This window comes from Beta vulgaris, chromosome 2 (genome assembly GCF_026745355.1).
Source record: "Beta vulgaris subsp. vulgaris cultivar EL10 chromosome 2, EL10.2, whole genome shotgun sequence".
NCBI lineage: Eukaryota > Viridiplantae > Streptophyta > Magnoliopsida > Caryophyllales > Amaranthaceae > Beta > Beta vulgaris.
In genome coordinates, this window is record NC_079203.1 from 4,352,034 (window position 1) to 4,424,122 (window position 72,089).

The 72,089-nt window shown below is 35.0% G+C and overlaps 5 protein-coding genes across 5 annotated transcripts; 2 read left to right on the forward strand and 3 right to left on the reverse strand.

Moving 5' to 3' along the window:
* The first annotated feature begins 6,089 nt into the window (after positions 1–6,089).
* Positions 6,090–15,361, forward strand: LOC104887152 (uncharacterized aarF domain-containing protein kinase At5g05200, chloroplastic). The gene is made up of 11 exons (XM_010671753.4): positions 6,090–6,244; positions 7,233–7,347; positions 9,160–9,302; positions 9,418–9,531; positions 9,728–9,916; positions 10,011–10,166; positions 12,315–12,580; positions 12,666–12,763; positions 13,154–13,332; positions 14,059–14,175; positions 14,942–15,361. The coding sequence occupies exons 1-11, from the start codon at positions 6,170–6,172 to the stop codon at positions 15,116–15,118; spliced, it is 1,629 nt and encodes a 542-aa protein (XP_010670055.2). The 5' UTR covers positions 6,090–6,169; the 3' UTR covers positions 15,119–15,361.
* A 366-nt stretch (positions 15,362–15,727) lies between these two features.
* LOC104887151 (protein NETWORKED 4B) lies at positions 15,728–19,252 on the reverse strand. The gene is made up of 3 exons (XM_048638202.2): positions 19,136–19,252; positions 17,504–17,619; positions 15,728–17,328 (listed from the first exon to the last, which is right to left on the reverse strand). The coding sequence occupies exons 2-3, from the start codon at positions 17,577–17,579 to the stop codon at positions 15,947–15,949; spliced, it is 1,458 nt and encodes a 485-aa protein (XP_048494159.1). The 5' UTR covers positions 17,580–17,619; positions 19,136–19,252; the 3' UTR covers positions 15,728–15,946.
* Positions 19,253–33,327: 14,075 nt separating this feature from the next.
* On the reverse strand, positions 33,328–34,266 carry LOC125495273 (uncharacterized). Its single transcript, XM_048639939.1, has one exon. The coding sequence runs from the start codon at positions 34,264–34,266 to the stop codon at positions 33,328–33,330; it is 939 nt and encodes a 312-aa protein (XP_048495896.1).
* Positions 34,267–36,460: 2,194 nt separating this feature from the next.
* On the reverse strand, positions 36,461–37,240 carry LOC104887202 (uncharacterized). Its single transcript, XM_010671799.2, has one exon. The coding sequence runs from the start codon at positions 37,238–37,240 to the stop codon at positions 36,461–36,463; it is 780 nt and encodes a 259-aa protein (XP_010670101.2).
* Positions 37,241–51,438: 14,198 nt separating this feature from the next.
* Positions 51,439–59,458, forward strand: LOC104887150 (methylesterase 17). The gene is made up of 4 exons (XM_010671751.4): positions 51,439–51,864; positions 52,833–52,973; positions 57,986–58,120; positions 58,851–59,458. The coding sequence occupies exons 1-4, from the start codon at positions 51,601–51,603 to the stop codon at positions 59,133–59,135; spliced, it is 825 nt and encodes a 274-aa protein (XP_010670053.1). The 5' UTR covers positions 51,439–51,600; the 3' UTR covers positions 59,136–59,458.
* The last annotated feature ends 12,631 nt before the right edge of the window (positions 59,459–72,089 follow it).

Consider the following 72,089-nt stretch of genomic DNA (forward strand, 5'->3'; position numbering starts at 1 on the left):
ATTTTAGATTCTTTCATTTTCTTTTCTTATAATATCTTCTTCTTCTACCTTTTTTTTACTGTTTCTTGGTTTTATTATATTTGCATGGTATTCATCTGGGCCATAGTTCTTACGCTTTAACAAACATGAAGGTACTTCTTAATCTTGAATTCTTTTTTGTACTAATTTTATTGAATTCTTTGGGATTTCATGGATTTTCTTTTTTGGGAATTTTCTACTTTGTTATACGAAATACGAGTATAATATAACTGGGTGTTTTTGTTAAATGTGTAATGTGTATTTCTTTAGACGATTCTTTCATTTAGAAAAGAAAGGTTTATCAATTTGGATTATTGGGTACATTGATTTTGTAAAATTTCCACTCGAAAGAACAAATTAATCCCGAATTTACCATAATTTGTTATTGCAAATTTAAAGTGCTAATGAAGTTCTTTGTGTTTGTATGTAGATGTTTATAGGTAATTTTGGTGTCTGTTATTTCCTACTTCTGTTAAGTTAGTTATGCATATGACTCATCGTTTTTGAAGTGTGTTTTAATTGCTAAAATATTCTTGTCTTAAAGTTACATTTTATGTTACATTATAGGATAAGTTTTGTTCTTGATATTTTGCATTTTTCTGTCAACTTATGTGTTTATATAATAATACAACAGTAGCTAGTTGCCTACTAGTGAAACTACATTATTGCGTTGATAAAGATTTGGAAATTTTTTGTATGAATGTTATATTAATGTTCAAGATATTGTTGAAATTTGTTTGGTGCTCAATAAAACTTAGTTTGGTGCTGCCTTAGAGAAGGAGCCTGTGATGGCATTAATTTCGAATTTCGCCTACATTTTCTGATGTTACTATGATAAAATTATTTGTATGTTGTATCCGAGGCTTTTGTGTCTTTCATGATTGTGCAATGTTTGCTTTTAACCCATAGCTTTGATTGCTTTTACCTTGTTATTCTTCTTTACACCCCTAAACCTTCCCCAGCTAAACAACACCTCAGAAAGAGGGTCTTACTTGCTGATGAATGTAGTCTTGTCGATCTATAAGTTCGGATGCTACTGCAATTGTACTAAATGATTGTATGGTGTTATGGCAGAAGGCTGGTTAGAGACTGCTGAAAGAACACGAAGCTGGCTACGATCTTTTCATACGTCAGACTTGATTTTTGGACAATACCAACCTTTTGCTGTTATTTTTTTGTGTGTCTGAAGGCTGCTATTGCTGCTAATTCAAATTAGAAGCTAACTGGCAACACCACTGCACAAGACAAACTTTCGAAAATGAAGCTGACTACGACCTTATTATCATACATCAGATTTGATAGATAACCAATTTTTGCTGCTGATGATTCTTTGTGAGTTTGAAGGCTGCTAATTCAGACTAGAGCTCACTGACAACACCACCTCAACATTGCACATGTAGAGAAGGCAGTTTTTTGAACATGAATCTGACTACGATTTCATACATCAGATTTGATATTTGGAGAATAATTTTTGCTGCCAATTCTTTGTGAGGTTGAAGACTTATGTAGAGAAGGCAGTTTCTTTTCTTCTAATATTGCGTCAAAGAAGTACATACAGTAACACCACCATAGCTTGAAGGTGACAGTAGACAGCTCACAAATGACATTTGATTTTGCAACTTCTCCACAAGATAGTATCTTTGTAGGCAATTTTTTTTTTCTTCTAATAGGCATCAAAGAAGTAGATACAATAACACCAGGCACCACCTAATTGTACATTCATAGCTTGGAGGTGAACGTATACCGCCGACAGATGATCCTATACTGCTATACATATGACATTTGACATTTGATTTTGTAACTCCTCCATAATGTAGCACCTTTGCTGCAATATTAAGTGCCAATAAATGTGAAGTGATCCTGGAACAATTAATCTCTTTTGAGTTTTTGACAATCTGTGGCCAATTATGGTGTCTTATTTTGAGTAGAAGGATCATAATGTATAGACATAGTGATTCTTGAACTAGTGTTTTCTGCCAGGCTTGATGGTGTTGGTTATGTTGTGTGCGTGCGTGTGCGCTTGCGTGTGTGTTCAAGTGTGGATGAGTGCCGATATTGGTGGGTGCTTTTGAGGAATTTTTTGCGTTTTCTTCGCTTATCTCGCACGTTTTAATTTGATTACTTGCATCCATAGCTGCTGTTTTTTTGGGGTACTCCATTGATCATTGCGTATCTCTTGAGTTGTTTGTGCTAGCTTTTAGTAAATGTCCCAGATTTCCAAGTGCTAAAAGAAATTGAAGTTTGACGTTACCTTGTCTTACCATATTTTCCTCATCTAGTTGAATAGTGACTGCAGATCAACTCATTCTCCGACTTTTTTTTCTTATTACATCTTATGAACATGCATGAGTTCATGCTGACTCTAACTTAAAGTGTCTTTAGTATTAGAGTGGTGTGTGAATCTTTGTGATGAAATGATGAATATAATTGAGCAATCTAGTTGCATTGAGTAATCGCTTTTAAATTAGAAATTAGGTAAGGTGACTTAAATAATGGTCCAAAAATACCCGAAATGTGTTAAAATGACAAAAGCTTGCTTGAACTGGTCCGAAAACAATCGATTCAACTAGAATTGGTCCTAATCGTCATAAAACTATCTATTACAACAAAAGAACTACACAATTGAACTAAAACAAGATTAAGACATCCAGAATAGTTGCTTATGGTCCAAAATGGGTCAATTTAATATAAACTTCTGTGTAATGGTCTTAAATATAAGTATATAACAAGACATTTAGAATTGATAACATATATCATAATGCAATCTCCTATGACGTAAAATCATGTTAACTAGCTAGAAGTGAGGTGAATTGACAGAAAAATAATGGAAATGAACAGTAAGATATTATGAATTTTTCAAACTTTATTGCTTAATATGAAATGTGAAAGTTAAAAATAAAATCAGTGATTCTTTTTTTTTAAAAAAAAAGGTGCCTAAAAAAAGAAATAGTGTAGTAATCACTCGATGGCTAAATAATGACATTTTGAAGTATAAAGATATACGGATCAAACCTAAAAATTAAAAAAAGTGTAACCTAAAAATTGAATTATAAAGAACCTAAATTGATTAGCAATATTGATGTTTCTTCCTCGGTTCACTTTTACTTAGAACTGACAGATTGACCCAACCCAAACAGCAACTCGATACCCGTAAATGGCAACCCAAAATCAACTCGAGGCCTGACTCGAGCAAATTATGGGAAGCCAATGTTTGTAGTATAATGACAATATCAATTTGTCAAAGTCAATCAGAACTACACTTAAAATCACAAGGCTTTGTTCAAACAAGGGACAAGGTAAAAAAATCCTACCCGCTCTCTCTCTTTCTCCCTTCACTCTTAAAATTCTAGTATTACTAGCCTTTATATGCACGCGATGCGTGCAAAACATGTAGAAAATTAAATTAATTGTGTTATTACATTTAAAATAAGAGATTTTATCCCACTAAATCAGGGATTTTTAAAATTTTCCAAAAATCTAGCTAAGATGAAAGTAAATGATTGTGTCATAAATTTTCTCTGTTTTATCTTTGTTTTATCTTTCTTATATTTGTTTAGTTTTTTTCTAATATTAAGTAGTTACATTATTTTTTTTCTTTTTAAATTTTTTTCGTGTCTCATCCCTGTTACCTTATATAATAGAGATTTCATCAATCAATTTAGGATTGTCACATTAATTCTTGATGATAGTAAGTCCCAATTTCAACTTTTATGTATGCACTCTTTTTTTATACCTTTTGTTAATAATAATTCTTTTTTACCCACTCCAAATACACTTAGAGCATGTTCTCTTCGGCATAAAATAGCTGAACTGAAATGAACTGAATTGAACTGAACTGAACTGAACTGAATTGAACTGAACTGATCTGAACTGAACTGAAATGAATAGTGATATGTGAGAGTAAAAGTATTGTCAAGAGCTGAACTGAATTGAACTGAACTTGTCTTAACTGAACTGAACTGATCTGAACTGAACTGAATTGAACTGAACTGAACTGAATTGAACTGAACTGAAAATAAGCTGGGGAGAACAGGCTGAGAGTTTATAGTTTAATTTCTCCTAAGAGTTTAAAGATTGATTTTTATGATTTGTTGTAAAGATACAGTCTATTGATGATATTAATTATTAGGTTTTGTACATTTCTATTTCAAATGAGAGGTTATGGGTTCGAATCTTAATATAAGTATTTTTATTATTGGGAAATTTCCTCAGGTACCCCTGAGGTTTGACGTAATTCCCAAATTACCCCTCACATTTGGGGAATTCCTCAGATACCCCCGAGGTTTGTGTTTGGCTCTAAAATACCCTTACTCTTGACGGAACCCTAACGCCGTTAACTTTTTTTTTCTCTCTTTCTTCAGTTTCTCTCCTTCCTCCCACCCTCCTCCATGGATTAACCTCCAAGCTTTCTCTCTCCATCCCCAATCCACTGCAACCACCACCCTTCTTCACCCACCACAGCCACCTTCATTCATCTTCACCACCACCCCTTTAATCCACTGCAACCACCCAAACCATTCAACCCACCCAACCCAGACTCTTTGACCCACCCAAACCCTTCGGACCACCGAACCCAACCCTTCAAACCCCTGCAACCACCCAGACCTTTCAACCCACCCAATCCCTTCGAACCCAACCACCCAACCCTTCAAACCCAACCACCCAACCCTTCGAATCCCTCCCTTCGAGTCGTAACCCCTTGGAACCCCTTCCCTTCGAACCGAACCACCCAAACCCTTTTGAACCGCCGTCAAACCTCCGTCGAAGCTCTACACTACGAACCCTAACCCCCATCGAAGCCCAACCCTTCAAACCCTAACCCGCTGCAAACCCCAAACCCGTCGATTGATGTTGCTAGGGTGGCGAGAGTGGTTGTTCGAACCCAGCAACCCCCTTCAATTTGGGTTTCGATTAGGATTGTTTGAGGGTGGGGGTCGAATGATGGTGGTTTGAGGGGTGGTTTGAGGGGTGGTTGTTCGACCCTTCGAAACACCCAAGCACCACCTTCTTCCTCGAATTGGGTCAATTTGGGTTATGGGGTTTATTAAGTTGTTCGATTGGGGTCGATTTGGATGGTGGGGGATGGAGAGAGAAAGCTTTGATGTTCATCCATGGAGGAGGGTGGGAGGAAGGAGAGAAACTGAAGAAAGAGAGAAAAAAAAGTTAACGGTGTTAGGGTTCCGTCAAGAGTAAGGGTATTTTAGACCCAAACACAAACCTCGGGGGTATCTGAGGAATTCCCCAAATGTGAGGGGTAATTTGGGAATTACGTCAAACCTCAGGGGTACCTGAGGAAATTTCCCTTTACTATTTAATAAGTCTTATTTGATTGTGTGGGGATAGAGAGCATATGTGGCAACATGATATGTTTTTGCCTTGAGTTTTAGATTTATATATAAATGAAATAGGCCCAACCCCAATCCCTCAATCAATCCCTTGCACTGCACCCCAATCGACATAAATAACAATGACGACTGTCATCTGCACGCCCAAAATAAAAATATAGTTAGGCTTGTCCGTCACTACTATTAAAAGGAATAATCACGAGCTTTGTGTTTTAATTTTTCAACCAGAAAGCATATTTTACATACAAAGTATTACAAACTAAATAAATATGAATTTTGCCTAATCTAAAACTGATATGCATCAGTGCATAACTCAAAAGTATATAAGAGGTAATTTGGTATGTTACAAATACTTAAATACAACATTTATATACTACAATACATCAATTATAAATTAATAAACATAATTCTTTTGTAATCTAACTCATTAAACTCAATAAACAATTAAACATACAACATTTTCACTATAAAGTATAACATCAAAGTTTAAATATGCAACATTCTAAATTCACTACAATATTACTAAATTTGCTTAGGGTAAATTGACGATTCACCTTGTTACCTTAGTTAAGGTTTAGACAGGTTCAATTCCTACCATAAGGCATAAAACAACAAAATTACACGCATATCAATTCGAGATTTCGCGGTCCTCAAACAAAATTGGTGTAATCACGCCCATTGTGCAACCATCGTGCAACTTCAATCCACCACCAATTTCACTCTCACAGTCTCACTCTCCATCTCAAATTCTCAATCATATAATTAGTCCTAATTCTAAAATTCACATTTAGAGAGTACCAAAACTAATGGCAAATATGGCTTTCAAGACCTCAACTTACTCCTCCTATGGCCGCTTACCTTTCTTTCTCTCTCCTCCTCAGGTCTCTTTCTCTCTCTTTTCACTTCTTCTCATGCTACACTACTTGTATTTCTATGTATCTTCTTTAATTTTGCCTTTTTGTTGCGCTTAATATTTATAGGATTTCAATGTCATTTATATTAATTACCCACAATCTTTAATTTCCAAATTGTGGAGTTAATGGTTAAGATTAACTAATTGAAAATTTAATATTGGGTGAAAGATTGAATTAGAAATTAGGGGTCAATTGATTTTATGGTACAACTGCACTATTGGTTTTAGTGGGTTCTCTAAAAATCTAAACTTGTAGGATGGCGCGAGAAATTTCAATCATATACTGTATAACCTATGATTCAAACAATTATTGTTAAAGCATAAGTAATTCTAGGGCCAAGGGAAAGAGAAATTTTGCTGTAAAGTGTACTATTTGTACAAATGACATACTCCTGTACTATTCATTAAAGTATGTAATTTGAATATTTGATTATTATGTCTTAGCTCTGAATACTGACTCATTAATGGATATAGGTTATGGAAGGTATGAGTATGAGCGCGATTGCATGAGAGATATTGAATTGTGTAAAAAAAATGAGTTGTAGAAGTTGTGAAATGTGAACACACTCATATTGCTAGGATCCAGCAACAAATGAATATCCGCATAAAATTTTTGAGATAGTAATTCGTACTACAACCTTGCTAACAGTAGATTCTGTGTAGGATTGTGGAGTGATAAGTTATTGGATCATAAAGTTGTAGACTTGTAGGGTCGTAAGATTTGGGTGGAAATTACCCTAAACTTTGATTATACTGTTACAAATTTATAAACTTCTTGTGTTTTAATATTATTTTTGTCCTCTAAGGTTAAGGAAATTTAGAATAAGGTTTATCTAGAGAAATTCTATACTGGTCTGCTGTTGAAATAGCAGACGTATGAATATTTCCTTTATTTTGTTCTACAACATTTGTTTCACATTCAAAATATATATTCTGATTCTCCATCTTGGCTGCAGCTGACTACTACACATGCGTCTACTTGGTCGAGGAAACTCTTTTACCACCCCCGTCGTGTTATTGTTTTTTCCCAGTACTCACAGGCGCAAGATCTCTTTACATCGCGTCTCCAGGGTACCTTGCTGTTAATTATATATTTTTTGCCTTGCTTGTTCTCATTAGATTCACCTCTCTCTTGTGATGAATGTTGTGTGTTATAGACTCATAGCTGTCTTGTGGTGCTAATATTATGCTACTGTTGAACATTGATGCCACATTCTAGTACTACTTTAATCAGTTAATGTGTACTTTGGATCTGCCTTCTGTTTAGTTCCTTTCTCCTGTGGATGTATTAGAATTTCAGGTGAAGTGTATGCCACTGGTAGCAAATTTTGTGTTTAGAGTTGGGAAGATAGACATTTTAATACCAAATATTTCCTTTGTTTATGCTAGCATATTTTGATTCCTTTAGGTGCATTGCCTTAATATATGTGTTACCATATTGAGCATGTAGCACTTGACAAAAGATAATGGAAGCAGAGGATCTATGTGGATGACAACCAGTGATAAGATCTTGACTTAATTAGCTGATCCCATCTTATTGAGATATTAAGGCACCGGTGTTATTGTTGTTGTACATTGCTTGCCTTACAGTGTTCTACTTTTCTCCCTCCTTTCTCTATTAAGCTTAATCGGAATTCTATGAACAAGACGAAGACCACTGTGGCATATGTTGTTTTTTTTACTTAAGTGAAAATTTTCCTGTAGCTGCTGCTTGAGTATCTGACTATCTGTAACTGGTATAGAGAATCTCCAGCTGGAGTGTTTGCATAAATTTACGTTCTACTTATATCTATCTTCTGTATATAATTATAGCAGGACATACTTATGCTCTCTAATCCATGCAATACCCATCTTAGTTCCCCACTTCCAAGCTCGTGTTTCACTCTCTCTCCACACCCTCTTTCACAGCTTTCCTAGAAAACCTTGACCCCTCTTCATGTGATTTTTTACTTTTAATATGCTCCTTTCTTCTCATCTTATAAGAATATTGGGAACTTAATTGTACAAACTGAGGATGTAATTGACGGCGCTGTATATATGCTCTTCAATTCGAGCTACTAAACTAATTGAGTAACATTTTACTTTCTTTAAGTTTGAAACATTGATTTCTATTTTTTCTTTTCTGAAAGGGTACTGTACTGATGATGCACCAAACTCTTAAAAACCATAATAAATAAACCTAAATGGATGACTTAGTGAACAGAGAAATTGTTTTGATTAATATGGATATGTGATTAGTTACAAGCTACTCTATTTTGTAATTTTCTTTTTCTTTTTTTTTTTTTTTTGGGGGGGGGGGGGGAGGAAGAAGTGCGAAAACCGACCTATTGGATTATAAGTGTGTGTGTTACTGCAAAGTAGCTACTTTGAAGCTAACACTCCTCTCATTAGAGTGATTATTTAGCTTGCTCTTCAAGACCTCAAGCTATATCGAATAGGTCATTAAGTAAGGAGGTCATGGCATCCTGTTTTTATTTTATCTGGTGTCATTGGTTATCTTTGGCCTATACATTTGTTAGCTAAGTGATGACATTTTCACCAATGCACAAGTTGCATCTGATACATGCACTTCTGTCCACCTCTAGGTCTCTGTTGTATAGAGAATTGATGAGTAACTTCTATTCTTTTGCTCCTTTTGCTTGCTTTGGAGTTTATTTTATTTTCAACTATTTCTAGCTAATAGAATGGTCTACTAGTTAAAGACAAGATGTTAACTTTGTTTTACAATCTGGTATGAGTTTGACATGATGTTTGGGAAATAAAAAAAAAAAAATAGAACACATGTGGTGTTTGTTTTTCGCCATTCAGAGCCTTTGAGTGTATTTGGAAGTGAAGTTTCTTATTCTTTCATAGTATTTAATATGGTTTTGTATTTTCCTATAGATCGTATTCAAAACCTTCCAAGTTTGGTTGAGGATATAGTCCAGACATCCATAAATACGGGTCCTCGTGGAGCCTTAAGACTAGCTCAAGGAGTCCAAGCAGTTGTTGGGGTTGGTAGTGAGTGGCTAGCAGATGCCTCAAAGGTAATTTTGTTGTGATGCTCATGATTATTACATAGATATAATGTATAATAAACCTGTTTATAGGAGTGGTTCTTTCCGTTCATCCAGGAAACTAATGCATCTTCACTTGCTGTAGTGGACAAACACATCAGCTGGTTTACCAGCTGAATTGCAGTTGGGCTTGATTTCTCCCTACTATTTGAGGAAATTGTTTGAACGCCTAGGGGCAACCTATATCAAATTGGGACAGGTAACTACAGGATGATCATTTACAATTTTAGGCCCTCTATATCACTTGATTTTCTTTCATACTGTTTTATTAAATTCATCTTTGACTCTTAGGATATTATAGTAATTTACCATGTCCCTTTCATCCTTGTGTGATGACGAGTCTTGTTTCCAGAGTTGCTATATTTTTCTTTCTTAATTTGTTTTTTGATGTTTAGTTCATAGCATCTGCGCCGACACTATTCCCTCCAGAGTATGTTGAGGAGTTCCAGAAGTGTTTTGATCGAGCCCCTGCAATCCCTTTTGAAGATATCAAAGCAATCCTGAATCAAGAATTAAAGAGACCGATTGATAGTGTATATGAATACATTGATCCAACTCCTCTTGCATCAGCCTCAATAGCACAGGTATATGATATTCTCCCTTTTTCTAATCTTTTCTTTTTTGTCTGACTAATCTGAATAAAGACAACTTACCAGAACCAAAACGTTATGTCTCCAGGTTCATGGTGCAAGGCTAAAGGGCTCTCAAGAGGATGTGGTCATAAAGGTTCTGAAACCTGGGATAGAAGATATCTTAGTAGCTGATCTAAATTTTGTCTATGTTGTGGCTCGCATTTTGGAGTTTTTGAATCCTGAACTAAGCCGTACATCACTGGTAAAGCATGCAGCAGTTTTTAAGTATTTGCAGCTTTTGATATCAGTACTTGTGTTTGCTGTGATATATTGTTGAATCCTGTGATACTTCTGAGTAGTATGGTTTATTTCAAATTTAAAATTCTGGAATATTTTAACTTCTTCCTTACATGAAAAGTGAGAAACTAATCCTTTATCATGATATAGGATTGTGATCCATCATGATATAGGATTGTGATCCGTATCATACACAAGGTTAAGATTTTTGTTATGTAATAATATATTTCCTTTTCGAAAAAATTGTAAATTTTAGTTTGTTATAAATAAAAAATTTGTAAGATATAATCAAGTTAATATTACAGCGACTGTTCAGAAATAGATATGTGATGAACTGGCCTAAGATAGAGGGGTAATTTGGGTAGTGCACTATAATTCAGTTGGAAGTTACTGAGGGAAAGATGCTGTATATACATCAGATTAGGCAGAGACAAATCATGTTGAAATTGTTAAGAGCTACTCCCTCCTTTTTTTAGTTGCTACATTTTACCATTTAGACATGTCTCTTTTTAGTTACTACATTGCCCAATATTTCTACTTTTAGTATGTGCTACCCACATATTATTTACCTTTATACCCTTATTTTTGTCTTCATCACACAAGAAGACAACTACTTTACGCTTTATTGCTCTACTTTTCAATGGTCCCCACCTATTTCCTTGGTCTGTGTGCTAAAGTAAATGTAGCAACTAAAAAAAGACGGAGGGAGTAGTATAGTATTTTGGGAGAGAACAACCCCGTCGAGAGCTTGTAATTATCATTTTATTTACCGTTTTCCAAAGATTATCAAATCAATTATCAGTTTAAGTTCTTAATCTTCTTCCTTAATCTGCTTTAGAGATGCCATTTCATTACAATTGGTATGATATATATTATGGAAAAATTATATATGATCAGTTTTCTAAGCTAATCTACTAATACAAAAGTTGATGGTCGGAAGTAAAAAGTATAAATGCCTATTGAAAAGTTGTAAGGCGTGACAAGGTGTGGAGTTCAATAGTTCGAAAATTATTGATTGTTTCCACCGTGAATATCTTTAACTATGTATTACTGAAAATACAAATTGTAACCAGATGATTTATCTTTTCTTATATATTAGAAGCAAAATGAGCTCAAAGATAATGAACTTTGACCTTCAAAAAGTGGATTTTAGCTTGTTTTAGGGGGAGAGGAGTAATACCCTAGTAGTGAGATGAGACTAAAAAACCAGGCGCAGCCATCAGTTGAACAATAATGAGCCAAAAAGTCTATAGAACTTCTCTAAATACAGATAGTCATATGAGAACTCTCCTCACCTGCCAGTTATGGTAATTATTAAAGAATACTAGGTGGATCGAAAGAAAGGACGCCGTATTCTGATGGTCAGGAGGGGTCAAGAATTGTTGAAGAGTAGAAAACAACAAATAAGGATTTTTAATTACAATGGTGATTTAGTAAATCTGGTCGTCCTTATTGGATCTTTTATGTCCTTTCTTGCCCTGACTAAAATTTCTCCTTGTTGGGTGTTCCGATGACCAGCTATAAATGAAGAGTTATGTTGCTGATAAACATTGATCCAATAGATCAATACAATTGTTTGGCGAGCAAACTGTGACAGGAAATGGATTCTTTAAGTTCATGAAACAGACGAAAAGTAATTCTGATACACTATTGGTTAATATAGACCTCTTTCAAATGACTCGTGTTTACATGGAAGCACTTAGCTGTAACCTTTCATATGTCATACATTCATGCTCCTTGCTCCTCATGCTGTCTTACTTTTCGGGCACCCTATCTGCTGTCTCTTCTCATACTAATGACTAATGTCACTCAGTCACCTGGAAAAACTATTTACCTTGTGCACAAGTGCCCACTTGTACGCACAAGTGCCCACTTGTGTCACTCAACTGCGCTTACTTTACCTTACTTCTTCAAATTTTATCAAAAATAAATAGATATCTATCAAGAACACTAGTGACTAAACTATTTTATGATATGTAATAGGAGATCTAGAAAGTCCTTGCAGCGTATAAACTCTTGGTTTCCATATGATGGAAATATCTTTCTTCTCGCAGCCCTTAATGTGATAAGCTATTCTTTCTGATGACTGATTTAAAATGGATTTCTATCTTAGGCTGGTATTGTCAAGGATATTAAAGAATCAATGCTTGAAGAAGTTGACTTCACTAAGGAAGCTGCAAATATTGAGGCCTTTAGGAGGTACCTAGACACTATGGGACTGACTATGCAAGCTACAGCTCCAAAAGTATACTACCATTGTAGCACCAGCCGAGTCCTGACAATGGAGAGACTTTATGGAGTTCCTCTTACAGATCTAGACTCTATAAATTCCCTTGTTCCTAATCCTGAAACGAGTCTAATAACTGCCCTAAATGTCTGGTGAGATTTCTAACATTTTGTTTATAGTTTATGCATTTGAGATTTTTGACTATGGCTAAAATTCACTCTGTTTATGTCTTTGCAGGTTTGGCAGTTTGCTTTCATGTGAAACATTTCATGCAGATGTGCATGCTGGTAATCTTTGGCTATTACGTGATGGTCGTATCGGATTTCTTGATTTTGGTATGCATTATTTTGGTTATACCGAATTATCATCCTTTTTTTATTACTATTTAAATTAAACACTTTCTTTCTTAATTTTTCTTGTTGTTACCCCTTCAAAAAGGAAATTCTGATTGCATGTGAACCCCCCCCCCCCAAAGTTGGAATTTAATATTTTTTGATTGGTCATTTTGCTGAGAAGGTTTGACATTTTAATCATGGGATAGCTGTTGCTACACCATTGATTCTGCAAAGAATCTTTGGTTATGTGACTAGATGCCACTAAGCTACAAGCTGGCAGATACTATGCAAAATGTTTTTATGCTCTAATTGCATTTTTTTTTCCATGCACTCTGCCTCCCTTTGTTGATGCAAAGGTTTCTCCTGGGTTTGATGTACGTATAATTCCAGGTATTGTTGGACGTATATCTCCAAAGACATGGGCTGCCATGGAAGTATTTCTGCAATCCATAGCAACAGAAGAATATGAATCGATGGCATCAGCCTTGGTTGAAATGGGTGCGACAAACCAGAATGTGGATACTAAAGCCTTTGCAAGAGATCTGGAAAAGATATTTTCCTCGATACAGGTCAGTGATACTTATTGATCCCTTCAATTTCCTGAAAAAAGCAAAATAAAGGCTTTGTTGGCTCCATCGACTCTTAGCGTTTCTTGTTGTTTGCATTGAAAATGCGCATCTGCTAGTCATCAAGGGTGCCAGGCATTAAATTATAGTACTAAACTGCATATTCTGTGTTCTAACATGTTGCTGGTTGTTACCTGCTATACTTGATGCATTGTTCAAGCATGTGAGATCCTTTGCAATTGTTGATGCTCTAGTCACTAATACAAATAAAATTTATGCTTTCTGTACAAAGACTGAACTGCTGTCGCATTGGGCTAATGAAAGCGTTTTTGAATACTCAGGCAACTTTCACAATCTATGCAATCCCACTTCACTGTCCTAGTTTATATCTTCTGTTTATTTCTACTTTATAGCCACTACTTTGTTTCTTTTGCTTTTGGATGGGAGCCGTGCAGTGTCTTTTTAATGTGGACATGTAGTGTGCTATTCCAATTTCAACAGCTACAGGCCCACAACCCACTAGTATAAATCTGAAGTTGTGGAGATTTATAACTTGAATCAAGGGGGTGCATGCTGTCTTGCTTACTGTCAAAAAAAAAGGGGGTGCATGCTGCAAGTTTCTGGCTATGGTCACTGCATAATTCAGCGATCAAGCTAAATAACTTCATTAAGCACACGCTTATTAAGAATAATGTGCAGTATTGAGTCAATGTCTTTAATTTAATGCAGGATATAGATACAGAAATCGTCGTTGCAACAGCAAGGGGGCCGAGTACTAATGCAACTGCTGTTTCTGCTAATGTACGAGTTGATGAGAGGCAGATGAATGCACTATTTCTTGATCTGGTAATCTATGCTTTTAATTTTTTAGTCACCGCCTCTTTGCCATGGCATATGGTTTGTTGGACTAAATTTATTAGATGTGTTGCAAATACTTCTAGCCATTCGTGGAGGTTTGTATTCACTAGTTGGGTTCTCTTAATTAAGTTATTAAAAACTTATATTCTCTCCTCCTTTGGGGCTCTTCTATGATATCTCTATGCTATTCATCTTTTTGTTAATTTTTTTTTTTTTTTTTGTGAAAATCTCTTTGTTTTATCACATCTCCTTTTGTTTGTTAATTGCTTTGTCATTTCTGATGCAATTGTACCTTGGAATGCTTTTGACACTTCAGTCATTTCAGTCAGATCTTTTTCCTGTTTAATGAATTAAAATTTATATACTCTTAAGAATACTGTGTAATGAACCATTAATATATTAAGCATCATACTTTTGCAACTTTAAGTTGAAATTCCACAAGAACATGTTTTTCGGGCATTTTATGTCATTACATGAGCATCCCAAGCCTGGTTCCAATTGAATTATGGCTTGATTTTAAAGTGTAATTAGCGCTAAGAAAGTTTATTTGTGGAAAAGAAATCATTGTGAAATTGTGTTTTGCGAAGTGCTAACATATTAGGTGGTTTACCGCAAATTTTCCATACCTAAATGATAAATAATACTGAGAAACCAGAGCTTATTACAGTCGAATTTTTCTGCTGAGAAAATGCTTGAAAATGATATTGAGGCCTCCTTTTGTGGTTAATAAATCAAGTTTCAATCTTCTTTGCAGGTGCGAGTGAGTGAATCGTATGGACTGAAATTCCCTCGGGAATTCGCCCTTCTGTTGAAGCAGCTTCTGTACTTTGATCGGTACACTCGTTTGCTTGCTCCCAATATGAACATGTTACAAGACCAACGAGTTACCATTGTCTCAAATCAAAGAGCTGGCAGCAGTAGATTCCGATAGAAAATATATACTTATAATCTCATATGATACTTGGATGTTATCTTCCAACTATTCGAGCTCCCTTTATTGCTTATACGGTTGGTTTGATAAAGCAAATATATACTACATTGATCAGTGAATGTTACTTCAACTTTGTAATGTATATATGATGTGGCTCTGCTGCTCAATGTATATGTATAGGGAACATATAAATACATTCCCCCTGTTGTAGAGTTTTCAATAGAATTGAGAATATTGTGTGTATATATAAATACAATATAAAGATACTTCTACAAATATGAACCATCATTCGCATTTTCAACCAAAAGCTTCCACCCTCCAATTACATTACCCTCCACCACCATCACTGCTGCTTCCACCATCGCCAATCGTATCAGTCCCCGTTATCAGCCTCCTTCCTCCATTACAACGACCACATACATGATATGTAAAGGACTCCAAAAAAAATATTTTTGGTTATATCTACATGTTCTGTTACACAATAGAAAGAAAGTAAATTTGGAAGAAAGAATGGATCAAAGGAAAGGAACTTGGTTGAGAAACCATACGGAACAATTACATTCTGAAAATTGACTTCACAAATTCACAAAGCAGGTATTTACAACAATCTGAAACCAACTTTTGCTATTATAGAACACAATAGAAATAATACATGACCACTGTCAAACAAGGGAGAACCTAGACAGGATAAATAAAAGCACTACCTATACTATAGTTGAATCACATGGAAACACATGCTTCAAAACAACATTATAGACGAAACAGGACGAGAAAACTAACAAAATTAATCAGCAACAATACTAGTACGCAAATGTTCGGAATACTTCCTTAGGCAGCCAAAACTGCAGGCTGCTTGTGCTTGATAAAAGCCTGGCAGAGTTCATGGTACCCATTTCTGTAATACTCCAACGAAAAACAAAGCTGTCGTATTGCCTCTCTTTTTTCCTCTGCCCTATCACAGATAATGACTCTTTGCTTTTCCAGTTCTTTCTCCTGATCAGTTACTTTCAACCTTAATTCCTTTACTAGCTTCTCTGTCTTTTCTGATTCATCAAGCAGCTCCTTATGTTCAGTAGCTAATGTCGTCATACGCTCCTCCATTTGTAGTATATTGTCGTCCCGAACACCCAGTTCAGCAACGAGCGTCTGCACCTTGGCCAAGTCTTCATCTCTCTCCGCCTTTAGCATGTCATACTTGAGTTTAATAGCATCAAGATCTTTGTTCGTAGAGTCAACAAGCTGACATTTCTGGGATAATTCCATGTTGAATTGTTTGATCTCATCCAACCAAGCTGTTTCTCGTGCTTCTTGTAGCTTTCCAGCTTCAATCTTTTCAACCTCATACTGGCTTATCTGCTCCTCTAACAATTTGATTTTTCGCTCTAAAGTATCTTTTTGCTCATTTAACTGACTAGAGAAATCCTTTTGAACATCAAGTAGGGCAAGTTTGAACTGTTCAACTTTACGACCATAATCATTTAAATCACTCGTGGTTTTATCAATCGTCTCCTGCAACTCCAAAACTAGTCCTCTCTCTGAACCCAGCTCAGATTGTAAGAGATCAATGCTTTGGTTGGCCATGTCAAGCTTACCTTGAAACTGAATCTGTTGTTCATCAAATTCATTTCTGAGCTTTTTCTCCATTTTGCCCATATTGTCCTCAGAAATGCGAAGCTTTTCTATTGTCCCTCCAAGCTCTTCAACCAAAGTCATATTCTCGTACTTCAACTTGGAAATCTCTTCTTGAGAAGATTGAAGCTTTTCCTTGGTGAGCTTAAGCTCAACCTCATAACTGGCCACTTTTTCAAGCAATTCTTCGTAGACTATGTCGTTTTCTTTAATCATATCTTCTCTATCATCTTTTTTAGTCATATGGAGGTTCTCTTCCACGGCATTAGTGTCAAATTCCACCTCAATAACTTTAGGCTGAAGGGCTTCATCACCGTTGCCATGTTGGAGCGAATGATTCTTAGTAGGCAAGTCATATGTACCAGATTCAGCATCTGACGATGAGGAGGAGAACAATAGGGTTTCAGAAATTTCTCGCGTAGAGATGTCAGAACTTCCACTACCAGAGCTTAGAAATGTCTCCGAGTTATAACCTGAGTAATCATGATTCTGTGAGCTTAGCTTTAGTGCTGGAGTTAGAAAAGCATATTCTTCGTCTGTAGCAGACCCAAGCATGCCAAAAGGCACCTCTGTTGGTTTGTCTGTGAGACAGTACATGTAGGGTAATATTCAATGAAAAGAATGAAGCAGAGATAATAGCTAATTAATTAGGAAGTATACAACGAACAGAAAACCAGGATGAAGAGAATTTTGACCATGATGACAACATGTGTTTTGAACTATGGGAAATAAGAAGTGATGCAATAAGATGCTAACCTTGAACTTTAGAAAGGTTGATAACTTCTGGTGAAAGGTCATCTAATTGCAAGTTTGGAGACTCATTTTCTGCCATCGCAAACAATTCTGTTCTTTGATTCCCTCGTGCAGAACAACTGCAAAAAATGGTTAAACTTCAGAACCTTAGTCTCAAAAGCAATTGAAAGTCAACAAAACTAGATACCTTGCTTTAGCATTATCAGAAATATCAATCATAAGCAAGATAAATGACACATAAGAGTACAACTTAGTGCTGCTACAGTCAGTTACAAATATTTCTAGTACGTGTAAATTAAAGACTAAGAGATGGCACCAACTCAAAATCGGTATTGATGAACCATCAACAGTATGCTGGTCTCACAAATAAATCTAGGATATGTTGACACATGCATTCAATAACAATCACATAAGGACTCCAACTTTGGTGCTTTGTGGCTTGTGCAACCACTCATTAGCAACTTAAGAATACTTGCTACTAATTTGGCGGTCAAAACAGCATGCTTCTTTGCTTCTTTGCATCGCATCTTTTACTTAGTACTACTAAACGTACAGTTGACTTTAAAAGACAACAGAACATTGGTGACTAGTATTATCACTTAGTACTAGTCTACTATCTTCGTGTACTCGTACTTCAATTCGAAAACTGTTTACTCAACAACATACAGGAGCAACCAGCCCACAAATTTGACGAATAATGTAATGAACATCAAATGAGTGTATAACCTTAACTGAGAGCAAACTTGAAGTGAAAGAACCTATGCATGAGAAAACATACAAGCAAGGCCACACTATAAGTACCTATATATACTCGAAGAACGAATAAACAAAGTTTTCACCTTGAGTATACCAAACACTAGCAAATGAGCAACTAAGGCAAGCACTGAAGTAGAATATCATGCAGTGTAATAAGCTTACAACTACAGTTGAACAAGTGCAAAAATGAGAAACTAGAAAGTCATCTTCTTTATCCAACTGAACTTGAATTAGAATAGCTTACAATATATTAACAAACTTATCCCATCTCAGTTTTCGATGGGATCTTATAAAAAAGAGTAATTTATTCACAACCCAAAATCAGAATTATACAAATGCTGAATTTAACTATAACTTGTACCAATAATAGAGAAATTATCACCAAAATTCAAAGTACTTAACAAGCACTAAGATCTAAGCATTCGAAAAGCTAAATTGCTAAACCCCATATCACAAATGAAAAAACCCATGATTCTTTTTTTGAAACTTGGAATACCAATTCAGTCAATTCAACCAAACAAAAACCCTAAACCCTAGTTCCCAAAAAAATTCCACAATTTCCAACATTTCACAAAAAATTCTACCGATTCCTTCCCTACCCATTTCATAACCCACATAATTAAATCAATACATCTACGAACATAAATCAAACATTGAAAAAAAACACCACCCCCGATGATTTAAACCCCAGAAAACGAAAACCCCTAAAAAAATTCTACCAATTCCTTCCCTACCCATTTCATAACACACATAATTAAATCAATACATCCACTAAAACAAATCAAACTTTGAAAAAAAACACCCCACCCCCATGATTTAAACCCTGTAAAAAGAAAAACTGAAGATGAAAATTCAATTCAATTCTAGGGTTTTGCTTACCGTTTTTGGGGGAAAAATTGAAGAAGATGAAACTGGTGAAGAGAGAGAAAGAGGAGAGAGAGAAAGAGGAGAGAGATAAAGGTAGTAGGAAGAAGAACGAGAAGAAGGAGAAAAAGGGGTAAATTGGAGAGAGAAAGATAAAGGTATAAGGTCCCAGTTATTGAGGGCACATGTTTTGCCGCGTTAATTGTCTTTTGAAAAGACCAAACATGCCCTTCATTTCAAATTTTAAATGTAACGGATCTAAGGGGCTAATAAGTCAATTTTAGCATTATGTATTGTGGATTTGTGGTTCAGAAATAAAATATGGGGTTGTCGTTTTCTTTACGGCAGGCGGGAAGGTGTTGTACAGATAAAGTTCAAAAAAAGGCGCCCATTGGGGTTCGAAGTTGGGACCTACTATAGTATGGTCTACTAATGTAACTGTGCCAACCTAACGCAACTCACAACTCACAACTCACAACTTCACAAGTGTGTGTCCATCATTAGTTCAGTTCTCATTATAATTGGCAATTATCCATGAGTGAGTAGTTTATCCACTATCCTGCTCCGAATAAATGAATGAAAACTTGCAGTGAATCGAGTGATTGGCGGGTGGTGGTGGATCGGTTGGTCAGATCGGGCCAGATATGAATGATATTTTTTTGATTCATCACCCGCTCCATCCATCTACCCATATAGTCGTTATATATGAGACTACTAGTCTTACATGCACGCAATGCGTGCGATAACCTGTGATAATAAATGAAGTAGAAAATAAATTAATTAGGTAGAAAAACTATCCTTACATTTTATATTCTCAAATGTTCAGTTTAAACGTCCTACTCCCCCCCCCTTATTTAAATGAAACAGTTAGTTATCCTCTTTTTTTTCCTTTTCCTATTTGTTGGTGTCCCCCATGTGCTGTCTTATATAATAGAGATGATTAATTTTTTCATATATTAATTTCTTTAAAATTGTTAAGTATAAAAATAATTTTTTTCTAGTAAGGGTGAAATTCTTAGCGAGTATGGATGGTTTTGATGGAGATTTGGGTCACGAGTGATGGGGCGGATGGAGTTGCACCCGACCCATCTCCAATCCTTTGTCATCCCTAGTATATTGTAAGTTGTACAACTTGATTTTTACAAAACTAAGGTCTTGTTTGATTGACAAAACAAATTATGGGAAGTGCAAATGCCTAGGAAGTAGAAGTATACGAAGTTGTTTGGTTGGCAAAATCATGGGAATTTTCACTACCTAGGAAGTTCTACTTCCTCCAAAATGGAGGAAGTTACTTACCTAGGTCCCACTAGGTAAGTAGAGCTTCCCATAGGAAGTTCTACTTCCCATTATCAATCAAACACAATTTTACACTTCCTAGGAATTTCAAATACATGGAAAAAATAACTTCGTAGGAAGTATGACTTCCTATATACAACCAAACAAGGCCCAAAAATTATTAAGTACTACCTCTGTTTTACAATACATGTATTAACTCATTTGGGCACTATTCATTAACCAACTTTGACAATATTTCTCTCACCAATATATAAGAAAAAAATTTAGTCAAGTGAGATCTTGTTAAATTCGTCTCAATGCGAAAATTCCAAATATCAACTTTTTATATTTTTTTCATATACGCAACTAGAGATATTAATGTTGAAAGAAATGTGTTGGAGTATCTGAAAAACCAAATGGTGCATGTTTTGTGAAATGGAGGTTTTTTTAAAAATATATATAGTTTGTTTACATTGTTTGTTAATGCACAACTTTGACTATTAATATGTATAGTCATGAATAAATAAAAATTATAATAAGTGGATATTTCAAAATGTATGTTGAGACTAATCTAAAATTATTTCATATGGATATATTTATCCTCATGCAACAATCACAAATGATTGTGGAAGTTATGTTTGTGAAAAGTGTCAAAGTACAAAATGTGTAGATTAAAAGAAGTATATAAGAGAAAACAACTTTACCGCCAACAACATCAAATTTGAAAGGTCTGTGATATAATCCCTTTATTTATTTTTTTAAATTTAGTCATTTTACATTGGGGAGAACCAAGGAGAAAGTACAAAAGTATGAGAGAGTAACTATAGAAGTAAGTGAATGAATCAAAAAGTGAATTAAAATATTAAGAAGTGGATGACATGGGTGGAAAAAAGTAGAAAGTAGATATGACATGTTATCTATAATAGAAAAGTAACAATCTATAAAAAAAAAATTTTAAAAAAAACATATCAAAAGAAAAATATGTAGACTAAAAAGACATAGAGGGACTGGTACCTAACAAAAATAAACTTAACTACTTCTCCTAATTATTTAGTAGCGTAAGTCAGGAAAAATCTCACAAAACAATAATAGTTTTTTTATTAGTAGCTTTAAAATAATGGTCAAAATAAAGAAGATCAATAAACTTTTGAAATATTTATTAAGAGGTTGATTATTACTAATAAGTAATAACTAATTAATCTATATATGAGATACTCTGGAGGGATACATTAACTAACATGAAGCAAGGTAATCATTAAAGCTTCCTCAAAATTGTTTAAATTATAAGCTAATCAACATTGATAAACCTACCCTTGTTATAGTTACATTAATTTTTTTTTGAATAATAAGCTTCCCTAGCAAGCAATCTTACCGAATTTCATTTTTTTTTTATAAGGAGAGAAAAACTAGGTTAGTCCCTAGAATAGGACCTACCTAAAGCATCCTTGTGGATGATGGAAATGAACCTAATATCATTAAGTTCAAACCAACGGTGGGAAGAGAGGACCGAATGACCCTTGTGCGCCATGAAGTCTGCAGTTTGATTCACTTCTCTAAAACAATGGTTGAAAGCCACCAAAGAGAACGCCTTGAGTCGCCCCTGCATCCAAGATCAAATTATTAATTTCCCAAGGGATCTTCCAAATATTCTTTAGGAAATTGATAACCACCAGATTATCACCGTCTATAATAAGATGAGAAATTCCAAGAGAAATTGCTGCTCTAATTCCTTCTCGCATTCCCCAGGCTTCTGCTGACAAGATAGAAGTATTATGGTGAAGACTCCCCGCTCCCAAACTTGAAATACTACCTTGTGAATCTCTAATCACAAATCTGACGAGCTACCACCATTTGCCACTTTAGAGCCATCAAAGTTTAGCTTGAAGACATCTTGAGGGGGTTTAACCCACCACAACTCTTTGGGTTGTTTAGAACATCCAAACCGAGGAGAGATAGAAACACAATCCTCCAAATTCTGCGCATGTCTCCAGCTTTTATAGAAATCGAGAATGAAAAAAGCTACCTTAGAAGGAACAAGAGTTTCCTCTTTGAACACTATTTGGTTTCGAGCAAACCAAATATGCCCCAGATTACCTACTTTCATGGAAATCTTATTGATCAAGGACATTAAATAGAGAATCTCGTAAATTGTAGCAAGAATTATTCACTATTTTCATGTCAATAAAACCTAATTTTGATTAAAGTTCTAATGTCAATTAATTAAGAGTCAATTTATTTTATACATAATCATATTCGATAAATAGTATTTGTAGTAAACTTTGATATTAAAAAAAAACCCTAACATAAATGAATCATTAAGTAATAAAGTTGGGATTATAATAGTAAATCCATATTAAGATTCGTCAAATTTTATATAAATAACTGCTCTTAAATAGTTAAAGAAGCAAAAGAAAGCTAAGCATAAAAGAGATAGAAGACATCGAGAAAAAAAGAACATGAGAAATAAAGATATAGAACATTAGTAAATGGTTGAGAATCTTGAAGAGCAATGAAATACTCTAATTTTTCTTTGGAAACCTGATCATAAATTGTTTATGAAAATACATAGTAGTTCTCTTATAAGTATAGAGTTCATTGGCCGAACCCTAAAATGATGCTTTGTATGAGGCGTTTAATATATCCTTGAAAATATTATTTGAAGTCTAATTTCCAATTGTGGAATCAATAGATTATCAATTCTACATCAATATATTTTGAGCAAAAGATATATACAATGCAAGATTGGAAGGGTATTAAATAGTTAAATTGTCAATCTTTGCATAACTATGAAAAGTGGTGTGCATCTTATTTGATTCTATTTTGTTTTGCACATGATATATCGATCCAAAAGCTCATCCAATTGTCTATATTCTCATATCTTCCACAGGTATCCGAAGTGGCGAAATTACATGAAAACACTAATGAACCTATGAAAGTTACATCATCCACAAAAGCCTCTGAAAAATATTACACAAATGCAATATAAATGCTCAAATCCTACAAGAAAAAAGGCACCCTAAACTATAATTCTTTCGGCATAAAATAATTGTTGTAGGGTGAACCGATATATCAACATTAGTTAAGTTAGTTTAAGACCTACGAGACAGAGTACATAAACTAACCTCGAGGCTTAATCCGAGAAATATCTCTATGATGCCTAAGTTAGTGAAGTAAAAGCTGGTAACTCTCAACAATTGTATAATAATGATTGTGAATATACCTTGATGACTCAAATTATGGGGTATTATAGTGGTCGAGAGTGTCCCTAGCAAGACATGATGTCAAGACACTTCTCCTATTGGCTAAATGAAATTCTATCCTTCCTTTGTACTTATCTTTAGGCCCATAAGCCTTATTATATATAATGAACTAGGCGCAGTCTCATTACTAATACCGATAAAGTGCTTAATAGGAACCGATATGCTTATTAACCTGAAATCATGAAAATGATCTTCTTAGGTTACCTTAGTAGTTTGACCATGACAATCTTGGACGGTCTAAATGGACCGGTGTGGAACTTGGACAACCCCTATACAATTAGCCATAAGTCGGTATGGTTGGCACAACCATATGTTCTGCTTTGTCAAGAACAATGTCGTCGTGTCATTTATCTTTATTGCTCTTCTCCTTGTCATCTCTCTCAAACCGTTTGGAAGATGCCTTTTTGTCCTCGCCTCTAATGAAATCACTAGCTTTGTTGAGGACTTTTGTGAAGCTAGTCAACTTCTTACGGTCCAAGTAACTTCTGAAGATATATCTTTGTTTCAGGTCCGTCATCAAATTGGGGATAGCAACAACCTCAGAGTGAAAGCGGTCTATATAATCCCTCAAACTCTCTTTCTCCCGGCACCCTGCTTAATGGACATCGTCTCTCCTGTAGTTCTTTCCCTCCTATTATTGCTCACGAAGTGGGTAATGAATATAGCTGAGAGTTGTCGGAAATCATAGACTGTTGGAGGCTTTATGCTTTTAAACCAAGTTTGTGCCAATCCTGATAAGATTGAATGGAACACTTTACATCAAATTGACTCGATATCAGTGTATAACAGCATGTGCCCCTCATAACCAGAGATGTGATCTTCAGGGTTTGGTCTTGCCATCATATTTGCATATCGACATCTTGATCTTCTCCACGGGCTCTTGGAGAATAACATTGACAAAAGGTGACAATCGGGGGTTCCACTAAGGCGCGACGTCGGCTAGCATTCGCCTGACTCCTTACCCATGATTCATCATTCCTTCTAGGTTGGAATGAGTCCTGGGTAATAATGTTGTCTGGATCAAAGGTTCCATTGTTCATTGGTTCGATAACTATCATTTCGAAAGAGCTTTCCTCCTAATCGTCATATTGGTCATGCTCCGTTCGCGAGCAAAAGATCGGATTTTTCTAACCGGGGATGTGTGGCCTAGTCGAGGGACGCTTACCCGTATTATCAGTCTAAGGTGTTTGAGCCGCCATTGCTTGCAATACTTCAGCTTTACCCTGATGCTGTTTAGGTGAAAGCATGTGCTGATTGGATTTAAATATACTGAGGTGGGAGGCCACAACGATTTTATGAGCTTTGTTTGTTGCCGACTTAGAATGGTAGACATTAGGCTACAGGGTGTTGAAGCCAAGTAAATGATTAATAATGAGGTTGTTGTTTTCATGAGTTTGTGACATACCGAGAGGCTGGTTGTCGGCTACTGCAGACTGCTTAGGATCCATGTGACAGGATGGTGAGCCAGTATTGTGCTTAGACTCTTTTAGTTAAGGTATAACGCCCCCCCCCCCCTTTCTAGCGTCAATTGCTCATTTATAGAATAATTGTTGTAGGGTGAAACGATATCTCCACGTCAGTTAAGCTGGTTTGAGGCCTGCAAAATGAAACACGTAAACTACCCTTGGGCATTGATCCGAGGAATACCCCTCCGATGGCTAAATTAGTAAAGTAAAAGTTGGTAGCTCTCAAGTACTATATATTAATGATGTGAACGTACCTTAATGATTCAGATTATGCGGTATTTATAGTCGTCGGTAGTATCACTAGCAAGATAGGACAATTCTCCTATTAGCTAGATGAAATTCTACCTTCCTTTATAATTATCATTAGGTCCGTAAGCCTCATAAGATAATAATGGACCAAGCTCAGGCTCATTACTGGTGCCCCAAGCGCAAAACACTAGCAAGGTGCTTAATGGGCATCGGTATGCCTATTAACCCGACACCATTAATATTCTCTTCCTGAATCTGCAGGGACATCTTTTGGTTTGACCATGACAGTCTTGGACAGTCTAAATGGACCTATATGGAACTCGAACAACCTCCATACAAGAATGATACACATGAACATGCACTTATCAATGAGCAAATTACTAAACGTATATACCATAGGTTGCACATAAACCACTAGTAGAATAAATGCTAATTGCGACAATCATTAAATGGCCTATTCCGGCGGTTTTGGCCGCACAACAATTAAGGACGCAACAATAGGTAATTTGCTGCAGTTTTGGAACTTCCCTATTGCTACAGTTCCCGCTCAAAACTGCAACAATAAGCCTCTCAAAAGCATAAAAATGTCAAGCTACTGCTGCTGTTGTTTCCCAAAACCGTAGCAATAGTTACTATACAAGTGAATTTTATTTTTTTTTTGGAATTTTGGCATCAAAGTTGAAAGATAAAAATAAAAAATTATACAATAGGAAAACCAAGACTCAAAATCTAATATAAATGATGAAAAAACCAACAGACAACTAAATATACAAAAGGTTAAATATAAAAGTATATATCACCACATACAAACAAATTGTAATTACAAATCAAAAAGTACAAAAGAAAAAATTAACCAGATTTAAAAAAATAAAACCAAACTACCTACGAAAAATAAAAATGAAAATGATCTTAACATATCTCAAAATCAAAAATCAAGATCTGATTGTATACAAATGAAAAATCTGAAAAATCGAAAAATGGACATACATATGGACTAGATAAATCTGGAAGAAAATCCAGATTTGAAACCATCCGTCGTCGCCGAGAAACTGATGGCGAGAATTGAGCGTTAAATCAAACAATTTCGTCAGCAATGATTCAATGGACTTCTTGCGAGTGTTCGCCGCTCCTCTTTCTGGTGGCGATGCTAGAAAATCGGTCGCCGATGTCTTCTTAGTCGCTACTCGTCCTTATCTCATGTCTTTCTCATCCCCCTCTCTTTTGCGAGTGGATTGTGTGAAATGAATGACATGAATAGGGTATAACGGGCTTTATAAGTGGAATGTTCTGGAGAAATTTACAAATGTGCTGACTTCTGAAGGCTCGTAAGTTGGTGGGTGAGCTGTAGATGATGAGAATCCCCTCACGAAGGAGATGGAAGGAGATTTGGAGGAGGAGAGAGAAAGGAGTGAAATGAAACGGTTGAAGGACTGAAGGAGGTTTGAAGGAGGATCGAGAAAGGAGTAAAAACGACTAAAGGGTGAAGACTGAAGAGAAATAAAATGAAGACAGCTGAAATGACTCATTTATTTCTCAAACTAGATCTAGCGCCTCTTTATGAAATAAATGGGCCAATAGATTAAAAGTTTATCAAAAAAATAATATTTTACTCTATTGCTGCCGTTTTTTGCGGGAACCATAGCAATAGATCTGGTCAAAACAGTCAACAATTTTCGAAAAATTTCCGTTGAGACCTATTGCTACTGCTTATTGCGGGAACCGCAGCAATAGGTTGATTTTTGAATTTTCCTTTTCTTTTGATATGGTTTATTGTTGTGTATAGGTAAAATAGAAACAGTTTAGCCGCGTCAACAAGCAATTATTTTACTAGTGAATGTAACTAATAATATAGATTGAAAATCATTACCTTTGTTCTCCATCTTTATAATTTATGTAAAATTTGAATTATATACGTCACGAACATTATACTCTCGATGTTTCTTATTGATGTTACCACTTGAAATCTTGACAATATTTAAAATTATATAGAATCTTCTAAATTTTTCAATATATAAAAAAAAACTTAAAGTCACGGGGGTCTTATCTTATTCATTTGAATGAGTATTCTAATAATTTTACATTTTTTATAATTTATTACTAATACGTAATTACCAGGGTCAGTCTTACATATTGTTGGGCCTAGGGCAAAATTAAAAAAAAAATGCAGTATGAAAGATTTAAAGAAGCATGCATGCAATATCTTTAAAAATGTATTTAAACATATGTTTATCTGACAACTTAGGGTGCGTTCTGTTCAACTTAAAAAATTAAGTTTTAGGTCCAATAAGTTCAGATAAGTTTAGATAAGTTGCAATAAGGTCTAATAAGGGCAATAAGTTCCAATAAGGTCTAATAAGGACCAATAAGTTCCAATCAGGTGCAATAAGTTCCAATCAGGTCTTATAAGGTCCAATAAGTTCCAATCAGGTCTAATAAGGTCCAATAAGGTCCAAATAATCAATGTTTAATAAACATTTGTATTATTGTTCATTATTTTTTTATTCATAATTTTATATCACTATTAGCTGATTATGTTATTATTAGATTTAATTAAAGTACCACAATGATTATATAGTATTACACTTGTATTAGTGTCTATTATTTTATTATTTATTTATATTATGTCTATTATTTGTTATTTATTTGTATTATGTCTATTATTTTATTATTCATATTACTATTAGCTGATTATGTTATTATTAGAATTTTTTTATTAAAGTACCACGATGTATAGTATTATACTTGTATTATTGTCTATTATTTGATTATTCATATTGCTATTAAATAATATTGTAATCATGGTCAAATAATTAAGGTTAACAATAATAATAATTATTATAATTACAATATTTTGCAATTCGTCTTTAAATAACTAGAGATAACATATTTTCGTTACTAATAACAATGAAAGATATAAATGTTATCAATTGATTTTGAGCATTTTTTTCTCTTTCTTTTTGTTTTCTTTTTATCTGCTAGTACATTCACATAAATGAAAGAAGAAGAAAGGAGAAAAAAATGAAGGAAGGAGTTAATGCTATCTACTTACCTTCACATTAATGAAAGTGAAGTGAGAATTTTTTATATGTGTCAATTTTAACTCGTTAGCAATAAATGTTAATTAATTTTTGATTTTCTACTAGTGTTTTATAAAATCAAAATAAGACTATTAGATATATTAGTGGTGAAAGTTATATATAGGCAAATATATAAATAGTAATTTTTTTGTTGAATTAATTATCATAAGAGATAATTAATAATCATTATTTTTTAAAGGACGAATTATAATAATTATTACTCCATCAAAAATTTTGAGGGGTAGTATTTACGTTAGTGGTAATATTTATGTTATTCATGGTCAATGTTTTTGTCTAATAATGTCAAATAAGTTTCAATCAGGTCCAATAAGGTCTAGTAAGTTTCAATCAGGTCCAATAAGTTTCAATCAGGGCCAATAAGGTCTAATAAGTTTCAATAAGGTCAATAAGTTCCAATCAGGTCCAATAAGTTCCAATCAGGTCCAATAAGTTGAATCAGGTCCAATTAGGTTTAATAAGTTCCAATAATTTCAGTTCAGATTCAATAAATTCAGTTCAGATAAGGTCCAATAAGTTCAGGGTCAATAAGTTGAATAAAACGCACTCTTACTTCACGAAATATCATACACCCAATCTTTCAACTAAACAATTAAAAACCTGCAAATCGCTCTTCTTTTTAGTAAAACTACTTCAAACTAAATCAGTTTTTTATTTTTTATTTTATTTTTTATCAACAACAATCTAATTTGTAATCTGAAACTTATAGTCAATTAAAAGCTTTTTCTTTTACCAAGTCAGCATCTCCTCTCTAAACCCTAGTTTCTCTCTATCCTCCTCCTCTTCTCTCCCACCCCTTGTTCATCAGTTACGCGTTGTGAGGGATAAAATCATTCATGACAAGCTCCTTTTTCTATATTACTCCCTCCGTTTCACAATATAAGGCACGCACGATGTTCGAGGTCGAACTTTGACCGTTAATTACTCTCAATTCATGTTGATAGAAAATTTTAAAAAACAATATTATTATAGTATTTTTCAAGACGAATCCAACGATATAATTTTTTATAATTTTTATTTATCGTATTTGAAAGATATTTATAGTCAAAGCAAATTTTCGTAAAGCGTGAATGCCTTATATTTTGAAACAGAGGGAGTACTAGTTATTAGGCCCGTACTATGTCCAGAATAAGAAAAAATTTTATTTATTAATATAATACTTTATGATAATAACACTAAATACAACTTAGCCGAGTGGTTAAGACTTCAGTATATGTACTTGAGGTCTCAGGATCAAACCCTATACTATGCAATTTCTATTTTTTTTATTGTATATGGATTACATGAACTAAATCTCCCCATGGAGAGCGCCACGTGGCACAGTTTCTTATTTATGCACGCCTTTTAATATATTTGTATAGATTCTCAGTTTTAATTTTATTTTCTTGTTTTGTTAAATAAATTAGTTTCTCTTCATGAGTTTTTTTTAGCCCTACTATGAGGATTTTAGTTTATGTTATGGAGATCTTCTTCTCCCTTATAAGAGTTGTGAGTCTAATTTGTTTGTCTTTAGGTATGGGAAATTATTCTCATTGGTTGAAGTTCAAGACTATCAACATGAAGGTATTGGAAAAACTCAATTGCAGTCAATATGATTCGATCAAGAATGTTCTTCCAAAAATTATGTCAAGACTTCCTCATCAATAACTGTTTGATTCAGCAAATACAAGAGGGATGTGATGTACTGCTCGATCTGGTTCATTCTAGTTTCTCCGGAGACGAATTTGATTTGATCTTTTTTTTTTAATTGTATCTTGTTTATATTTATTAATACCTAGTGTAGATGTCGTTTGACATTTGATTAATGAACTTTCTCTTTAAAAAAGCCTTTTCTTTTACTAAAGACCGATAAAGTAATAATTAGCTATACGTAATACAAATCAGGATGCTAGGAAAGTTGGATGTTTTACCGTTAACTACTTGAATTTGTTAAATAAATTAGTTTTTCTTCATGAGTTTTTTTTAGCCCTACTATGAGGATTTTAGTTTATGTTATGGAGATCTTCTTCTCCCTTATAAGAGTTGTGAGTCTAATTTGTTTGTCTTTAGGTATGGGAAATTATTCTCATTGGTTGAAGTTCAAGACTATCAACATGAAGGTATTGGAAAAACTCAATTGCAGTCAATATGCTTCGATCAAAAATGTTCTTCCAAAAATTATGTCAAGACTTCCTCATCAATAACTGTTTGATTCAGCAAATACAAGAGGGATGTGATGTACTGCTCGATCTGGTTCATTCTAGTTTCTCCGGAGACGAATTTGATTTGATCTTTTTTTTTAATTGTATCTTGTTTATATTTAATACCTAGTGTAGATGTCGTTTGACATTTGATTAATGAACTTTCTCTTTAAAAAAGCCTTTTCTTTTACTAAAGACCGATAAAGTAATAATTAGCTATACGTAATACAAATCAGGATGCTAGGAAAGTTGGATGTTTTACCATTAACTACTTGAATTTTTAGTGGTTGTTTGGTATACAGAAAATTATGTAGGTAATATAAAATTTTTATGATTTTTAGATTTAAGTAGTTATTTGGTTGACAGGAATGGGTAAAATAGGTGCAATGAAAATTCATGGGAATTTGAAATTCTCACAAAATGTAGGAATTGATTTATCTACCATTCCCTTGGTCCACTAGCAATTCCTACATAATTTCCTATGAATTACACCTTGTCTTATGACTACCAAACAACTTAGACTAATCCTTGAGAATTTTATAAAAAAAATTAATTTCCCACAAATTGTAAATTTCTATGGAAATATGATTCACATTGCAACCAAACAAGCCTAATTCTAATTGTACATCTTCCAACATAAATATAGACTTTGCATCTGGTGACCCAGACGATTTCCAATATAATTCCAAAATGGTCCCAAATTAAAAGAACCTGAAATTTAGATTTTCAAATCTCACATTATTTGAAGATAAAAATTTAGAATTACATATTATAATTAGCACAATTAACACAAAATAAAAAATAAATACGAAGATCGGAATTACAAATCTACAAGTACTTTTTTTCAAGAGTAACTAGTTCGTTTGCTTGGGCGATGACCCTTGTCATTGAATGTAGTATGCTATAATTTTTTAATTTAGTCCAGTGAATATTAATAAATTTATATAGTTTGAGATTAATTTAGTTGCCTGTACTGTGACATGCTTAGGTAATGTTCTTATACTATTGGAAATTTCACTTTTACATACTTCCGCCATTTTCAATTTCTTTTAGGAAACTTCATATTCAAACTTACAGTTGTAATGTAAATTATTATTATTAAATTTGCCACAATGTATATTTTAATATTAACTTTTTACATTGTTTTCTGATTAATTGGTAGTTAAGAATATATTATTTGGTCTAAGACTCAAAATCTTTATATTGGCAAATGAAAAAGCCGAGCAAAAATAACTTAAAATATTAGAGGAAGTACTTCCTTTGTCCCTAAATAGACTTCATATTTTTCAATGCATGTTTGTCAATGTATATCTTTTGTATGTTTTTACTACTATGTATATCTTTTGTATGTGTTACTTTTTTTTTTTGATAATTTGCGAACGTTTTATTAGAGTAATGTTGGGCAACCAGTTTAGTACATAAGAGACATCAGCTTACATGATAGCATATGCCTATGACAATCATTAAGAAAATTTACAGAGACCTAGATAGAATTCTAGCACCAAGCTAAAAATTCATCCCTGCGTCGTTGAAGGCCTTGCTTAGCAAGGGCATCAACGACATGAGTAGATTCACAGCCCTTGTGAATCACACGAAACTCATCTCCCCTTTGAATAGCATTGCGAATGAAGTTTATGATGAAGTTTAAATTTCACGGGCCTCCGTTCTTCGAATCACACCATCTCACTGCATTTGAGGAGTCACATTCGATAATGAATTTCTGAGATTGCGTTTGATCACTGTTAAGGGAAATTGAGATTGCCCGGTGTATATAATATTTCAGCTTGATTTATTTCCAAAGAGGGGACTGGTCTGGAGAATAAAAGATGAATTTGCCAATAGAGTCTCTAAGAACTCCTCCAATCGATGATTGTAAAGTTGTAGGATTATGAGAGACATCCACATTCCATTTAAGGTAGTGTGGAGGGGGAGGCACCCATGCATTCTCAGAGCTTGTGCGGGGACATGGTAGTGGTGAAGAGAGGCTCTCAACCCATTAAAGGCACATAGGATTTCTGAGAATGTCATCTGAGTTGTAGGGGAATTTATCACCCCACCCCTTAATCCACCAGCTCAGCCTTAGCAAAATTAGATCTTGGATTTGTGATATCGTGCTGGAAATTTTTTCGAAGACTCGTCTGTTCCTTTCTTTCCAAATAGACCATAAGATTACAAAGAAAGATGTTGCCCAGATTTTTTTAAAGAACTTCCCGCTTTTGGGAAATTGCCATTGTTGGAATGCTTCCCTCAAAGAGGAAGGGAAGGTCCAATTATTACTACTAAAATGTATATTGTTACTAAAAAAATTACAAACCTACAATTTTTTTTTTTTTTTGATAATTTACCACCCTTTCATTAATAGTCAAAGAAAATGACAGTTACAGGTCTAGCCAGCCAATTACAAAACAAAAGACTTAAGGGGGCATGAAACACTTCCATATGATTACACAGGTGATTATGTCCAGGCAAAAAATTCGTCATTTCTGTCGAAACCTTGCTTGGCTAAGGAGTCTGCCACATAATTTGAATTCCTCCCTTTGTGCACCAGTTGCACTTTTCCATTCACCATAGATGATCTGATGAAATTTGTTATGAAATTCAGGCACCAAGGTCCGCCCGAAACACTAGAACACCACTGAACAGCGTTTTGTGAATCCGACTCGATAATGATTTTTGATTTTGCTATCCACTCACAGCTCTGGTGAATTTAATGGCCCTATGAATCGCAAGTATCTCTGCATTATTTATATCCATAGTGGGTATTGGAGATGAGAAGAGACAGATAAAGTTTCCAAAGTGATCCCGGAGGACACCCCCAATGGCTGATTTGAATCGGAAGGGGTGAAGGGATGCATCCACATTCCATTTGAGTGAATCCGGAGGAGGCGGGGACCATGAATCGGAGTTTAAAATTGGAGAGAGGCCACGAGGACCAGCGAGGGAGGGCCTCCATAATAGGCAGTAGGGGTTTCGCAATATGTCGGCACTGTTATACGGGAAGGGGACACCCCAACCTTTTATCCACCAACTCAATCGCAGTAGAATAAGGTCTTTGAGTTGTGATATTGAACTGAATACTTCATTGAAATTTCGAGCATTTCTCTCCCTCCAAATAGTCCATAGAATGATGAAGAAACTCGCTGCCCAGACTTTTTTAAAGAAGATGCCATTATGGGGATACTGCCATTGCTCGAAAACCTCTTTAATGGATGAAGGGAAGGCCCATTGGAGCTTCCATAATTGAAGCCACCAATCCCATAATTTGCGTGAGAAGACACATGTGAGGAAAAGATGCTCGTGGGTTTCCATATGATTCATGCAGAAGATACAGTTTGTGTTTGAAGAGGGGATTATACCGAGCCGACCCAATTTATCTTTGGTGTTAAGTTTGCGAAGGACCGCGAACCAAGTAAAAATTTCGATCCTGTGAGGAACCAGTTCACTCCAAAGGCTCTTAATCGGGGCCATCTGAGCACTTTGACGGGCCTTTGCAAGTTCAAGAACACAAGCCTTTACCGAGAATTTGTCGGATTTATCGGGAGTCCAAACAAGATAATCCATCCCTGTTGGAGAGAGGACAGCCCTGCCGAGAAGAGAGAACAAAAGAACCTGCTCCTCCATGTCATGAATACGAAGATCTCGCTTCCAAGAAAGACTCCATTACCATTCGAATCCGTCCCAAAAACCACAAGAATTAACCGTAGCATTCGGGCATTGGGATAGGAGGAAAAGGCGGGGGCACACTGATTTGATAGGTCTCTCTCCCACCCATAAATCGTGCCAAAATAGGGCATTCTTCCCATCACCAATTTTCATTCTTATTAAATTAGGAATGAACGATTTTGCTGTCGCATGGTTATGAATAGCTCCACATATTGCCTTCCACAGTCCACCCGAAGGGGGCTGTGAGTGATTGAAAATAGAGAGGGGAGAGTTGTATTTGTACTTGCATTTAATAACTTTGTGCCACAATGAATCTTTTTCATGGTAAAACCGCCACAGCCATTTGAGGAGAAGTGCTGTATTTTTGTCAATGAGACTGCCGAAGTTGAGACCACCAAGTTGTTTTGGTAGTTCAAGAGAGCTCCATGCCATAAGTGGGAAAGGCCTTTTCGACACATTTCCATTCCAAAAGAAAGCTCGCTGGATCTTTTGTATTTTATCAACCACCCCCTTTGGTATCGGAAAAAGAGACATAAAATATATAGGGAGGCTAGAGAGGGAAGATTTCGGGAGAATAGCCCTACCCCCAATAGATAATGTTGCACTCTTCCATGTAGCAAGCTTTTTTTCCATTTTCGATATGATGGGATCCCATAGCTTGAGCCTTGAACAGTTGCCCCCAATTGGAAGGCCCAAATAGTTGAAGGGTAGAGAGCCGACCCTACAAAGAATAGAAGAGGCAGCATTGTGAATCCACAAGTCGCGAACATTGAGCCCAATAAGAGAGCTCTTATAGAAGTTTATTTGGAGGCCCGAAGCAAGCTGAAAAATAATTAGTGCCATCTTTATGTTTGCTAGATACTCTGCCTTTGGGGGACAAAAAATGATAGTGCCGTCGGCATACTGTAGGTGGGTGATTTTGAGCCCTCCGCGACTAACCTCCACACCTTCCCATAGAGAGAGAGCCGAGGCTTTCTGAATGATGAGACTAAGAGGCTCCACGATAAGATCAAAGAGGAAAGGAGATAATGGATCTCCTTGTCTAAGCCCCCGTTGGAGCTTAAATGGGGGAGAAGGGGACCCATTGATAAGGATGGATGCCGAAGCCGTCATTACACACACTCGAATCCATTTGCGCCATTGAACCGGGAAGTTCATTTTCTCCAAAGTCCAATCCAAATAACTCCAAGATACACAATCGAACGCCTTGTGAAAATCCAGCTTTAATATCATAGCCTCGGTTTTGTTCTTTTTGCAAGAGTCAATGAGTTCACTAGCAATAAGTGCGCCGTCAAGAATTTGTCTTCCTTTGATGAAGGAAGATTGGTGCGGCCCTATAAGGTGATGCATAACTGTCTGTAATCTTCGAGCAAGAAGCTTAGCCACAATTTTATATAAACAACCGACCATACTAATCGGACGGTAATCCTTGAAATCACTTGGATTTTCTGATTTGGGGATCAGAGTAATGAAAGTGTTGTTGCTGCCACGAGGAAGAGAAGATGAGGAGTAGAATTCTTCTACCATAGAGTAGATATCCTCTTTTATTGTTTCCCAAGAGCTTTTTATGAATTTAAAATTGAATCCGTCGGGGCCCGGTGATTTGTTGCTGTCACATGAGTTTACTGCTGCATCTATCTCATCACGAGAAAAGGGAGCTGTGAGTGAGAGAGATTGCTGGGGATCTAACTGCCGAAAGTCGAGGTTTTCAAGAGTAGGGCGAAGATGATTTTCTTCTTTGAAAATTTTGGAGAAGAAGGCAGTAGCTTCGCATTTCAATTGATCTGGGTCATCAATGATGTTATCTCCCATTTTTAAATGCTCAATGAGATTTTTTCTTTGTCGAATGGAGGCCATAATATGGAAATATTTCGTGTTCTTGTCCCCTTCCTTTATCCACTTTGCTCTTGAAGCTTGAGCCCAATAGGATTCTTTTCTTTTCATCCATTTCCAGAGGTCCGCTTGAGCCGAATTTCTCTCCGCAATTTCATGGTCCTCGAGCATACATTCATTTGCTTTCATGTCGAAATCATGTATCTTATTTTCAAGCTCCGATATTTTGGAGTCTATGCAGCCATATTCGGTAACGTTCCATATTTTTAAGCTTTGCTTCACATTTCGGAGCTTTTGAGCCAGTGGCTGGTCACCTGACTCAGCCCATATTTTTTGAATTAACCTCGAAACCGGGGTGAGAGAGCCACCCATTGATAAACCGGAATGGGCGTGGGCCCCAGTTCCTTTGTTTCGATTGTATCAACAGAGGGCAATGGTCAGAGAGTGATCTTTGGAGGAGTGTGGTTCTGAGAGAAGGCAGAGCAGATAGCCAATGGTGGGTGACGAAAACCCTATAAAGCTTGCTTTTAGACTGGCCTCGGTACCACGTAAAATGCCCGTTGGATGTCGGAATCTCAATTAGCTGTAGGACCTGCACAAATAATTTGAAAGCATTTGAACTGTTAGTATGAATCATATTACTCCCTCTTTCCGATGAGTCAAGAATGTCATTGAAATCCCCAACAATGAGACAAGGCAGCTGCAATGAGAAGAAAAGTTGAGAAAGATCATCCCAGACCAAGGAACGAGCTTCCGGGCAGCAAGGGTTATAGAGGTTAATGATACAGCAGTGAAGGTTTAGAGAGGGAATCACACCGGATATAGCAATCCAATTTTTATCACAGTTAACTGACACAAAGGAGAAGAACGAATTCTTCCATATGGATATTAGACCACCTGAAGATCCTTGAGAGGGGCAGGAGAACCATTCAAAGCTGTCATCCTTCCATAAGGATTTAATGGTCTTTGGGTTGATGCTTTTGAGTTTCGATTCTTGAATTAGAGTCAAATCAGGATCATGAGTGTGGATGAGTTTTCGGAGTGAGCTTCGTTTTATGGAAGCTCCAAGACCGCGGATATTCCAAGAAAGTACAATCATTGAGATACTTGATACATATGAATTATGGAAATGAATCTTTATGATGCATTCTGGTTTGCAAACCAGTTTGATCTTTGGAGGCGGAGGATATTTTCAATCATGTCGTGGAGGATTGACAGAGGGCCATCAAATTTCATACCGAGCTTATGGGCTAGATCAATTATAGCATCCGCTGATATGTCATGCAGACCGGAGATTTTCGCTGGTGAAGAGGGGGGTTGACTGATTGAACCACATGTTTGAGTTCCTTTCGTTTCTTTTTTTTGAAGCTTTTTTGATCTTTTTTGGATGTGGGCTGATTTAATGTTTGGAGGAATATCATGTTCGAACCCGGGCGGAAACAAAGGCCCAGAGATTGAGTCTGAGGATCTTGAGCTTTGAGGAGGTCTAAGAAGGTTTTGGAATCTGTTTTGGAGGATGATAGGAGAAATTGATTTTGGGCTTAATGGCTGAGACGGAGGTGGGCCAGGAGGATTTGAGCCTTGGTTTGAAAAAGGTTTTGACGGCGGGTCAGAATGTTGACTTTTGGTTATTGTGAGTGTGGAGGACAGTTTCTGATTTGGGTTCAGATCTGAGATTGGTGGGTCAGGGGGGCTGGGATCAATAATTGTTCTTTTTTCAAGAGGGAAGTTGGAAAGTGCAACATTAATGATTGAGGGGACTTTGTGTTTTGCGTTTTCATTGGGAATTGGAGAATGAGTTGGAAAGATAGGCCTTTCAACTCCCACTGGGGAATGTGAAGAGTTTTGGATGTCTCCTGATTTGGTCGGAGTTTCTTGTCTGCCGACGTCACCGACAGTGCCTGACTCCTCAGAGGATGATGATGGGGGGTTGACTTTTGGAGCCCCTGCCATATTCTTTTCTTGCAGAATAGGATTGTACTCTGAGATGAAGATCTTTGAATGGTTTTCCCCCATTTTCAATAGCATTTTGCAATTTATGAAGAAGAGGCAATCTGTGATGATATAGACATTTGCACAATCAAAATCTGAGTATTCAACTGATAAAACTTTCCCAAATACACACCCTATTTTGTAGAAGTTTTCGTAGCACCATCCGACTAAGGGAACACCATAAATTTTAATCCATGTCTCTCTCCATAATGGTCCTATGACATCATTCACGTTTTTTAGACATTGAAACCATCTATCTAGCCATTTGCTTTCGAACATATGCTTTTTGTCCTCAAAGGAGTCAAAGATGAGTAGGTGGAGAAGACCACCCATTGGTTTTATCTTTAAACATGTGACATTTTCTTGTAAAATCTGGTCGAGGATTTGGTTTGAAGATAGATGCGAGTTTGCAACCGCAATCATACTTCTAGCAAATAATTCTTCATTTTCGTTGCTTTTCAGACCTTCAATGAGGATCATTTCTTCATCTTCGTCCTTTTCTACCACAAGTTCATCTCTTGTTTTTTCTGTATCCGGGCCGAGGGTGCGTGAGCTCATTTTACGGGCTGGAGTTGGTGCAAAATGGAAGCATTCTGGGAGCGGGTCTTTTTCTTGCGGCGAAATGAGGTGGTTGGTGTTAGCAACCACTGTTTGGTTTTGAAAATTTTCTTTATTATTGGGTGGGGCGGTGGGTGGAGCGTCATGATTGTTTTTGGTGTGGCGCACATCCTTATAGGATCTGGAGTCTCTTAGGGAGCCATAGGGTTTATTGAGTGGGGGATATGGTGGTTTTGGCTGATGCTTGGGGTGATGATGCCGGGGGGGATGGTGGTGTTGGTGCAGAGAGGTCTTACTGAGAGTTGCTGGCCATTCGCGTTTAGCAGTGAACACGCGTAAGGTATGGTTCTCAAATCTCCTGCCATTTTCATATCGGATTGCATTTTCAAGGGATCTGGGATGAAGGAATTGTACAAAAGCATAACGAAGGTTTCGTTGGGGTCTAGGATTTTGAGGAATGTGTAAGTAAGTTTGTGATACTCCCATATTTTGAGAAGTAATGGCGAAGGTTTTGAACGACAATGGTTTGGGGGAGGTTGTCTATGAAGCAGGTTCTAGGGGTTAGGGATGAAGACTCTCTCGAATTTCTCCTTTTCACTGTTGTCCATTGATAGAGATTTCCTTCTCTCCTTCTCTCTCTCTCTCTCTCTCTCTCTCTCTCTCTCTCTCTCTCTCTCTCTCTCTCTCGAATCCATCACAAACCTACAATTATTTGAACCTGTTTTGTTACAACGATATTTGAATTTACATAATACATAGACAATTGAAAATACTAGATTTCAAATTGTATTTTATTACATGGTAGGGATGAAAATATAACATTATTATTCTACAAACAAAATTAAATAATTGAAAACGACAGGAAAATTTAGTAGAAATCAATAGTAGAAAAATGGTGAAGATGAATAAGATGAAGCTAAAATATGAATAATATGGAAAATATAATATTACAATTTTTTTTTAGTTTTAAACAAAGGATCATACAAATCTAAACAAAGAAAATTTCATAAAACATATTTTTTTAAACAAAGATAAATAACAAATCATTAAAAACAAAATTATCTGTCGAAACATTGTAAGTTTGTAATATTTTTAGTAATAATATACATTTTAATAGTAACACATACACAGTGTATAAATTTTAATATTAACACATAGACTTAGTGTATGTGTAGCTCAGACAGACTGCCCAGTGTATGTGTAGCTTTTACGGTCAAACTATTATATATTTTCCTCCTCAAAATTAGGAAAAAAAAAGAAAAAACTAATTTATCTTTTTCTTAATCCCTCACAGCTGTTAAACTTCAATGTCATGCTTGAAAGTTGAAACATCATCGACAGACATACCTAAGCAGTATCTATGAGCTATCTTATGACGCAATTTTTTTTTTTGACGAGTCTTATGACGCAAATTGTATGGCCAATCTCCTCAGAAACCGGACATATCTCTAAAAATAATACTAGTATTTCGGACTTTCTCTCCTAGAAAATATAAGAGAATATGACTTGTTATTAATACTTATATGTAGCCCAAAGGGCTACATATATCATTTGCCATTTTAATTTGACACTATCACAAAATTCAATTGAAAAATTCACAAGAGAGAGCCCAACTCTTACACATTTTCTTTTATAAGTCCCAACTTAAATTATGCCCGACAGGTCCCAAATTTACTATCTTGTGATTTTCATAGGTCACGAGTTACTTATAACCGGTTTAGAAGGTAAGATTTTGTACTATTTACCATTTTCAAACACTTTCAGCAAGTGAGATAGACCTATAAAATGGGACCAACGTTTAAAAATCATACCTTTTAAATCATTTATAAGTAATTTAGGACTTATAAAAATCACAAGATGGTAAACCTGGGACCTACAGGGAATAATCCATATTTGAGACCTACAAAAGAAAATAGGTAATAGAATGGACCAACTCTTGTGAATTTCTCCAATTCAATTTGATTATCATTTGTGATTTGAAATGCTAAATAAAAACTTTTTCAAATCGCTCCAAAACGAGTTGAAATTACGAAATTTTCTTTCTGTTTCCCTAAACCACCTCCGCCCACCTCACTCCACCTTTTCCCACCCCCACCCCCATTGCCACTTCATCTAAGATTTCATGCGTTGAACTGATTATTTTTTTTTTTAAAAAAAATGATGGCTGGAACGTCATGGCCGGACATCCAACAATGGCTCATACGTGCATGCCAGATGTTTGAGCCATGGCTGGAACGTCTAAGGGCATGTTCTCCCCACCTTATTTTCAATTCAATTCAGCTCCAATCAGTTCGGTTCAGTTCAGTTCAGCTCCATTTTTCATAACCATTTTATTAAATATTATTATTATATTGGTGTAATTTATTTTACTAATTACTCTTATTATTATTCTTATTATTCGAAGTTTTTTCCTGGAAGCCTAAACGCCCTCGACGCGTTCGGGTGTCAAACCGATGCGCCGCTAAAGCTTCTGAGCTAGTATGGTTAAAGGTATGTTGCCAGAGGTTCCAGACATTTTCTTGATACTTTACTGGGTGCCTAGGTATCCACCGTAAGCCTTTCCTCGTTTGAATTTTGCCCTTAACTTTAAGGTTATGCCATCCTAAGGTGCTGCTAAATGTAGATGGAAGGATCTTATATCATTACTATTAAGTATTATTATTATTATTATTATTATTATTATTATTATTATTATTATTATTATTATTATTATTATTATTATTATTATTATTATTATTATTATTATTATTGTTGTTGTTGTTGTTGTTGTTGTTGTTGTTATTGTTGTTGTTTCTATATATTATTTTGTTTATTATAACTTTACTCGTTATTATTACTATTATTATTAGGAGGAACATGGTTTAGGTCAAAGCACAAATAAACCCACGTTTTTAAAGACGGTTTATGATGTAATATTCGCGGTCCAACCCAATAATTATTTTTATTACTAAATATTATTACATTATTAAATCTAATTATTAAAATAGTAATATTAATTTACTTCTTAGATATTATTGTTATTATATATCATCATAAGTATTAATATATTAATACAAATAACATAAAATATATTATTATTATCATTAATAATTATTATTATTAATTTATGATTATTAATATTATATATTTATAACTATCATTTAAAAATATCCAAAATACTATTATTATTATTATTATTAATTATTATTACTTATCACTATAATTATTATTTAATATTCATATTATTATTGTTTAAATATTATTTATATATTTATTACATTCAATTTAATGCAATTTAATTTAATTCAATTCAATTCAGTTCAGTTAAGTTAAGTTCAGTCTAGTCCAGTTCAGCTTAGCTCCAATCAGTTCAGTTCAGCTATTTTATGCCGAAGAGAACATGCCCTAAGTCAAACATTCCAACCATCATTTAAAAAAATTCAGAGGTGGGTGGTGGCGAGTGGTGGAGGTTAGCGGGGGAGGTAGGTGGTGGCAGGTGATGGAGGTAGGCTTGGTAAAAATACAATGGAAATATTAAAGAAAGTAATGTTGGGCCGGGGCGATTTTAAGAAATTTTAGTACAATAGCATAAAGTTTGGTATGTTTTATCCAATTTTGAAAATCGGATGGTTCTTCGAGATCTAACAATAGTTAGATTTCACTAGTAGAATAATTGCTTATTGTTGTGATGATATTGCGGCGGTTTTACCCATAAGCAGCAAAATATCACGTAAAAAGAAAAGGAAAAATATAAAATAACCATATTGCTGCGGTTTCGGCCGAAAATCGCAGCAATATGGTTTCAACAGAATTTTTTTGAATTTTTTTACTATTTGACCAAACATATTGCTGCGGTTTCGAAAAAGAACTGCAACAATATATTAAAAAATATTATTTGAACATATTGTTGCAGTTCCTACAAAAACCGCAGCAATATAATTCTAAAATTAATATATAAAACTAGGGTTTGCAGGCCTCATATACTCAACCAGTTTCACGCCTCCATCTCTTCCTCTTCATTTAGTTTACTTTCTCTCCTCCTCTTCATTCAGTTTAACGCCTCTATTCATCTCTCTCTCTCTCTCTCTTCCTGTAACAGCCGGTAAATAATAAAGGATTAGTATATGATTAAGTAACTTAAATCGTGAAATTTAAATGTGATCGTACGTAGATAATACGTATGATAAGTTGTGTGTAAAAATAATTTGTGCTTGTGTGTAATTAGTGCTTAGAAGGAATTATATAAATATAATGATATTATTAAGTTACATATGAACATTTAGTATCGATATATTATTGTAAGAAGTTGAGTTGTGGACATTGAGAACTAGTGAAAGATAGAAATCATGTTTCAACTATTAAGCAAATTAACGGTTATGCTTAATATAATGTGTTTTAGAGTTCTTTAATATATGGGTTTAGATAAATCAAGGGAGGATATATTATGGATATTTGGGGTGAAATAATCATCTTGTGAAAAGTTAGATCACTAGTATATAATATAATAGGAGGTTGGAGTCATGTTTAGGCAAGAAAGAAGAGCTGTAAATTGTTAAAATGCACCAAGTGGAATGGAACCCCATTAAACCACTTAAATGCGTCGACCAAGGCTGGAATTATATACCTATACCTCCCTCACATAAACCTCCACACCTCACATAATTTTCATCACTCAATTCACACAAAAACTCTCTGCCCAAAACTCTTTCTCTCTCTTCCCCTTACACGCCATTCTGGCGGTACAAGCAGAGGTGAGTTCTGCTTGTGTTTTCTCGAAATTTTCCTCAATAACTCCTGCATGCAAGACCTGATCTTTATTATATACATATAGGAGCATACTGGGTAGCCAAGAAATCATTCGTTCAAGGTCAAGAAGTTCAAGAAAAAGAGACATCTTCCTCAACCAGAAAAACAGTAGGTATGTGGATTTGTTTGGGTAAATTGAAGTACTTCCCTTAGGTAAATCCTTATGAATTTTTGTGTGGATGTAAATAGGTGTTTAAGGATTCCAAATAAGTAAAAATCTCATCCAAAGGACAGGGAGAAGTCGAGTTACACCATTAACAAGTTAAGGTATGCAAATTCAAACCCTTTTTGGAAGTTAAGTATTATGAAAGTTATTAGATTTATTTGGGAACGAAATTGAGGTTGAATTTTTGTTTTGAATGGCTATTGGGTTTTTTATTTTGATATTATACAAGTATAATCCTTTGCATGTTGGTACAACAAATGAAAAAGGGTTCCTTTTCTTACCTTAGGAAGAATAGTATGTGGATTTTACTCGGTTTGGCTAAGAATTGTGAATTTCGGTATTTTGGATGGATTTTTGGTGTATAGGCAGTAGGTTTAATGATATTAGGTTGTCATATATATGTGTGTTAATATCTAAGAACATCTTTTAGGATGAAGGTAGAGTTTTTACACTAAAAAGTGTTGTTAAAAGCATGTTTTACTATGTGATATCACTTGAAAATGTTATCAATGTTGGAAAAGGATTGCATTGAACTTATTATTAGTTACTATTGATAAAGAACACTTGGTCTCCATGATATACCTTGATAAAAATTTTCTACATCATTTCAAATTACATTAGAGGTTTCGAAAACTATTTATAAACTACCTTTTAAGAATGAACTATATTGGATTTCCTATAATCTTCTCAAGGGAAACATTTTCAATGGCATATGAGTACTTACAGTAGCTTAAACATAATTGTTCCACTTATATTACTCAATCATAATCGATGATCAAATTCTATTCAAAGTATTCTTCTTTATGAGGTCCGAAATCACCATTTTTCGCACATCAAACCTAAATTATTCTTAGGTTTGGTTAGATCAATTGTGTGGATTCTTAAAAACTATTCTTGGCATTCCTAAAATCATGTAGCTACTGTCCTAAGTCCATTAATCCATCCTTAACCAAACTTCAAATCATTTTTATAGCTTAAGTTTTAATATGACTTCTTACAAACCGTTTTAGTAAGTGTGTTTGTTATTAAAAGAATGTGAATTCGTTTTGCGTAGTGAAGAGGAATGTGTGTAATGTGTGAAAGGACATGTCCTATAAAAGCTTGCAAGCGAGAAAATAGTAGGAGTTTAACTCCAAATTGTGTGGAGGTTGCCCTCTAATGCACCTCATTGTGTTATCTTCTTCCCACGCTCCAAAGTAAACATTTTCAATTTGTGTTTGTAAGTAGACGTTTGCTATAAACCTGTGAACATTTAGAATGTGTATTCTTACCATGAAGGTTTATTTCCTTAACATATTGATTTGCAAAATATATCTGGAGTGTGATCATTCCTTGTTTTCAGCCACCATAATCTATTTTCAGGTTGATTTGCATACTAGTGTAAGCTAATTTTTGTTCTATGAACCTGTCCTGGTGGGGGCAGACTCTTGTGCAGGGAATAGCAAGCTAAGGTAGTCCGATGGAAGAGCTATAGTGAAGTCATGTCTCGACTATCATAGTGGATGCAAGCTTGAACATGATCATATTTTGCGACTTACTTCTGCTTTATGAACACTGTTTAACTTTATGTTATAATTTTATTTTGCACTAGTAGAAAAAATCCTACTTGCTGCGGTTAAAAAGTGCCCTATTGCTGCGGAATAGGGCGCGCAGCAATTAAGGGCGCAGCAATAGGTATTAATAATATTGCTGCGGTTTTAAACCGCAGCAATATTACGTAATATTGCTGCGGTTTTAATGACCAAACCGCAGCAATATAAGGATGTGGTGAATAAATGGTGGCCCAAAAAGGTAATATTGTTGCGGTTCCTGGCCCAGAACCGCAGCAATAGATACTGGTACAGGTAAAAAAAAATTTTTTTTTTTTTGAAATTTTGGCAATTAAATTTGAAATATTAAAACCATACCACTAACCCATCCACAATCCATCCAATTCACATACAAAATGAAGATGAAATAACATGAATTTCATTAATATATAAAACTAAAAAAAACTAATTACATACATAATACAAAAATCAAAAAGTAAAAACAAAATAAGCAACTATTACAACTTAGACTAATTAAAAAAACTATAATAAAACAAAAATAAAAATAAGAAACTGATCTCTAAAATAACAAAAAAAATCTAAAACCAAATCTAAAAAAACGACAAAAAAAAAAATAAAATCCTAAAAATAAAAAAATCACAGATCTGGAAACGAAAAAAAAAGAAAAAAAAATCCAAAAAAAAGGTTCAGGCTCGCCAACAACACCGGAACCGGGATTCATTAACAACACGAAAAAAATCGAACGAAATCTGGTTGAAATTCGCTCGCCTCTCGTCGATTCATCATCACCGGAACCGGATTCATCATCAACAACCGGATCGTCGTTCGCCAACAACACCGGAACCGGATCTCATTTGAGAACCCCTTGCTCGCCACCATTGATCGTCGCTCGCCTATCCGCCAACGATTCATCACCATTGCTCTTCGCTCGCCTCTCGTTCTCAGTTTCTTGTTTTCAAGAAAGAAAAAGATGAGGAGGAAGCAGTCGAAGGTCGAAGCTCGCCAACAAATGAAAAACCGGATCTGGTTCTCAGTTTCTCGTTTCAAGAAAGAAAAAGATGAAGAGAAAGAAAAACACCGGCAAAATCAACGTCGAAGGTTGAAGGTTGAGAGGATGGTGTAGGGTGAATGACGAGGGATGAGAGTGAAGGGTAGAAGATGAAGGTGGAAGGTTGAAGAATCAGTAAGAGGGAGAGGAGGGAGGTTGAGAGAATCAGTAAGAGGGAGAGGAGGGAGGTTGAGAGAATTATGAGGAAAAATAAACCCTAGCTGCGGTTTGCACGCCTTTTATATATATTTTTAATATTATTTAATGATATTGCTGCAGTTGTCTTTAAAAACCGCAGCAATATATTAAAATATTATTTTTTAATATTATTTTAATATATTGTTGCGGTTTTTGCTAAAAACCGCAGCAATATGTCTCGGTCAAGTAGTCAAACTTTTTCGAAATATAATCGTTGAAACCATATTGCTGCGGTTTTCTAATGAAACCGCAGCAATATTGTCAATTTCTATTTTTTCTTTTCTTTTTACGTGATATATTGCTGCGTATGGGTAAAACCGCAGCAATATCACCGCAACAAATAGCATTTATTCTACTAGTGTTGGGCCTGTAATAACTAACTTATTTTGTGTGTGATGAATGTTTTATTTTAAGATTAGCTCTTAGAGTCAATTCATCCATATTAAATGGGTTGACTCCAGCAAGTGACAACCTCCATGACTTTGATTATGATTTTGCTTCCGCTAATGCTAGAAAGTATGGTTTTTAATTAGTTTTTAATATAAGCTAGGACGGGGGCTGTTACACTTCCTCTCTTCCTCTCCTCCCTCATCTCCTCTCTTCCTCTCCTCCCTCATCTTATCTCTTCCTTTCATCAAAATTCTTCGTCGGATTCTTCGCAACCTCAAGCGCGTCGCCTCGAATTTCAGCCCATGTCTCCGTCGCGAGAAGCATCCCTCGCCTCGATCTGGTGGTTCGCATTCGCATCTCTTCATCTTCAACCACCAGATCGTTCGTCATTTTAAGTTTTTGAGGGCTTCAACCAAGGTTTGCATGGTGTTTCGCATTCTCCATCAACAAATTGAGAGAAAAACAGAGCAAAAACTCAAAAAAAAAAAAACTGGAAAGAAAGATTCAATCACAACTTTCCTTGGGATCAACGACCAAAAAAGCACAAAATTTTCGTGGTCCCGTTTTTTTTTAAAAGTTTTTGAGGGCTTCATCAACGTCGTTTTATGTTTTTGAGGGTTTAGGGCCGGTTCACATTCTCCATCAACGTCGTTTTAAGTTTTTTAGGGCTTCAGCCAGAGATACCCAATTCATTACAGATTAATTTTTAATTTTTAATTTTTTGTTAATTCTCTGTAGTTCTGTTTTATTTAGATCTTTGTATATTTCTAATTTTTTTTTTTTTTTTTTTTTTTAAATTTTTTCCTTATTAGTCTGTTTTCATTTTTTTTTATATTTTGTAATTAGGGTTTGTAAAATATTATTTTTATTGAATATATGATAGTTTGGGTTAATTACTTTTGTTTTGTTATTGTACTGCAATAGTCTACTTGAATTTAAAAATGTTTGTATTATAAGTGTATTATAACTACCAAAGATTTCCGCCTTGAGTAATGAATTTTTTTTACCTATATATTGTCGCGGTTTCGGGAAGAAACCGCAACAATATACCTGTATTTTTAATATTGAAAAAATACATATTGCTGCGATTTTTACCCAAAAAACCGCAGCAATATATTCAAATATTGATGCGATTTTAAATTGCAACAATATATTAATTACCTATTGCTGCCCCCTTAATTGCTGTGCAGCCAAAACCGCCGCAATAGGGCACTTAATGACCGCAGCAATAATCATTTATTCTACTAGTGTTTCAATCTCGCTTGGTAATGATTTTCACAATCATTGCCTTGAGAAAACGATATCTGAATACGGCTCCTAAATTTGTCAATTAACCTTGAGATTCTCATCAAAGGAGAAGCCTGAAATACTCTAAAAGGGTATCGAGTCAAAACGGAATGTGACTCTTCCAGGAAACCTGGTCGTAGAATCCCATGTGATAGAAGGTCACTGGAATTGGTTTTATTGCAAGTTCCTAATCTCGCTGTTACTTTGCTGCCCCACTTGTGAAATCAGCTACTCCCCCCACTCTTTTCTTCAGGGTTCTGGTGATCGTCCTCCACCAGAAGAAGCGTTTCGCTACAGTTATCTATCAACTCCGACCTACAGAACGAGCAGTTTTATCCTAACTTAAGTTATTTGTGTTTTTGTAGTTGTTATGTAAGACTAAGTAAAGTTTAGTTTAGTTTATTTGTATTTGTTTGTATTAGCATTAGGTTGTACTTTGATTTTTAACTAATGCATATTTTCTCCGTTGTAAAAAAAATTACATCCTCAATGAGTTAAAGCAAAAGAATTAAGGAACAAATAGGTACAAACCATGTATTGCAAGGGTGTTTTGTAAATTCTAATATATATAGATTAGAGTTGAATAAAAAGTTAATGCCAGGCCAAATAATGTACATGTTTATTTTTCTTTTGAGTAGGTAAGATGAAATACTTAATTAACAAGACCTGACTTCTCAAGAATCTCCTAATGCTACCTTGATTAGATAGACTCCTTCGAAATAGAGGTAATTAGAAGCTAAGATGAAATATTGTAGATGTTTACTATCCTCTTTGGATAGGTAAGATGAAATATTGTACACTAGTGAAAAAATGAAGAAGGGTTGTGCTGAAAAAGGCCTATAGGGCTGCGCTTTTTGACAGCAGCTCTTTTAATAGCAGCCCTTCACTTTTTATGTCGGGCTGCGCTAGAAAAGCGCAGCCCTTCACAAAGAAGGGCTGCGCTATTTAGGTAAAAGCGCAGCCCTTCTAAGCTAGAAGGGATGCGCTTTTACCTAAAAAGCGCAGCCCTTCCTACCAAAAAAATAAATAAAAAATAACATTTTTTTTACTCATAATCTCACATTTTCTGAAATTATACAGAAGAGAAGAGAAACGAAACGAAAATGAAAATACTAAACCCAAAACAAAAAAAAGAACGAAACGAAAATGAAAAAAAGGAACAAAAACTAATATACAGAAGAGAAGAAATTATAGATCTGAAAATAAAAGAACATTAATCAAAACAAAGATGAAAATACAAGAACATTAAACAAAACGAAGATGAAAATACAAGAACATTAATCAAAACAAAGAGAAGTATACAAGAACATTAATCAAAACAAAGAGAAGTATACAAGACCTATAGATCTGAAAATACAAGAACTACCTCCAAACATTAACCTAATAATGTTTAAATACATAAAACAAAACCCTAATACATAATTAAGGAAAAAAAACAAATTTCGGAAAAACTTAAAATGGCTATTTGGAGCCTTAAACGAACTCGGATGGCTTAAAAAGCCTAAACGTCACGGCAAGTGTGTTTGACTCGTTGGCCCGTTCCGCTTCCGAAAAGGTATCACAATAGGCAATCGGACTCCGTCAGCATGATTAGTGCAAATCATTTCAGGTTTTTTGTCGCAACTTTTCTGGGAGTTTTTGAGAGAGAAGAGAGGATAGAGAGGAGAGAAAGGGAGAGGGATCTGAGGAGAGTGAGAGGACGTGAGAGGAAGAAATATGATAATTATATTTGACGAATCCCGCTTAATATTTCAAGCCCGCAAACTTTTTTATTTCAATTTTTTTTAAGAAGGGTTCGCTTTTCTTCAAAAGCGCAGCCCTACATAGCAGAACGGTTGCGCTTTTTTAGAAAGCGCAACCCTTCACTTAGTAGGGCTGCGCTTTTAGGAAAAGCGCAACCCTTCTTTCCTACAGAAGGGCGTGCATCCCTACTAAGTGAAGGGCTGCGCTTTTTTAAAAAGCGCAGCCCTTTCTTTTTTTTCTCCTAGTGGTAGATGTTTATTTTTCTCTTTAGATAGATAAGACGAAATACGTAACAAGACCTGACTCATTATGAGTCTCCTGATTCTACCTTTGATGAGATATACTCCTTCTAAGCAAGGGAAATAAGATCATAACTAATAGGAAGGGAGAGATCTCTACGTCTAATGTGCTTTCAATTTAGTGGAATTTTACTGTATAGCCTCCAAGTCATGTGAATACAAACAACTTAACTCTAGATCAAGTTCTATTTGTACCCATTGCAGTTTCTCCAAACTCAAGGATTATTTGACTTGGAGAAAAGTACTCCAAGTTAGACATTTATTATTGGAAAGGCTTCCAATGAAAACTTGGATGATAATTCTCAATTTTTTAAGCTAGACAATCGAAAATTTCATACTAACTTTCTTTACTCTAGACTCAAATCAATATTAACATAACAATTTATTTATGCATCCGACCTATTTTTTTAATCAACAATGGTGGAGTTGATTTTGACCGAATTGTAAACGAAAGTCGAAGGTCACATGCAAAACGAACAAACTTAACTTCGAAAGTGTTCTCAAAGAACGCCCCTCCGACGCTTAAGTCAAGAGAGATGTGTTATGAGAACGCCATCATTGTTGATACATAAGTATTTCCAAATAAATTAAAACATGAAACACAACTCTATAACATATTTACATTAACTAGTCCCACTTCTTGAATGAAATTCTTGGAATTCCTATTCTAGTTTGATATCCTCCATGAATCTTATTGTGTTTAATTGAACAATAATGAATTCACTGTCAAATCAGCAACATACTAAGATTGTTACTAACACACAACTTTCGTATATCTAAATTAAATGAGAACATTGTTGGCTAGAACATCTTATATTTAAGTATTTCTTCCGTTTTAATTTAGTTGTGACACTTTCTATTTCAGGAAGTTTCATATTACATGTTACACTTTCATTTTGGGTAATAACTTCTCTCTATTTCTATCTTATCGATCACATGAAACTCTTTTGTTTTCTTTCTCTATCTTTCTCCTCTTCAAAAATTGCTTAGAAACGTGATTTTAAAAGTATCACAACTAATTCGAAACGCAGGAAGCAAGTAACATTTTTCTAGAAAAAGTAAAAATAAATGAACAAAATCTAACATGATACTCATTTTTTTTTTATAACCTCGATTATCAATCAGACAAATGAAAAGACAGATAAGTACTCCATATTTGCCTCTCTGAATCCCATATTGGAGCCTTAACTAATTTATTTGTGGCAGACTGACAAACAGACCTTTTGAATTTATTCTAAAAAATTTGTACCACATTTTTATTTTCTTCAATAGTTCCATCATCTAAACCCTTTTGTTCTCTAGCCACCTACCTATAAATACACAACTTTTACAAGCCTAAAAAGCCACCCAAACCAAGCCAAGCTACCATTTCCAATCAAACAAATTAAACCAACAAAACCAACCATCACCTATATCTATCTATTACTCATATTTGTAGCACCCATGGGTGAAGAAGTGTTAGAAAACATGTCCAAAATACCCATATCATCATCATCAACCCACTTCATCTTAGTCCATGGTGCTAGCCATGGAGGTTGGTGTTGGTACAAGGTTCGAACCCTCTTGGAGTCTTCAGGCTACTTGGTCACATGTCTTGACCTTAAAAGTTCCGGGATCGAACCTTCCGACGCTAACTCTATCGCCACCTTCCAAGACTATAACCAACCTTTGATTGACCTTTTGGCTTCCCTCCCTATTCACACTAAGGTAACATTAGTCTTTTGTTTTTTTTTTTTTCTTACAATCAATCTTCGGTTTTCTAGTCATTTTCGTGGCGCAACTAATACGTAAGATTGTAAGGTTAAGTGCATCTAATCGAATCAATATCTTTTGTCCCTCAAATTTATGTAATACTTTATTTGACTGCTGTTTTTGTTGGTTATTTATTATTACTATAATCCATCAATAACAAAGCAGCATACAGGTAATATACAGACTATGGAATAGTAATTTGAGTGCATCTTATCTGTCATAGTTTCTATAAAAGATCATATATAAGTTATTTACTATTTTATCTATTTGTGTCAGGCTTAAAAATAAGCATTATATTTACTATCTAGATATATACTACCTAAATAAAAAATTTAGACAAAATTACGCATCTTCTAATCTAATATACAAAAATTATTAAAAAAGACAGTCTAATTTTAATATAAAAATAGACTTAGTCATTAAATGGATTAAACTAGTCACCAAAAGAAATTAATCTAGTCACTATTGGGCTAATTCTCTTTCCAATATTGGACTTACCATTGTCTGATTTTAATTTAAAAGTAGACGGACTCTTACAAAAAAAATTATCTAATATATATATATATATATATATATATATATATATATATATATAAACCTAGTCTTATACATCCATCCCAAAATATATATAAAAAAAACATTTATCAATTGGACCATTTCAAAATGAATAAAACATTATTATATTTTTGTACGTACTTTTCTTTATCTCTCTTTTTATCATTCGTTCTTTTTCTTTCTTTCTATCTCTCACTTCTCCTGAATCTTCGTTCCAATACTCTACATTTCATTTAAAATAGAACGGAAGAAGTATAAAACCCTCGAGACTAGGTTTAACATATTCATTTAGTATTTTTTTTTCTAGTATTTATTTTCAATATAGTAATTTTAATTTAATTTGTTGGATGGCTGTTACCACTTACCAGGTGATATTGGTAGGGCATAGTGCTGGGGGGATTAGCGTGACTGAGGCCATACACAAGTTCCCAGAAAAGATAGAAGCTGCTGTTTATGTTGGAGCCACCATGCTCAAGTTGGGTTTTCACTCCGATCAAGATACAAAAGATGTGAGTTCCTTAATATTCTTGATTAATAATAATGTTTGGTAAAGATATTAAACAAGAGTAGTATGATAATGATTCCACCATATATGTCAAGTGATTTTTGGAGCGCACTAAGCTTCATGTTTCCATATATATTATTTATTGAATACTTCCTCCGTTTTAATTTATCTGCAAGTTGTAACAACAGAAGAGATACAATAGAGTATCATGATCATCAACACCATGTATGTGATGAGTAAATAGATAGAGAAAAAGAATATTAAAAAAAAGTAGTGTTTCTAGTAAGTAGTAAATTAAAACAATTAAAATAATAAGTATTGTAAGTAAATTAAAATAGAGGAAGTACAAACTTAGTTTTTTGAAAATTTCCTAATATCCCATTTTGGCACTATACTAAGAGAACTAGGAAATATCATCGTTTTCAAATTTCTTGATTTCCATATCAAACTTAGCTTTCATTATTTATTATAGGAATTTAGGATTTAAGAGCCGTGTACGTCGGTAATGGTTAACCTTTTTGTATTTTTCCTTTCAAAAACAGAAAAAAATATTGGAAATTCTTATTCACAATCAATTTTTATTCTTTCATAGCACCAAATTATTTGTAAGCCAACTCGTGATCTTAGGGTGAGAGTGTGAGACCCGAAATTGAGTCTGACTTACAATCATTTTTAAACTCACTTGTACGAAAATACAAATAAAATATTCGATCTAAGACTCCAATATTTAAAGTTAACCTTATCACATACTACATTTACTTTCTTAAAATTGTTTTTACATAACTTTTATATCATTTAAAGCTATTAATCATTACATTTAATATTATTGTTAATATGACAAGGTTAAATCTAAAAATAAGAGCAAAATTATAAATTAAGGTAACTAGTGACAAAATGTTACTAGTACTTACTTACACAAGCATAAAAAAATTTGGTATTATTATCAAGTATGTAGTACATGAACCTTAAAATAAGAGCAAAAGAAAAATTATATATGAAGGTAAGTAGTGACTAGATGTTACTAATAGCTACATACACAAGCATAATTGATATTATTATTTAGGAAAATGATATACATAGCCCTTAGGGCTATGTATAAGGTGCTTAAAATAGAAATAAAATATTGAATCAAGCATTTATTACCTCAGTTAATGTGAAATTGTATCTTGAATTACCCTATTATTTATTAACGTAATACTTAGTGTAGTCAAGAGGAACTTCATTTTATTCATTAATGTCACATGTTTGATTTCTACTAGTTACGATTACTTAGAGAGTTAGAGGTGGCTATTCCTTTACTCTTTAAATTTCTCTTATTTTTAGAGTATGCCCTATAAAATTGCTACTTTTAAAGTCTGTCCAATAAATTGAGTTGATTTTACCTATAACAGGTTTAAATTAGTAATTATTACATGACACTACAATATATGTATAACATTATACTTATGCTCAATTATAGGAATCGTTGTGGACCACCCTATATCCTAACAAACCTATAAGAAATCTGGCCAAAAGTCTATGTCACATTCATATTAAATTAATTTGTACCTTTAGGTCTTATATGATTAATTAGTAGTCAAATATTCGTCAGATTTTAGGTAATTTGCTCAATTGGCCATTGACAAAAAGGATTAGCTGGTAAAATGGTGGTCCATGAGTTCTATAATGTCTTAATCACCCTAGAAAGTACATTTGTATAATACTTACTAAGTTACTACTAAGAGATATATTCATATTCTATTTGTGTGCTTATTAAAGATTTGAAGAAATCACGTTATAAATAAAATTTACTGCCTAGATTTCGGATTCATCAAACCCCAATGATTAGCTGAGGTAAGGTGCAATCACTCGATAGTCGATACTGTTAAAAAGAAGCATCTCAGCCTTTTTATGCACTTGATAAAAAGCACTTTATTCGAATTTACAATTATTTTCTGCTCATATCTCCTTTCTTCGGTTGGTTATCTTTTTTCCCTTCATTTCTACTTTTTTTTTTTTTTTTTGGACATCAAGAAAACATGCATCAAGTAAACAACAAAATACAACCTATTACTAATACAATCACACAAAGAACAGAATAAAACCTAAAGGAGCTGTATGAGCTCTTACATTTCCTAAAAAACATAAATAAGCAAAGCTGAGAATGAGCCGCCAATGAAGTAGTGCGCCGTTGGTCGGTGAATGTAGTGGTGGAATCAAAACGCCGAGGACTGACGAATGTGGTAGGAGAAACAAATGTCGATCATGATCTGGACAACGAACCAAAGGCAAGATGTGCAACTTGCATTGCCGCATGAGCAATCCCAACGAACTCCTGACGCGTGGGATTCTTGGCTCAGGATTTGTAGAAGAGTCACATTCCTAGGTGACTCAGGACTCTCTCGCGAGAGTACGTTATGTTTCTCCTTGAAGTAGGAGAAACGGGGCGTGCTGAAATCCACCAGATGAAACTGGGGTGCCGCCTGCAGATTTTGATTTTTCAAGGCAAAGACCATGATCTTTGCCAAGCGAAAATGAGAGCTAAACATGGTGAGCTCTGGAACACACCACCGGTTTAGAAAACCGGAAAACAAGAAGTCCAACCACGAATAACGAACATTGCCTCGACCATACTCACAATTCTCAACCATGTGATGTACCCGTTCCTTCAACAAACAATTCAAGAAAACTACAGAAGTAACTACTACATCCTGACACCACCATCCCTGCTTCAACTTACTAACAGTTTTTAAAAGCCAGAACCAACAACAAACTAAGTCTTGAACAACTCGAACAAACAAACTAACACCAACTAAACCACAAACCAAACATACGAGGAAAACCTCAAAATTGATAACTAGCATAGCTAGGGGGGACGGGGAAAGGGAAGCCCAACTAATGGGGGGAGGGGAAAGGGAAGCCCAAACAAAACAACACAATAACAGGGGAAGGGGGAAACGACCGAGCACTCTAACAGGGGATGGGGTTGGGACGTAATTGAACCACTCGAACATAGGGGGGAAAAGGGGAGGGGAAGCCCAACTAACTAAAACAGGGGAGGGGAAATCCGACGAAGGAGCAGGGCAGGGAGAAGGGACTGTCGGCGAGGAAGAGGGGAAGTGGATACCTGACTGACGCAAATGGGAAGGGGGAAGGTGGAAGACCCAAACTGGCGGCGACTTGGTCCTACAGACGACGGCGACGAAACTAAGTGAACGAAACCCCCCCCCCCCAAAAACGCGAGCAAAACCGGCGACGAAGGAGATACCGATGACGGCGCTAGTGAATTTGAAGCGGCAGCAAACAAGCAGCAGGCTCGCCGGCGACCTGTGGCCACCAGCGAGCCTGCTGCGGCGGAGTTTTGTGGAGGGAGCTAGGGTTTCACAATTGGCAGAGAATTTTTTTTATTTTGTTGAAATGCTCTTCTACTTTTATTTACACTCTTAAAATAGAGGGAACTTCAATTCACTATAGGTTCTTAATTCCATTTCACTTTTTAAGATTTAACTATTATTTCTATTTACACCCTCAAACCATTTTTTAATTATTGTGGACCGTCCCAAATGCATAATATTGAGATTTTACATTATTCTTCGGCAGATTCCCACGCGTTACGCACCCGTTCGCCACTTTGTTCTCAACTCTTCTCACCTCCTGGGCGAGACAAGCTACCTTTAGCTAGGAGCCTCTTTTCTTTCTGCCTAGCTCCCTGAAAACAACGTTCGACTTGCATGTGTTAAGCATATAGCTAGCGTTCCTTCTGAGCCAGGATCAAACTCTTCTTTTGACTATGATTGGGTCCTGCAGTGGTAGAACCTCGTGAACCGGGCGTACTACTTCCCAACCTTCTGTGGACCTTTCTTCTCTTATGATTTTTGCTACTTTCTTTAGTTTAGTGATTGATATCAAAGAGAGTCTCAGTCTAGTCACTCAACTAATCTACTCGTAGAGTGCTAGTAGTCTAGTAGTAGCGTGTGTGGTAGTTAAGACTTCGCTCCTTCTTCTCCGCTATGGAATCCCACTTGGAATGCAAAGCATTCTTTTCGACCTTGTACTAAGCTAAGGAATCATAGCCGGGCCGGAACTCTTGATCTATCAATAAGACGGTGAGAACTCAATCAGCAGGGACTGATAGTCATCATCGAGGGTATGACCAATGAACTACTGCTGAGAGCGATAGACTGTCTGACTGAGAGAACAAAACCGCATTGGATGAGTTCTCGTCACACCGGATCTTCTTTCTATGCAATTGGGCGATCTGGCTTTGTCAAAGCGAGAATGGGGGAATAGACAAGATCTTGATTTGTCTCAGTCGCTCTCCCCAATACAGAATCCGTTTGATATCCACCTGCTGCCACTAGATTAAATACGTTAGTTAGCTTTCATTTAGTAGCTTCATGCCACTCAAGCACACTCAAGTTTTTTGAATCAAAAGATTAATCCAGTTGAAAATTTCCACAACAAGATCTTTATATCACTAACAAAACCTAAGGCTGATACCTGAGAGGTTGAGTTCATGCCTAGAAGGCCCTATCTATGCTACTAAAGCTGGTAAAGGAAATGAATGAAATCAGCTTCTTCAATTCGCATGTGGTAAGCCAAACCCTTTTCTCTTCTTTTTTTTTTTTAAAGCTGCTTTTAGTTCTTCCTTTATTAAGGCAAATTCCCGAGGAATATGACATGGCCTTTATATTAACTTTGACCTTCTTTAATTATTAATTAAAAAAGATAAATATTATAATTTTAATTATTGATGGGTTAATCTTAATGTATATTTTAATATATTATTATTTTTATATAATTTTTAATAATATATAATTTAAGATATTGATGGTCAAAGATATACATCAACAATTGTGTCCAGACAATATGATATATTTGCTAGAAAACAGAGGAAATAGGTTTCAATATTCAAGATTATTGATTTAAACATATATGGTGACATATTGCGATCCGATATACAATTACAAAAATGTTACCATTAGGAACTATAGGAGAATATGATACATGATATCTTTCTATATTGGTGATGAACAGGGAGTACCAGATTTATCAGAATTTGGTCAAGCATATGATCTTGGATTCGGTTCAGGGATAGATCAACCTCCAACAAGTGCCATTGTCAAAAAAGATTTACAGCGGAAGATTTTGTATCAAATGAGTGCGCTTGAGGTATATATTCTCATATCATTACGTGATTAAGAATCTAGAAGAGTAATAGTAGCATATTGTTTTTGAAATTTAAGCACAAAGTGTTTAGTTACTTAGATGATATTTGATTATTGGTGGGTGCACATGCTAATAGTTATATAGTCTTAAGAATTACATCATCAACATTCAACCATATTCTATCAATTTATTTAGTGTTATGCCCGAAATGACCGCCAAATTCTTATTCACACACATCACCATTTTGTCCTTTTATTGGATGTTATGATTGATTTAAATTTTATTTTATCATACAGAAGTAACAAGCTAAAAGGAATGTGTATATAAGTCGTGTTAATTAACAAAAGTAAAATTAGCTTGCAACAAGATTTGAATCTGTGACCACTTGTTATTATACATGACACAATTACCAACTCAGCCAACTCTTAATCATGCTTTAAGTTTCCATAATATTATATTTGTACTTTTTAAGTGTTGAGTTTTTCTCAATATATTTTAGTGGGGATGCAAAAAAAAATGCATATCAAGTTCAGAAACACAATACCAACATAGAACAACGCCCGGACCCAAATACTTAATCTTACTTAACCTCTTGCATTTATGCCTATCATCAATCATCACTATAGTATATATACCACTAGACTAATTTTCTATATTTAGTACTTTGTGTAGCCAACATAATTTACTCAATAGGGTTGTGACATATATATACACTTTATGTATTGATATATAGGATTGTGCACTAGCGTCATTGCTGTTGAGGCCATGTCCATTGGTTCTAACAAAAGCAAAAATCAAAGAAGAAAGGAAAGACTCAGAAATGGTACGACGAATTTACATCAAGACATTGCAAGACAGGGTGGTGAAACCAGAGCAACAAGATTCTATGATAAAGAGGTGGCCACCATCCCAAGTTTATGCAATTGATAGTGACCATAGCCCTTTTTTCTCTAACCCACTTGTGCTCTCTGGCTTGCTTCTTAAAGTTGCTACTACTACTATTACTACTACTTTTTAGACCTACCAATATCAATCTAACTGACCCATGAACCCTCTTTACACTTTCAGTATCATTCTCACATGGGTTGTTTTGCTTTGATAATTTGATTAAAGCAAGCTATTTGATTTTTGATTTTTTCGATTTTCGTGTGAATAGGTGTATTTCAAGTATGTAAGCTAGAAATTAATAATCACGCATTTGTAATCTTATTATTATTTGAGAATTGTAATTAATGTCTAATAAAGTAATAAGTGTGTGGGCAGGTTGTGAGACCATATGATATGTCTTTTGTAAAATATTGATTGCTTAATTTTGAAATTAATAATAATAAGTTTTTTTTTTTGGCTTGGCTACAATCCTAATTCGACCAACATCATATTTGTTAGAACTGAACCAAACCACATGCCTCGCCACTTACAAGAATAATGGAATTTTATTTGGATGGGTAATCGTCGAAATTGGCTATTATTTCAAGGATCAATAGATTTTTATGCTGCTTTTCTTTAAGCCTTGTTCATTTTGCAAAAAGTGTGGAAAAGAAAGCAATATAGGCTTTGTACATTAAATTGTTACTATTTTTGGATAATTTGTTCATCCACAATATGATTAATTTTATGCCATTTTACTTGTCTTTGACTACATCACCAAAAAAAGGTTTTTGAAAATAAACGAATTAGTGACAATTGTCTTGGTTGTGCATTTGTGCTATGACTATTAAGTTGCACTAATTTATCATCAAAGAGTCAACTCTTATCTTGAAGACAAAGTAGTATAGGCCGTGAAACATGTTCATCTATATAGTCAACCATTAGCACTTATCGATTTCTTTCTAGTAGTGGACATACATGACTCAAGTCCAAAATTTATGTAGATTATGCACTTACATTGGAGATTTAAGTTTGATGCCTCAAAACGTAATGACAAAGAAATGGGCCAATACCAAACAAATAATATTTCATTCATGAGAGGATTTTGGAAAACTTTTTCCCCCTTTTCCACCATGGCATAAATGGACCATATTGTACCCAAAAGGCTAGAATTTTGTATAGTTTTCGACATAAAATTGGAAGAGTGGAGGTAGTGCTTTCCATGCATTAGACAACGAGACGTCGGCAAAATAGTAGCATTTGTACACTTGCAAAACTATGAAAATTAACTGATAGCAGGGGACAGGGGTTAATCGAAGAATGAGGTTACATGTTTAGCCATTCTACCTGTTTGGCAAATTAGTTTTTTTTAAGTTGATAAATTATTACTAGATGTTATCAAAATTTTAATCACCTGATTTTAAAAAAGGTAAATTTTTTAACTTATCAAATAAATTATTTTAACCATCTGAAATTATATTCTAGGTACTCCGCAAATACTAGTAATCATTATAGCACCTGAAGTATGTTAGCACTTTATCATTTAAGATGACTAAAATCCTTCCCCAAACATAGCCATCAACTACATACTCAATGGGATAGTTTTAAGTTGATCTTTTTGGCCTTTAGTGATTTCGTACTCCATCTGCTTCTTGTCTGTTGACATGTTGTCGTATTTCATATTTGTCAATACATAATTCTAACCATTAATATCTCTAATTATCAATAAGTGATAATTATAAAAAGCTTTGTCTTACAATATATATTGAAATGATAGACTCCGCGTAACACCATTTTAGTGTTCAATTGGTGCTCGTGGACTGATTAGACGAGCAACACTTGGGAATCTCAAATCTTCGAATCTTGCGTACAACATAGAAATCCTAACTCTTTAAATAATTGTTAGTTAAAGATTAATTGGAATTTTTTGTAAATTGTTACAAAATTCAAAAGGATTGCCCTCCATGGTTGGGTGCAGGGTCGTCTTGAAAATTTTGGGGCCTCTATTCTAATAAGAAGATTAAGCCTCCAAATTTATAAAGAATAAAGAAGGAAGGTCGGGGTATTAAAGATGGAAAGTTCAAAAATTTCAAAACTAATCATTAAAATTTTTTATTAAGGGTGGAAAACGAGGGTGAGTTCCTCAAATATAAAGTAAATTTGTTTAAAAAAATATATTTTAGGCCCTTATAATTTTGGGGCCCTGTGTTGTTGGGCTCCTTGCACACCATCATCTACCCCCGTAGTTGGGTGGCCCCACCTGTGACGGTGGAGCCACGGTGGATGGTGAGATTGGGACGACAACGGTGGAACAGGTGGCGATAGCACGACGAGAGGGAGGGCGCACGTGCAACGTGGGCGGTGGTCTTTCCTCGTGTGCTGGCGGGTTGGGATGACGAGCGCTAGTGGCTCTTGGTGCCGGCGTCAGTTGGTGGCTGGGTGTTGACCAACGAAGTCGAGTCCTCATACGCACGGGTGCTTCCCGATGTTCTTTCGTGGTTGTTGGCTGGCCACAGGTGTTCTCGAGTGCTGGTGGCATTGGGGTGACACTTCATATTCGACCACCAATAAATTTCCTTAAGATCCTTATACAACTTGTCGCCCTCCGGGGTGCACAAAATATGAAGTATTATGCCCCTCATCCATAAGCTTTCTCTTAATTCACATTTTTGTGGTACACACCACCTTCCCTTGAACCTCAAGCTTCCATCATCATGAATATTAAAGTCAACTTCCGTACCTTACTCAATCTTCTCCTTAAACTTATCTAGGTGCTCCTCTCCAACTCAACCCTTTTTGATCTCATCGAAACTAACAATCCCAACGACAATGCACTCAATCTTGCCTCGATCTCCCCATGATTTAAGATTTATAGGTTAAGCCTTTGCATATCTCGATACAATTTCTCTGCTCCGATTTCCTACCACTAGGGAAAAAAAAGGAAGGGCTGCGCTTTTTCTATAAGCGCAACCCTACTAGTGAAGGGCTGCGCTTTTCTTCAAAAGCGCAGCCCTACATAGCAAAAGCGCAGCCCTACTAAGTGAAGGGCTGCACTTTTTGAAAAAGCGCAACCCTTCTGTTATGTAGGGAAACCCTTCTGTTATGTAGGGCTGCGCTTTTAAGCCATCCGAGTTCGTTTAAGGCTCCAAATAGGCATTTTAAGTATTTCCGATTTTTTTTTCTTAATTATGTATTAGGGTTTTGTTTTATGTATTTAAACATTATTAGGTTAATGTTTGGAGGTAGTTCTTGTATTTTCAGATCTATAATTTCATAATCTTTGTTTTGATTAAATGTTCTTGTATTTTCAGATCTATAATTTCTTCTCTTCTGTAAATTAGTTTTTGTTCCTTTTCGTTTCGTTCTTTTTTTTTTTGTTTTGGGTTTAGTTGCATTGTAGATCTATAATTTTCTTCTCTTCTGTATATTTGGGTTTAGTTGCATTGTAGATCTATAATTTCTTCTCTTCTGGATTTGTATGGTTTACTTTAAAGTTTAATGCAAATGTTAAAATTCAGAAAATGTGAGATTAATAGTAAAAAAATGTCGAAATTTTTTTGTTGTTGGTAGGAAGGGCTGCGCTTTTACCTAAAAAGCGCAGCCCTTCCTTGTGAAGGGCTGCGCTTGTCTAGCGCAACCCTACTTAAAAAGTGAAGGGTTGCTATTGAAAGGGCTGCTGTCAAAAAGCGCAACCCTACATGCCTTTTTCAGCGCAACCCTTCTTCATTTTTCCACTAGTGTACTCAAAGCATCGACAACTACATTCACCTTCCCTTCATGATACTGGATGTCTAGGTCATAATACTTGATCAACTCTAACCATCTCCTCTGTCTTATATTAAAGTCATTCTGGGTGAAAATGTACTTCAAACTCTTATGGTCGGTAAAGATCTTACAGATTGCCCCATAAAGGTAATGTCTCCAAATTTTAAGGCAAACACGATAGCAGATAACTCTAAATCATGGGTAGGTTAATTAGCCTCATATGATTTCAACTGAAGCGACCCATATGCGATCACCTTCCCATTCTGCTGCAAAACATATCCCAAATCATTGTTTGAAGCATCAGTACTATATACCTCACATCCCTCATTTTCATACAGGGTTAAAACGGGTGCAGAGGTTAAACGCTCCTTCAAAATCTGAAAAGCTTCCTCGCACTTCTCACTCTACTCAAATTTTGACTCTTAATTCATCTAGTTAGTCATTGGTCTTGCTATCTTCGAGAAATCTCTCACAAATATCCTATAATAGCCAGTTAAACCCAAAAACTCCTATCTAACAGATTCTTCAGTGTAGGCGACTCACTAACAACTTGAATCTTAGCAGGGTCTACGTACAGAGATTCCTTCTTTAGACACATAATGACCCAAAAATGCTACTTTCTCCAAACGAAACTCACACTTAGAGAACTTGGCATACAATTGATTCTTCCTAAGCGACTCCTATATAATCCTGCTCTTCTTCACTCTATGAATAAATCAGAATATCTTCGATGAATCCAAAACCAATTTATCTAAGAACTCATGGAATATCTTATTCATCAAATCTATAAATATGGTCGGATCATTGGTCAATCCAAAATGACATCACAATAAACTCATAAAGACCATAACGCGTCCTAAATGCAGTCTTAGGTATATCCTTATTAGCTACCCTCAACTGGTGATACCCCAAACACAAATGGATCTTTGAAAACATACTTGCTCAATTCAACTGATCAAACATGTCATCTATCTTAGGCAAAGGATACTTGTTCTTGATATTCATATTGCTCAACTCCCTATAATCGATGCACAACCTCGTACTTCAATCTTTCTTCTTCACAAACAACACATGAGCTCCCCAAGGTGACACACTAGGCATAATATAACCCTTATCCAACAACTCTTGCAACCGTGTCTTCAAATCACTCATCTTAAGAGGTGCCGTTCTATAAGGTGCCTTGGATATAGGTGCAGTTCCAGGGACTAAATCTATAGTGAACTCAATAGCTTTTGCAGGTGGCATACCCGAAATCTCACATAGAAACACATCCATAAACTCATTCATTATTGGAACATCTCGATCTTCAATTCAACCTCTTTACTCAGATCTTTCACACTAAAGAAGTACAACTCACACCCCTTCTTCATCAACTTCTTCACTTGCATATCGCAGAAATAACCCCAAAGTTCTTAAGCTTACCAAAACGTCAATATGATGTCAACTTTCCCAAAGGGTTTCTCAACACTACTTGTTGTGCTTCACAATCTATTTTGGCCCTGTAGAAACCTAGCCAATTCATCCCAATAATAAATTCTAGGTCTCCTAAATTGATAACTATTAAATCAGGAAGGAAATACACAGTTTCCTATCTTCAGAGGCAAATCTTGAATAACTTTGTACGTCTTATGACTTCTCTATAGGCAGCTCAATTACTTCAAAGTGTATTATCCGCAAACTTTTTATAATGGGCAAAGAAAATAAACGAATAGGTTGCTTCAAAATCAAATAATGCTTTAACAAGAACGAAGTTAATAGAAAAGTACCATAAACTACGTCGGCAGCAATGACATGTTACTAGATCTCCTTTTCAGTCTCTACATGGTGGTTCTTGTTACACTTCTTACAATTGTAACTCCTCTCAAATTGGCCCTTACCATTAAAGCCTTGATCACTCCTTCCTTGGAAATTCCTAATCCCATTTCTATTCTTCTTAAAGTTTCCCTGATTTCCTTCAGCAGTGAAATCTTTTCTTTTCTAAAATTCTACAACATCCTCCTTATCACGCCTTGACTGAATACCATAAATATGGGCAGTTCTCCCACAAATAACATATAGGGACGCAAAGGTCTCACCACCTAACCCCAATTGGATTTCCTTAGTCAAACCTTGCTTAAATCTTTGAGCCTTTAGCTCTTCAGTAGCTACTATCTCAGGTGCAAACCTAGACAATGTTATAAACTTGCAATAATATTCAGAGACAGGCATACTCCTCATCCTAAGCTTTATGAACTCCTGAGCCTTTTGCTTTCTCATAAATGCAGGGTAAAATTTTCCTCTTAAAGCATCAATAAAGGATTCCTAATGAACCCTTCCACAACACTAAGTCTATTTTCATTTTCTTTCCACCATAAGTCAGCTTCATCTTTCAAATACAATACAACTTGACCTACTTTCATACCATCATGACAGTTCACAGTCCCAAAACTCTTTTCAAACTCCCTAATCCAACTCTCTAAGAAGGTAGAGTCAGCTTACCCCTTAAAGTATGGTGGCTTAATTTTGGCTAGCCTTACAAACATGTTCCGGGCAGGATCGGGACTCTCAGTTCTTTCTTGAGTTAATTTTTCCGCCAATGAGCGAGGCGTTATTGTTGTTGGCCATTCTACTTCGCAACCTGAAGTCTAACGTAAATCTACTTTAAGTTTCGATACACAACTTACATGACATTCTCTACGAAGGCAATACTTGATTTGACCATACAAGATCGCACCAACATACAATTCTTATAGAGTTACCATAACACTAAGTTCACACACTATGAGCCAAACAATCATATACTCATGCATAAATAAATATTCATATTAATAATCACTTAAGGATCAAATGCAAACAATCACAATAATTCAAGAAAATATTCGCCTTTTTGCGTACTAAAATATATTCTCGCTCATCTCAAATAATCGAATAATAACTTTTATTCCTTAAACGATAATAAGAATATTTTTCCAATCCAAAATAACCAACTTATTCCTCAACAATATAAAGATGTTAAAGAAGGAAATTTAAATTACTGTAGCTTACCTACTTATTCAACTACTAACCTTAGAACACAAATAAATACTATATGGAGTTACATTATCATTCATAACCTTATTTTCTTTTTACTTTTATGGAGTAAACATTTTATCTTCCAAGTCTCCAGAGTCTTCACTAAAATAATATAATATGAATTCCTAGGTCTAGTAGATCTTCAAATCCTTTTGGGTTGAGGTCCATCCTCTTCAAACTCTAAATTACAAACATCACTCAGATAAGATCTCCAAGTAGCATTGTAGTTTTTCTTTTGGGTTTGCCCTCTAATACGATCAAATGCTTGAATTACCTCATCATCACTATCAGGGATGCCTACTTTCAAGACACAACGCATAACAAGGTCTAAACTGGGGTAACTCTCACTATCAGACTCTCCATCATACTCATCATCACTCAATACAATTGGGTTGTAATAGCTTCCTACTCTAGTAGTTTCTTTATCAGTCATATCAATAGGTCCATTAACTGACGAATACGACATCTAAAATGAATAATACCCCCACTTAGCGTATATTCCCAACAATAAGCAATAAACAAGAATAACCAACAATATAAAGCATAGGAATAACTAACACAAAACACTTAGCAGGGAAGAAATATATAATTCTACTGAACTATTTAATGCAGACATATAATATTTCTATCTTATATATCCTTCTTATACTACCCATCTCTCACAAAATAATAAAGTAATCAAAATAAACTAGAAGTATTAAAAATAAATGAATAAGTAAATAAATAATTAATATATAATTTCAAATAAAAAGAAAAAAAGAAACGGAAAAAAAAGTTCGAAATTTTCGAATATAAAAAATCCGGACTTCAAAATAATATTTAAAATCTTATGTCTAAAATTTCGAAAAGTGATTTGAACCAAATGAATAAGTACGAGCTCAATTCTAAGAAATTCATTTTAAATAACTAGCTAGCTAGGCACCTAACATTTAAAGTTGGCAGGAAAGGCCAATAAAAATCTAAAGCTCCAAGATACTACTTTGTAACACCCCGACAATTCTCTATTTTCCAAAATAGCTTTTTAATATAAAACTTAGAGAAATATCAAAGTATTATCGCCCGTATAATAACGCATTGGCTTATTTGGAATTTTGCAGTGGAAAACAAAATAAAATAGAAATAAAAGTTAGTCAACTAAAAAGTCAAACCAACATAAAGTCAAAAGTCAACCTCAAAAGTAAAAGTCAACGATTAAAAGTATAAAGTCAAAGTAAAATGTAAAGTCAACACAAGCTCTCCAAATCTCGAACCGATGATGTATCATCTTCAAACCTGTAATGGAAGATGCACTACTGCTCACCTAAAGGGTCATCACAAGATCATGATCAACACATACACACAAAGCACGTAATCAATAAAGCAGAGTACTACATAATAAATAAATAACCTTCTAACATGATACTAATAAATAATAAGCCGGAATAAATAATAATATAATAACATTGCATACAACTTCTACTGAACTAAACTTCACAACTAATAGATTAATCTATTTAGATGAAATAGTCAATGGAACATGTTGTCTAAACAAAAACCAGCCTTCCCTTTAGAAGACGAAATACTGGCGCGACTCTGCATTCCCTTGACCTACGATATCGAGGAACCTTTAAAATAAAAAAAGGACATATGGTTGATAAGTCATATTTATATATAGTTTTTAGGTGCATATAGGTTGCATTTTAGAGCATTTAGTTTCATATTTAGGTTCATTGTTGCATTATATTCTTAAGTTATACTTTTCTACTCCTATTCGGTATGTTTTCTTGTTTTTGATGAATTTCAGGCATTGAGGACGTATTTGGAGTATGATTAGCTAAGCTTGAGGATTAGGAGCACTTGGAGGGAAGCTACAATGCATAAGGATCGTCATAGATATTTTATAGTACGAATTCGAGCGAAAACGAAGCGGAAAATTATTATAAGAAATGTGAAAAAGAGTCATGTCTACTCTTCTGATCATAACTTTTGATGTGATTCTTAGAATCGAGTAATTCCATCAGATTTGGAAACTAGACTTGAAGATCTTTCCAACGATAGGTGGCACGCCCCCGAGGAGACTTCTAGTCAAGGAGTTAGGCCTTCTGGAAGATTGCAGTGTTTCTGCTGGAATCTGCCACGCGTACGCGCGGATCACTAATCCGCCTATTAATGATTTATTTAAGACTTTCCTTATCTTGTAAATTACTTTTCTAGTCATATTAGGTTAAAAGATATTATTTAGATGAGTTTTCATTCTTTTTCTCTCTCATCCCTTTCTCACGTTATTTTTTATTCTCTTAGGTTTTAGTTTTCTCTCCTCTCTTTCTCTCTAGTTTTTAGTGTAAACCCTAGTTTTTGTTCTTTTTTATTAATTCATGATTTCTTTTAGTTTCTTTCATTGATTTCTTTGATGATGTTTTTCTTTGTAGATTTAGATTTCATTATTTATTTCATGATAGAGTAGTTTTTATTTCTAGGGTTTGGGAATCCATGTTTATATGCTATGATTTGATTGATATTTATTGATGGTTTGATTAGTTATTGATTTCTCTAATTGATTAGTATTTTTCTTGTTAATTTTGCAACCTGATCAATTGTCTAATTAAATATTGCTAATATTGAGTCATAGATCGAGAGATAGTACTCTTTAGAGGTTTACCTACAATTAGCAAATCTGATTATGTTGAGCGACCGTACTAGCATATGTTGATTTGAGAGCGTTAATGCCTGACCAAGGATTAACCTGTGCTCTAGATATCTGATTGATTGAACTATTGATGGTATTTTGATAGATTATAGTTATAAACATGGTGAACCATTACCCTAGATCATTTTTAGTTTGATTTTCGTAGTTTGATTAGTTTAGAACTTTAATTTAAATATTTGTGATCTTGTTTAGTTTCTCCATATATTAGAAGCTAGATTAAAACGACTATCTCTCTGTGGATTCGACCCTACTTACCCTACTACATTGTTAGAAGGTTTTGCAGGATTTATTTTTGACGGGTGTACGACAACCTACCAATGGTCCCAAGAAAAGTCACGGGCTGCCACCATGTACTCCAAATCATACTTGTACAACACTTCAGATGTACACAAGTCTAAGCTTATCATTTTGGCCCGGTCCGGCCAGATTTGGGACCGGGTTCCAGGTAGATTTTTTTGGCCCGTGGTCGGGTCTCACCCGAATTTTTTTGGCTTTGGGCAAGCCAAAAATGACTTTTTAGTTTATTTTTTATCCCGAAATAGCGGACTTTGGGCACAAAATTTTAGCCCAGCCTGATCCGACCGATGGAAAAATTTTTTTTACCGCGGTCCGGCCCATGATCACCTTTAGTCTAAAGGTATTGCTATCCACGTTTCACTTTACATGATTAATAATTTATTCACTTGTTATGACTCACAATTAGAACAAATAATATAATCATCAAACAATCATAAACTTTTTATCTTAGGATTTGATAAGGTGATCATCAACTTATCAACCCAAGATTAATTCCAACACTTAATCCATAACCTTGGATTGCTTTATTTGTTGAACCAAGTCAACTACCAACCAACCTTTCATAGGTATAATAATTCAACTTACCAAATAAGACCCTCGGTCCTCATAAAGTAAGTAAATAATCATGATCTGAACACACACACACACGCGCACACGCACACACACACGCGCACACACACGCGCGCGCGCGCGCGCGCGCGCACACACACACACACACACACATACATATATATATATATATATATATATTATATATATATATATATAATATATATATATATATATATATATCTATATATATATATATATATTATTCCCTCATATGAATTAATAAAATAAAGTTCTCAAATCCCATATGCTTGCATCAATCTTCCATTCAAACATAATATAAAAATTACAACCAACATGTTTCACACAACGGCATAAAACATGCAAATCCAACTTACTAGAGATCATAAATGAACCAAGATAGTTCCCTATACATGATACTACATAATTTTCATCCTTAGAATCATGATACTAATCCAATCAATACATAGGTATGTACGTAATTGTGTAGACAAAATTCGAGGCTACTTCAACAAGCTTAAAAGTCGTCTAAAGAATATTCTCCGCCTACCAAATACCAACATAACTAAGAATCAATACTCAAATAATTTTCAGCAACTTTAAAATATTTCAAACCCTCTTTAAAAGTGTTTAAAAGCCTTTTCCATCATTAAAAACTTCAATTATTAATACACCCTAGTATAGTACTACTATAGTAGTCATTAAAAACCCTTAAAAACTCATACTTTGATAATTAAAACTCAATTACAAGTATAGTAATAAAAATTCCAGCAACTTATAATGTATTAAAATCCCTTTAAAACATACTTAAACATAATCATAATTATAAGAGTACTTAATTTTACAAACTATAATATACTACTATGATTTTTTAACTCATAAACCCTAAAAATCCATGCTTTGATAATTAAAATCTCAATTCAAACATCATAAGTAAATCTGAATTTTAATTTCTTTGTCACATAAATCATATAATCTTAGATTCATAATTAAATCATCAAACTATAACTTTTAAACATAATCATATTAAAACAAATCTTCAAAATACAAACTTTGCATTAAAAATAACTTGAGGAGGAAGAAAATAACCAAAACAAGAAGAGGAAGGAGAGGCGCACGGCGGCACAGGGTCGCCGGTTGATCGGTGGTGGTCGCCGGTGGCGGTCGTCGTCCGATCATGAAGGAGGAGTGTCGAAGGAAAGAGAGAGGAAGAGAGAAAAAGAAAAGAGAGAGAAAAGGAGGGAGGAGGGCCGAAATATATATGAGGGAGAAGGAGGATAGAGAAAATAGTGTTTAATGTGTGGGAAGTTGTGTAAAGAAAGGGTATTCATAGTTTTCCATTAGGGTTGAAAAGAAAATTTGGCTTGATGGGTTAGTTTAATAAAAGATGGTCATATAAAAGTTATAAAGGTTTGGGCTTTCAATAATATTTAATGCTTGGGTACTTGGGCATATTTAGGTTCATCTAACCTTAGATTACTAGGAATTACACTTTAAGTTTGTTTTTCATAGTTTAGAACCTTAATTCTAATATTTGTGATCTTGTTTAGTTTTCTCATACCATAGAAGCTAGATTAAAACAACCATCTCTCTGTATATTTGATCCTACTTACCCTATTACCTTGTTAGAAAGTTCTGCAAGAATTATTTTGGGCATGTGTATGACAGCCTATCAATGACTAACATGTTTGTTATTTTTTTATTTTTCCTTTTCTTTTTTGACATATTAAAAAACGTAAAGGTAAAATGGAAGGGACAACGGCAAGGAGATGCATGATCGTGCGCTTTTCTTACCTATTCGCAGGAAACTTTAGTGATCATGCACCATTCAACCATATGTGCTATTATACGAATGTCATTAATGGTCACCTTACCAATATATCAGACGTGCTCGGATTATGTAGATATCGAGCCAGTAATTTCGAGTCAGTATGGATGGAAATGCAATGCTATCCTTGTTTGGTGGCCCAGAGTAAAGCTGAAAAACATGGTTTAATTTTCATTGCAATAGTTGACGCTGCAAAAACCGCCTCATCATGCGCCTAACAAGATTGTCTGTTAAGCGCGGTGACAACCCTATGCAATACTCCCGTTTGAGGTTACCAAGAACCGTCAATTTGAACATTTACCGATGGAGCGCCCCATAAATGTTGGCCTAGATTAGCGATCGCGAATCCTGGTGGAATGAAAGGTGCGTGGTGGTGGATGGCTCGTCTGAGAATAGATATTTGCTACCAAAAAGTCCGTTGTTTCTCCATTCCTAGCTGCGTAGCTTGTTCCATGCCTGAAAGAGTAGTTGGGATGCCCTGAAAAATCCAACTAAATCTCATACACCAGATAGCGCATAACGTGTCTATGAAAGTAGGGATCCTTGTCCCATCAGGTCCATCCTCTTTGCAAAATAAATATAACCACACAATTACCCATACTCTTACGGCCCGTTTGGTTATAAATGGTGGTAATGGGAATGAGTTTGTGTGTAAATTTGTGAAGAATATCATGGTCAATTCCCATGGTAATGCTAATTTATCCTAAAGTGTCCATTTTCCTTCGTGAATTTTCATTCCCATCCAATACCACTTGTAGGTGATGATGAGTGGTAATAAAAATTCCTTCCCCTTAAAGACAAAAACACAAGTTTAGAGGTGAGATTACTTGCTTATGGAGAAAAAAATATTTCCCCATGGAGATTTTGAAGGTGCTTCCCTAATAAATACGCTTAAATTTATTCCCATT

What these genes read in the sequence shown, in the direction of transcription:
- LOC104887152 (XM_010671753.4), top strand. Translation starts at nt 6,170, where the DNA reads ATGGCAAATATGGCTTTCAAGACCTCAACTTACTCCTCCTATGGCCGC. An exon ending in TATCGGATTTCTTGATTTTG is followed by an intron (nt 12,764 to 13,153) that starts GTATGCATTATT and finishes GTATAATTCCAG; the next exon opens with GTATTGTTGGACGTATATCT. An exon ending in AGATATTTTCCTCGATACAG is followed by an intron (nt 13,333 to 14,058) that starts GTCAGTGATACT and finishes AATTTAATGCAG; the next exon opens with GATATAGATACAGAAATCGT.
- LOC104887151 (XM_048638202.2), bottom strand. Translation starts at nt 17,579, where the DNA reads ATGGCAGAAAATGAGTCTCCAAACTTGCAATTAGATGACCTTTCACCA. An exon ending in CAACCTTTCTAAAGTTCAAG is followed by an intron (nt 17,329 to 17,503) that starts GTTAGCATCTTA and finishes ACTGTCTCACAG; the next exon opens with ACAAACCAACAGAGGTGCCT.
- LOC125495273 (XM_048639939.1), bottom strand. Translation starts at nt 34,266, where the DNA reads ATGGAGGAGCAGGTTCTTTTGTTCTCTCTTCTCGGCAGGGCTGTCCTC.
- LOC104887202 (XM_010671799.2), bottom strand. Translation starts at nt 37,240, where the DNA reads ATGATTGTACTTTCTTGGAATATCCGCGGTCTTGGAGCTTCCATAAAA.
- LOC104887150 (XM_010671751.4), top strand. Translation starts at nt 51,601, where the DNA reads ATGGGTGAAGAAGTGTTAGAAAACATGTCCAAAATACCCATATCATCA. An exon ending in CCCTCCCTATTCACACTAAG is followed by an intron (nt 51,865 to 52,832) that starts GTAACATTAGTC and finishes ACCACTTACCAG; the next exon opens with GTGATATTGGTAGGGCATAG. An exon ending in ATCAAATGAGTGCGCTTGAG is followed by an intron (nt 58,121 to 58,850) that starts GTATATATTCTC and finishes ATTGATATATAG; the next exon opens with GATTGTGCACTAGCGTCATT.